Source organism: Rhyacophila brunnea, unplaced genomic scaffold (genome assembly GCF_057557595.1).
Source record: "Rhyacophila brunnea isolate RB1 unplaced genomic scaffold, BYU_Rbru_1.0 scaffold_6, whole genome shotgun sequence".
In the NCBI taxonomy this organism is placed as follows: Eukaryota; Metazoa; Arthropoda; class Insecta; order Trichoptera; family Rhyacophilidae; genus Rhyacophila; species Rhyacophila brunnea.
The window spans coordinates 40,913,401-40,985,489 of NW_028233276.1; the positions used below are offsets into that span (position 1 = coordinate 40,913,401).

Consider the following 72,089-nt stretch of genomic DNA (forward strand, 5'->3'; position numbering starts at 1 on the left):
CACGTTTTCCAAAAAAACCATAAAATACTGTATACAACATAATAATAATATAAAAGATACAATGTTTTTAATGTAACAATTGAATACTTATTATTAAATATTTAAAATATACACAATACGTTAGAACAGCATACAAAAATAAATAAGCACCGTTTTAGATCAGTGTTCAGCAACCGGCAGCCCACAGGCTACTTGCATCCCAAACGTACAAATTTTGTGGCCCATAGATGGTTGACCATTCCAACATAAAATGCAGCTTGTATATTCAACTATTTCAATACATCCTATATGAACACAATGATTGAAAAAAATCTACATCATTTTATATGTTGCAAATCTGTATCTGCAGGTCTATTCTTAACGGTTATCACTTTAGCACGTTTCCGTTATTTTCATTGGTCCAAATTAACACAGAAGGCATTCTATACACTTAACAGTTATCGGCGGAGAGAGAGCTCACTATCCGAATGGAAATGGCTGAAGGAACCTTCAACTCGATGTCTGGGACTCATGACTGCACTCGATTAAAAGCAAATTCCTCCTATTCGACGCTTGCATTCTGACTGTGCTGCATTAGGTAGTGAGTTATTGCACCATACGAAGACTTAGAGCAACAGTTTCAGAATTTACCGAGACTTGTCAGCCAAAAATCAATGTGACAATAATGAAAAACAATCTTTGTGTTAAGGGCCCGCTGAAGAGCCCGCCGTTCAAATATAATTCAGTATAAAAAGGACCTCGGCTATTTAAATCGATCTTTTCGCAAAAATCACTAATCATCGGAGATTTTATTTGAAGAAATATTATTATTATTACTGATAATTTCTGCTGTGCAGAGAATTATTATTATTTTATGAACACCTGCGAGATGAAGCCGATCAGAAAACAGGGCTGTCAAAATAATATTAAGCATTCATATTTTTTAAATGTTAATTTCATCATGGTTTTTAATCAAACCTGTGCAAGTACGTACTGATAACTTGGGTGGATTTTGTAGCAAACATACTATTGATATATATACGGGTATATTATTATTATAACCCAATTCAAATTGAACATAGGTTGATACTCAAATACTATTATAGTATGTTTATGATTTCGAGAAAATAATACGATGGTATAATTAATCCATATCAATTATTTGAAAACATTACATTCGCACTTTGCACAAAATTACAAACACATTCGAAGTTTGCCGCACACGTACAGACCACGTGATATTTGTTTACGCAAAATCGTCGCTTTTCAAAATGGCGAATTTGATTACCAGATTTTACTGCGATGAATCAGTATGTTCCTTTTTGTCTTTTTTTATTCGTAGGTTTGTTTACTATGTACACCGAGAAATTTCCATTTATAAACTCGGAAACGATTTTTACAGAAGAGTTTTGGAATATAATGCAACCAAAACTGGAAAAAATTCTATCATGGGTGTTGACTTCCTGAATTAGCTAACCCCAGGTCCATGCCACTACGTGAACCACAGTGGATATTAAGCCATTTCCACACTGGCAACAAGTTGCTGGCAACCTCATTAAATTTTACGATACTTACCATAATTGCTTAAGAAATTTTACAATAATTATCGTAAAATCTAACGAGGTTGCCAGCAAATTAACTTGTTGCCAGTGTGGACCCGGCATTAGATGCACAAAACTTAAATAATATATATTATAAATAAAAATTTAAAATTATAAATATATATTATGATTTGTCACAGCCCTGATGAAATAAATGTGAAATATGAGTCTGATCAGTCACAGAGCAAATTTATTAACACAAACAACTTTGACACGACCTTTTTATATTAACTAGTAGACCAGATATTATGGACCACATGTTAAAAAATCATATTTTCAATTCTCAAGGCCAATTCTGTAGAACGTCCTCTTAAGTGTCATTGCTACAATCTTGAATTATTGCATTTTACATATTTTGTATAATAAATTAAATATTTCAGTTAGTAATTGAAGTACCTACTGGGTAAAAGGGAGGCATTAATGCATGACTATGGATTTGAGAAAAACACATTTAAATATTTTGATCCTTTTCCGCATCAATAAGTTCACATTTTAACCACTCGACGTGTTGTCATTTAAATCAAAATTATTTTTGGATTCAAGAATTTTTTTTTATCTACAATTATTCTAAATACACTCATGTCAAGAATGCCTCGATTTTACTTAGTACCCTTCTTCTCTATCCAGCTTTACAATTTTAAAATTATAGTGGAACCGCATAATGCGCAGAAGCGTTTTTTTTTCATAGGCGGTCTTGTTTTACTTTGTCATCACTAGGGCCCGGATTTATATGCTAGTGTATGTTTTGTTAGGGTGTATGCACAGCTATGGGAGTTGCACAGAAATCCGTTTCGAAAGACGCAGAATCCAGAAATAAAATCTTATTGGGCATATAAATGCATATTTGAGACATTAGTGCATATTTCATTAATAAATGCATATTTTAGGGCTTTTGCATTTATAATTTTATCGAAACATTACTAAATCAGGTAGATGCACTTGCATTTTTAATGGCATCCCCGAGCATTTCATTAATTTATCAGAAAAAGTGAAGCCAACTCGGGCACCTTTATTTAAACCACCTGTGGTTCACCTCTGTGGACGTTGAGAGATCATTTTCCGCATATAAACAAAATACTGACAGATGTGCGGAAAATTTTATGCCAGAGAATATTTAAAAAAATATTTTAACTTATTTTTTCGGACAAAAAACAGCAAATAGTAAGTTAAGTTAAGTGTGTCGTTTTTGTTTTTATAAGTCATGTTTAGTTTCCATAGTTTACATTTACATTTTGCATATCTTATTCAATTATTTGTACCTACTTGTAAACAAACTATTTTGAAAATTGTAATTGATTAACTTTATATTGATTATTTGTGTTTTTTTGTCATTATATTGTATTGCTTAAGATTATTGCTTTGTTATTCGATTTTTATCGGTAATAATGGGCGAAGTGGGTATTTAAAATATTTTTCCATAAAAATGTCAATTTTTAACTGCATATTTCTTTGGTTTTAGTGCATATTTCAATGATTTTAAGTGCATATGTGCATGCATATAATCATATTTTTTGCTGCATATAAATCCGCTTCCTAGTCATCACTCACACTCTCTCTCTCAAACCAGTTTTATTTTTTAGAGGAAACAAATCTTTTAAACCAACAAACTCAAGCAACACTATCCTATTTAAGCGAAGTCATTATTTCATACGTATAATATTTGTTATTTATTTATTTTTTCTTGATCCGACATGCCATTGAATATTTAGATATGTGCCGTTCACTAGTAAGGCTGACCACTTGTCATTGTAATATTATGATTCATTATCAATAGCTAAGAGTTCATTTTTAGCGGAGCAGTGAAATATGAGTTGTTTTATTGCTACCATCCAAGGTCCAACACTGCCTATGTGATCTATCATCAAAGATTTGTGCAATTCGTCTGCTGTTGCGGTGTCAGAACTTTCTAAAGCTGGAAAATTAAAAACATCAATTAATTTTAGCACATTATTTAATTAATAAGACCTTACAATACTGTTCTGGATACAAGTTTAACTTCAAATAAAATTAAAAATATTCAATACCATTAATAATAAAGGTTACCATATAACGAAATTTAATTAATAATTACAAGATAAAAAGAGTTTTTTTATATACAACATTTTTAAATTTTCTGTTGAATTATTATGCTCAATACGCTCAAACTTGTACTTGATATGAAGTAAATAAAAAACAAACAAACAAGCAAATATAGAATACTGAAATGTCATTTTGATTTCCATAGTAACGCACATATATATTAATAATTTAGTTGCTAGGACCACCCCCTTAACAACCAATAATAGTCTTTTACTTTTTACGGATTTTTCTGAAATAACCTTCCATACAAAACAGAATTAACTGAAAATTAATTCAATTCTGCTTAAAGATGGCTAAAAGTATTAAAAGAATGCATTGGCATCGTGTTCTGATATTTCTAAAAGTTTCAAATGTCTAGCTAGTCGGGAAGTTAGTTAAAAATCGATTGCAAGATTTGTACCGGACAAACAAGAATACGAGCTAATAAAAACGTTATAAAATAGATTAAAGTATTATTCCCACCATAGACTTTTAATGGTTCAGCTCAAATTACATTCAAAGACTCTCACTCAGATTATCCACCCAGACCATCTGCTACAGTAGCCAGCGATTGTCAAGTGTCACTTTGGATCGTTCCCTGGAGTCGTAGCCGAACTAGGATAATTTCTATTTTTAGTGCCTGACTTACTCGATGATCAGTGACAGTTGGGTCAATGTTTATAAGAAAATATCTGAATTAACTGCGAGCTTCCGAGCCAAGTGTGGCCTTGTCTTGCTTTTAATATAATGCAAATTTGATGTTTACATAATGCAGTCTGCCTGACTACATATTTATTATTTTAACAGACAATAATAAGACAAAACAAAAATAATATGCTGATAAATACAATCAGTAACTTTTTACTTGTCTAAATGTAATCTCCCATAGTCTCCTTCTATTGATATTTAAAGTAACAACATAATATAGGAAAGACTGTTTAGTGTTCCCACCGAGCTAAGTAATGGATATTTTTTGGTTTACTTATAATTATTAACAATAGCAAACTGAGCATATATTATGAAGCAATCAAATCAAGCATCAACGCGATTGAGTTGGTAACAGAATTGTTCCTTATAATTGCTATTTAAAGTTGACGACTGCGAGTCTGCTGGTGTGATTAAACCTATAGATGTATGAAAATGAAGATAGAGATTAAAAGTTTTTCCTGGTTTTTTCCATCATGGTTTATCTGCCGCACTCTATCGTCACTGTTCTGGCAGAAGACACTAATTCGAAAAAATGACATTTGAGTAAGTTATACCAAAATGTTCCTTATTTCAAACTTTACCGTCTGGAAACATTCTTAATAAATAAACTGTCTTTATTTTAAAGTCATCCTTTTTACGATTACATAATAAACTCACATGATAGACTATTTCAAACATTTTAACAACTTCAAAGTCAAATAACTCAAAACTAGTATTCTCCAGTTAATGTGTTCTGCCAGAACAGAGACGATATATTGATCTTCGACTGTACTATACATTACCAACCTTTAGCGATTTTGAGCATCTTGATCTGGACATCTCCGACCAATTTCCTTTCGTCCCACATGGATTCCATTACGCCCAATCTTTTTCTAATATTATCTAGTTTATTTCCTAATTCTGGGCTCTCGTCTAATATTTTATTTAAAATACCTGTCACTTCAATTAAAGAGACCGTTTCACTATCATGTACTTCTTGACAAGGCGTTAATACATTACTTTCATCGGGTTTATGTATTAAATTGGGACTACTCGGCATAAAAGGAATTGGGTTTACTGGGGCTAACCCAGGAGGTAATATTGGTGGTAAATTTGTGTTCTGGACAGTAGTATTCGGTGAATTGCTTAAAGGAAATGCAACCCTCTTGTTCAAGAGGTTCCTTGGTTTAGTTGCGGAGGCCTGAGCATTATAAGAAAGCGTTGGTGGGTCATTCCAGCCAGGGTCGTATTGACCTAAAAGACAAGATTAAATATTAATAAATATCTACATGCCCCGGCCAAAAAGCCAGTTGACACCAACTCTCAAAATTTATATATGAATTTGTATTATAAATTCCTTAGGGAGAGAATTAAGACTACCGCCTGGTATAATTGAGATTCTGGTAAATATGTACATTTAAATAGTGTAAACCATATGTTTGACTATGTATTCTACTATCCTGCCAAATTACAGATTTAGCAAAGTTAATAATATGTTTACTTTGCTACTACGTACAACACACTTTCATGAGCGTAGGATTGGCTTCTAGGGATTTCTATATCTATATAATGTATTATATTGGAGTTTATTTATTGTTTATGGTATGTACTTACCAAAGATTCAGATTAAAACTATATTTTATTTAATTTTTTAATTTTGTTCTTTAGAATTAAACCTATCTCAGTTTTTAGCGATTTTGAGTTACATAATAATATGGTACTGGATGTAAAATAACATATTATGTTATGTGAGAAAGAAACTCAAAAAATTTAACTGATAAAAGTTGGTTAAATACGCATCTGGTAAAAAAATTTTCAGTGGAATGTAAGTTTATTTGTGTTTGGTGTCTTAATGAGATACGTTTCTTTGGTTCTAATATGATGGATAAGTGGCTAAAATCCATTTCTTATAAAAAGCAAAAACCCATTAAAACAACCTCCACCCTGTCGAGGCCCATAAGGGCGCTTCTAAGGATCGAATATGGTAAAGTAAATCGACGAATTTTGATTTTTTTTAATTGAATTTTGAATCTTTCAGACGTAAATTGAGAGAAAAATTCAATTCTGGGCACGTAAAATCGGGGTTCGACTGTATATGATTTTGAGGAGAGATGGCACTAGTAATATTTGAGTGGTGAAATGCAAAATTTATCATATTACTGCTGTATTGTGCTAAATGCTGTTATTTCAAAATAAAAATTTCAGGATAACACTATTTTTTCAGGGGTCAAATGGACCATTTATAGACAAGTGACATACCAAAAAAACAAGTTTAAAGCCTCAATTACATTGAGCTTCTTTACGAGCTATTTATTGGCGAATTTACAATCTGCCTGTAAAGTCGCCCAGTGTAATCATCGAATAAGCTAATAAGCAGGTTGTAAACACTCTACCGAGAAAAGTTGAAAGCCGGTCAACTTTACACGCTACACGCCGGCGTGTGGGCCTACTGCGTCTGCGCAGCACCAACCTCCCGGTAAAAAAACGAACTACGTTCTGTCAAAATAGTCACTGGCTTGTGGCTTTTCAGCGAATGGAAAGTTTTGTGTGTATTCATCAAATCGCAGTAGCTGAATCGCCCGCTTTTAAATTCGCCAATAAACAGCTCGTAAAGAGGCTCAATGTAATTGAGGCTATAGGTCACAACTGCTTGTAAAACCTTTAAATTAAATAATGCAAACATAAGCATTCAAAGATATGCATACATTTTCTTAATATAGTTTTGAATTTAGGTCCATTGGTGTGTTCGCAAACATATAACTTATGGACAATTAATTATTTCAGTTTCCTAAAAACACTGCGTCACAATTCATAATAAGGTCTATTTTAGTACAGCATATTGTCAATAATATTACCTACAGATAAATATCATAAAAAGGTACTGTAAAATTATATTTATACGAAAGGACTAACGGTTATGTTTACTCTGTCAGTTTGCCTTCTTTATTTAACGTTGTATATTATGCGGAATCAAACCAGCTGTTATTTACAAGAGGTCCCTAGAAATATATGAAGTTTGGCAGGCATTCTAATAATTTTAAAATATCATTTGGTTTGGTAAAATTGCCTTATCTGTCGTAATGATAATATAGCAAATACATATTAACAATTTAAATGGGAATAATATATTACCTCTGCTATTTTTATTTGGTGTTTCATCAGGCAAAGCCATCATAAGTAGCTAGGTACCTACTTTGAAAACAATGTGTAATCCAACCTGCAAATTTTAAATCGTTTGTATTTTGATGACGCCTGAGTTCTAGACCATATCAAAGTTATATTGAGATGGAATTCAGTAAAATATTTTTCTTATATAAATTTCTGACTAAAAAGTGAAAGGTTCAATATTAAATTTCAACGTTTGACATTACACGACTGACATAAAACGTCAGAAATTTATTGGGGGGCGGGGGGTGAATGGGGATACTTGTTATCAAATTTATTATTCCCTGACATACTTTAAACAATTTAAAAGTCATTATCTATTAATAATTACCTATCAATAAAAATATATACATAATGATTTACACAATAACTATTCTTTAAAAATAAATGAAAATTTGAGAACAATGACCAACGTTAAGTACAATCAATTAACATTTTTTCTATACAAAACAGAAACAATAATATCTTAAAAACAAAAAAAATAGAAATTATATTAAAGAAAAAATTAGTAGCTCATATATTATTATTTGAGTAAAATGAGATCCTTTGATAAACTTATTTTATTACTATTTTAATTTAATTAAAATATTGTAGTAGGGTATTAAATAACGTATATATGGCAAACTTGACACGCTGCCAGTGTTGCTATCATGTGATTCAATATTTTTTGCAGTAACTGGATAAACTATACAATGTATTACCATCATCAAAATCAAATAATTGTAAAATTGCAGAATAGAAAAAAACTCCCTGTTACGTGAACGACTAAAGCGCCATGTGTGTTTTCAGCGAATAAATTTATTTATTGCTATTGACTTCATCCATCATACAAACATCATCTTATTATTTTATTGTCACTGTTGATTTACTGCAGACATCTAGCGACAAAATAGGAAAGATTACTAATGATTTACCTACATTTTTAGAGTGTGTTTACAATGATTAGGTACTTATAAAGGAAAATATAATTTTTATTCAAGGAAGAACTTATTAAGATTATTAAAAGTTTGCGATTATTGAACAAATTCATCATATTCTTACATTATCATTAAGTATTTTTAAGCTCGCGTAGCGTTTAAAATATTACTGAAATCCATTCTCAGATGGCAGCTTGTGTCTTTGTTGACAAGCCCGCACCAAGTGGAGATTAAATTGAATCTTACTGAGGGGGATGGGGAAGCAATTTTGGTTTGGCTAGATAATTTTCAGGTCTCGAAATGGACCGGAACGCACCGGAGCGCCGTTCCGGTTCATACAATCCCCAAAATTATCGCTCCGTATCGTGTAAATATTAATTTGACCGTCTGAGCGAGATATGTCATATTATAAAAAAACTAACGCAATCGTTTTTTTAAATACACATATGTATAGAATTAAATAAGTAACAGTGTTAATATTTTCGTAAAATTATCAAGCGCTCTGGTTCGTAAAATTTTCCATTTCGAGCGCTGATAATCTTATTAATTATAAAGAACGCCCTACGTAGTATATTTTAATAGTACCTACCTACCTATTGAATCATTATCAAATTAATAATATAAAACCGATGTTAATAGCGTTTCACAAATTATTTGTTTTAAATTCAGTGTTATGAGATAAAAAATAAGATAACCTATTATATCAGTAAATAATGTTATCATTATTCATTACTTATTTTGTACTTAGGTACATACCTACCTACTTATACAACGAATCATCGAAGTAACAGGATCTGCGCAGTATACTTCCAGGTATAAGGAGATTGTTGGTTGCGCACGTGATTTCAGTGATCACCATCCTAGATAATGAGGCAAATGATACGAAGAGAGACGTCGTATATGATTATAAAGCGATTCGCCCAATTTTAATGTGGCCCAGCACGTTTTCTTTATATATAATACATAATAATTAGGTATCTACTGTAAAATAAAACAATTTTATATTTTCTGATAATAAAGCAAATAAAAAATACTAATTTTGGTGTATGTCATAGTTTTCACTGTTTAGGGCCAAGACACGCGGAAACACAGACGGTGTTGCGTCAACGTAGGTCTTACTCGATTCCAAAATAATATGTACTATGGAGTCAATGAATCTAATTGGAATGATCATGCTTGATTCCAATGTATTGTATACAATATCTGCGTTGGCCCTTGGACCGAATATGGCCAGGAGAAAAAAATACTGAAAGGTATTCTGAACGCTTTTCGCCATAATTATTATAAGATACCTACCTATTGTAAAGAAGCATAATATTTGTGACGTACGTACTTGTATCTATAAAACCATAATGAATTGGCGATCCAATGAGTGAGAATCATGAACAGAATTAGCTTTTAATATATTAATTTATTATGACTATTAAAAATCTCTGTTTTTATATAAATATTATGAATTGATTAGATTTGGGCACTGTAAAACTATTACTAGATTTTACTAAGCTAGACTCTATAGGTAAGAGTTAAACACATTTTTCATTGTAACTCTTCATATATAGGTAGCTGAATAATTTGAGTTTTATGCCAAAGTAAGTGGAAAAACTTCAAAGACTTTCCTATACTTACTCAAGACAATAGGGGTGTATCAATAATGTGCTCCCTGTACCAATACAACCCCACCCACCCTACAAACCCATGGTTATATTCAACGAATAAAAAAAGACAGGAAGGAACATACTGATTTATTGCAGTATAAAAACGGGCAATCAAATTCGCCATCTTGGAAAGCGATGATTTTGCGTAAACAAATATCACATGGTCTGTACGTGTGCGTATAAACTTCGTATGTGTTTGTAATTTTGTGTATTTTATGTTTGTGTATCACGCAATGTCGGCCATATTTGCCGGCCTTTCTGATTGCCGTGATTTGTACATTATTATGCTCATTCCTTCTTTTTTTATTCATAGGTTATATTTATTTTCACAGAATGACAGCTGCTTTAACATTTATTATGGACAGTGGATTGCGAATTTAGATTAAAAACAAAAATATTTTAGTTATTAAAGGTTTTTCCTTTATTATTGCAAAGTAGGTATATAAAAATATAAATATAAAAATCGTTGAAAATAATATTATAAAATCAAAATTGAACATTATTTTGGAAAATACAATAAGTATTATACATACATAGGTAATCTAATAAAATATCGACTATATTTGCGACAGTTACTAAAATACTTATAAATTATTTTATAATAGTATAGGTATCAAAAACTACTTAAAAACACTAATATTATCTTTTAAATAATATCCTTACGAAAAAAATAATACATCTTCATGGTAACTGATTATGACTAACACTCTTAAATTATCAAAAAAGAAAAAAATGTATAAATTTCATAAATATAATCTTTAAATAAAATTCTGATTGGACTGTTACTGGCCATTTAAAATAAAATATTTAAAAAAAAAATGATAATAATTATTAAATAAATATTACATACGAGATAGGTAATAATATTTTTCAATGAAGGATGTTTATATACAATTTTCATATATCTATAATACTAAAATTAAGGTACAGCACCAACTATTTCATGTGTCACTGCTTGTGCTTGCATTATAAATTAATATGTTTTATATTTTACTAATATTATCTGAACCGATTTCTTGCCAAGTCAAGGATGCTTACTTTTATAAGATGTTGCAATCAGTAATTTTGTTAATACAAAATCTGGACATCCAAATCAAAAAGTTAACACCCTCAAGTCAGTTGTTCATGCGAAAAAGCGCTGACTTTATAATTTATTAGTTCCTTGGAGGAAGGTAGTCTCTGTCTGGCTGAGGTGGGCTACCTGGGAATCCAGAATCGGAATGGGAAGGGTGACTGCTTCCTGGCCGGCTAGATCCTGGTCCTGATGGGAAGGAAGGACCACTGGGTCCTCCAGATGGGTATCCTTGTGAGGGGAACGAAGAAGAAGGACCCTGTGGTTTTTGAGATCCTGGGTAAGACGATGGGCCTTGAGACGACTGTGATCCTGGGTAGGAAGACGACGGTCCTTGGGGTGTTCCAGATCCAGGGTATGATGAAGAAGGGCTGTGAGATCCTGGATAAGAAGGAGATGTTCCTTGAGATCCTGTATGAGAAGGAGATGATCCTTGTGATCCTGGGTAAGACGGAGATGATCCTTGAGATCCTGGATAGGAAGGAGATGTTCCTTGCACTCCTGGGTAAGAAGGAGATGATCCTTGTGCTCCGGGGTAAGAAGGAGATGATCCTTGCGCTCCAGGGTAAGAAGGAGATGATCCTTGAGATCCGGGGTATGAAGGAGAAGATCCTTGAGCTCCAGGGTATGAAGGAGAAGATCCTGGGTAAGTGCTTGATGGGCGTTGAGATCCTGGGTATCCAGATGGTTTAGAGGAGCTTGGATATCCACCACTTGGACCTTGAGAACTAGACTGTCCTGGATAGTTTGATGATGGCCCTTGTGGACCCGATTGGCCTGGGTAGTTGGACGAAGGACCCTGTGGACCCGATTGACCTGGGTAGTTTGAAGAAGGACCTTGCGGACCCGATTGGTCAGGGTAGCTCGATGATGGACCTTGTGGGCCTGATTGGCCAGGGTAATTTGTGGATGGTCCTAGATTACCAGATTGTCCTGGATAATTAGCAGATGGGCCATGAGATCCAGATTGACCTGGGTATTCGCCATGAGAACCTTGTTGCTGACTTCCAGTTATGCTGTAGTCATATAAATTGGCATTGAGACCGAAGAAGCTAGGGGCAGAATTACAATCGAATTGATTCCACCAAACGCATACGAAGAATTCTTGAGAGAAAATTGTGCCATTGGGGCATAAGAAATCGTAAGTCTTGTTATTGGCGCAAATGTGGAAAATTTGGCACTGAGCCTCGACATCAGCATAGTATCCGGGGTATTGTTGAGCATCACAACTGAAAGATGTTTGGAAAACTTCAGAGAATATCGGATAATCTCGGCCAGGTTCTCCGGGAATAGCAGAATAATCTCCTTCATCATATGAGCCACTATCATCACCTTGCTGTCCAAATCCAGAAGCGGGCTGTCCACCTTGTGGATAGTTATTGCCACCGAATGATGATCCTGGTCCAGATCCACCTTGCGGGTAGTCAGATGCTGGTCCTTGCCCTCCCTGAGGATATTGTCCCGACGGTCTCTGTCCTGGATATTGCTGTGGGCCAGTTGGTCTGCTTGATCCAGAAGGTCCGCTTGGGCCAGAAGGTCCTTGTCCACCTTGTGGGTATTGTCCAGAAGAGGATGGTCCTTGATATCCATTATCTCCCTGGCCACCATGCCCTCCCTGGGTTCCCTGGCCGCCGTGTCCTCCTTGACCTCCCTGGGGATATTGTGATGACGGTCTTTGTGGCTGGTATCCATTTGATCCGGACTGTCCAGGTTTTTGAGGTCCCTGTGGATAGTTGTTGTTTGAACCAGATGGTCCCGAAGGATATCCCTGGTTTCCACCTTGTGGTCTATTGCTTTGTGAGTCACTTTGTGTGTGCCCAGATGGATATCCACTTGTGGAACCTGAACTGGGATACGACGAGCTGGATCCAGGGAATGAAGGGCCGGATCCAGGATATGCGGAGCTGGATCCAGGGTACGATGGGCTTGATCCTGCTCCTGAGTATGAGGGAGTTGAAGGTCCGGCGGAAGGAGAGTAACCAGGGTAAGCCTGAGTTCCCGAAGAAGATCCTGGATAACCGCTATTGCTGCTTCCTGGGTATCCACTTGATGAATCGCCAGGTCGAGGAGATGATGAGCCAGATCCCAGTGGTTTGTCGGGACGGTTATAGGTATAACCATTTTGAGCCTGTTACAAATAATAATATACTCATTAGATTTAGCAGGTAAAACAATATAATCCTAATAACATAATATTGGTAATTAATTGTCGGGAATTTCATAATAGGCAATACTGTGGATCATAGTAGATATGTATAGATAATTATATAATAAGTAGTAAATGATAAAATCAAAAACAGTAATCAGACAATAAACTTGTACTGCACTACTTATATGCACTGTGCTGGTGGAATTGATTTTTGTGTTTACTATTACCTACCTAATTGATTATAACGAAAAAATATTCCACAAAAGATTTTATTGTATCTAACTTATAAATTAATCTCATTGTGGACATTTTCAAATAATAAATTTATTATTACAATACAAATACCCAAATATTTTTTTATCAGATACTTACAGTAACAGACGCTCCAATCGCGAGTAACACTGAAACAAAATATAAGCATTATGTTAATAAAAAAATACAACTCTCCATTTATTACAATGCAACGTATTTATTGATAGTAATGATAGATAGAGGAAGTGCTATCATGAACTTTTTGTTTCAATATAAATAATTTCGATATTTTTTGTGATTGTCCATTTAAATATTCAAAATATATATTGTATACTGTATTAAAACCTTGTTTTACATTTTGTAACATTAATGCAAGGTGGTTTTTAGGTTGCAGGGGTAAATAAATATTTTTTTTTCGATTTTAATTGTTAACTTATTTTTTGTCTATTCATGATTGTTCATCTAAATAATAATAGTTCACCATGCATTCATGATGATTTCTAATTTCTCTGTGTAATAATATTATGCACTCTCATGGAATTGACTGAGGAGAATCTAATGAATGTTTAAATGCTGACGGAGCGTATTATCAATGGGCCTGCAATGCAATACGACTTGCAACTAGTTTAACTATTATTTTATTATCAGCTTCAATTATTAGGACTTTTTAGATATAATAATATATGAATATACTGCTTTGTTAGCTAAGAATCAACCCTTTATCAATGTCATTCAAATCAAGTGGGTTAACAACTACGTTCGACATAATATTATACATATATTGATAGTGTTAGTTATATTATATGACGTGATTCCTCGCAGAACCAAACTGGCGTAAAACGTATTTGGGCGCCAGTGTACTATTTTCAAAAGTGAATTGTCTAAAAGTGTCTAAATCGTTTGGTAAGTGTTCAATCCATGTATGGTACCAATGGTCACGTATGCATGAGAAATATTATGTAAGAGAAAATATTCAGAAACTACACGAAATGTAGCATGGTAACGTGCAAGGTGGGCATAATGCGAAAGAATACAAAAATAAACCAATGTATAAGGAGGCAGGTAAAAATAGAGTTCGTTAAGTTGATTATATGGCTATCATTTAGAGTGTTTAGACAACCGCTGGGAAAACGCATTCAGTGGTATCCAAAGGATATTAAATGACCACAGTGCAAAACTAGATTGATTGACGGGTGTGGATTGCAGCGAAGAACTAAGGAGGCATTTATCCAGTAGTGGATACATCCTGGCTGATTATGGTATGGGTATTTTAAAGTTTTCTAATATTGAATTTTTCACCTCATGACCGAAATACTATATTATTTATTTTCAAAAACTAGAGAGCTTAATCCTTGATGTGGCATGTATGTTGTAAAAATTCTACAATCTGACATATAAAGATATCTACTTACTTAATTGAGATGTGAAAATACATTTAAGTCTTAGTGAGAACAATGGTAATTTCGTTTATTGTGCAGTTATTAAAAAATATGCATGTTAATTATTATTGCACGCTGTAATTCATGGACATTAAAGTATCTTATAGTCACTGCTCGCTTGCCCGACGCAACGGAACAAAGTGTCTGTGTGAAAAATGACGTCTTTGGTATTTTTGATTTATAATTTTCCGCTAAAGTCTAGTTAGTGAGCGACGTGGTGAACGAATTGCTCGATTTTGTTGAATTAATTACTCTTTTGGAATAAATCACAAAACGTGAGAATTTTTTAGCTGATTTGCATACACAATGGACTATTTCTAAATGCTTTAAAACGCGTAGATTTGATACTCTCGTTAACATTAATAAAGATGTAGTTAAGATACTTACGTGTATATTTTTACAAGGTTTTACTTTGTATAGGAGTAGGTATTACAAATAATTTATTAATTTCATATCTAATAATATAATATGATAAGTTAATTAAATTTAAATTTACCGTTAGTTTATTCACTGCGCAATATGCTTACATTTTAAGGTATATTCAGTAATTTTATAAAAATTAAGTAGATTAGTGTTGTCAACTAATATTTTTTAGATCTGTCAGAAAAAATCGCCTGTATGATTAACATCGCGGAGAAAACGTAAAAGAAAGTTTGCCAAAAACTATTTCTTGCAGTGGACACTGAAGTCAGGAGCTTTTTAAATGTCGATCAACAAAATAATAATTACATTTTTAAATATACATGAAAATATGTATTGTAATTTTTCATGGAAACTTACACCAAAACATACTTGATTTCAGACCATTTATGCCACATGACATTTTTCAAAGCTACGCGTACATATTTATACTAATAAAATATTAAAGTGTCCGATGATCCATTCAAAATAAGTCTTAATAAATACTATTATAATAATTAAAAATTGGAAACATTAATTTAGTTGGATTTTTGAAAATAGAACAAAGCAGATTTAAAATGGTGTTACCCACAAACTTTATTTATTTAATAAAACCAAACTATTTTTTTCTTATAATAATATTTAATTTAGTATCGCTAATAACTTATTATATTTTGGTTTGGGAATATTTAAAAACAAATGAACAATAATGTGCACCCGCCAATAGTTATTATTTGATAAAAAACTTATGTTATAGATGAAAGGTATGCAAAAAATCGTGATTGTATTCAATAATTATTTATTATTGAGAAAAAAATTTTTGTATCCTGGTCAATAATTGGATTCAAACCAATATCGCTGTCTTTTGATCAAACTACTGTAAACTTAAACAAGTCAATAATTATCGTATAGCAATGTAAGCACTACTTATTGTTGATTATTATTCGAAGATGCCTATTCATTATGCACTTATGGCAAAGGCTTGTTGTGCTCTAAGATCACAGAACATTATTGGTTCAAGAAAACTTTACTGGAAGTCTACGTCATAAAAAAGATACAATGATTTGTGATTTGCAAAGAAAGATATATAGGTTTTTTAAAATCTAATAACTGTCATGCTTTACTTAAACTAGTAGGCATTTAAGAGTGACATTAAAAGTGAGAGATTTTAATACTTTTTGGTATTATTTTCAATATCTAAACAAATTTAATACAAAAATAGATAATGCAGAAATACGATAAAATAATGTAATAAATGTAACATGAAAAATTTTCAAAAAAATATTCTAATACATTCAACTGTTTTTGTGATATCATATTTGAACTCTATACAGTGTTGTGCACGATGTATTTGCAATAAAAATATTTAGCAAAAAGTAATTGTGACTCATTGGCCTTCCGGAATTTTACTAGCATCCCACTGGGTCAATCTGCATGCCTCTGTATGGCATATTAATTGTATGAAGAGTCTCAGACAGATAATATTATACTTACTACGAAAGTTGTTTTGATGTATTGGATAAAGTACAGTATTGGATACAATACAGTGGTAAATTCTATGTAGCTTTCTAGTTATGTAGACTTTTAAAGTGATTTTATGAGTTTTACTAGTTCATATTATGAAATAATAAATGTAACTATTTAATATACTGATTTATAAGTTAATTTAATTATCTTGGAAGATATCTATGTATAATCGGATATATGTGATATGTACCTTGTACTTTTGATAGATACAACTACAATATTTAAATTAAAAACCATGATATAGAAAAGGAATATATTTTTTTATGTTGTTTTTAAATTATTGCATGTAGTTAAATCTGATGTATGTAATAATTGAAATAGTTATGTTAACAATAATTAAATCGAACATTTTCGTAAACAAATTAAGTCCGTGTGAACTGAAATACATTTTGCAGAAAACATTAAAGTACCGCAAATGTCTGCCCATTGTTTCCTACTGTCGCAATGGCATTTACTTAATTGTTTAATCCTACAGCCAGTCATGGTTCGAAATTAACGTTTCGATGGTCGCATGTCCAGATAGCTTGCGACTATAGCACTTTTCAATTAATCGGAATAATAAGAAAAATCTGACGATATTTTGTTCAGCTATGCTAAGTACATTAAATTATTGTTAATACTCGTATTATAATATATCATGTATCTGCATCATTAATTTATAATAATTTGACATCACCTCATATACCCAACGTCAGAATAAGTATAAATAAGAAATTTTACTCATACAAAAATTTACTTACGAATAATTAAAAAAGTATATTTCTATTATAAAGAATATTATGTTGCCTAATAGGTTAATATACGGCTGACTCATCACTCACTCACAAGTAATTAATTAGTTTAGATAGCAATTAAAATATAAGACAATCTATCATAACAGTAAGTGATTTATCTAAATTATTTAATAAACTAAAATATTGTCTTCAATTTCAATTTATTAATACAATGTCTTTGGACCATAAATTGACAGTACCTACAAACCACTTAGGTATGCTGTATATATTGGACAAAACAATGTAAAATATTAATGTCTGCTGAATTGTGGGAGAGAACCATAAGTTTTGCATTTATAAAAATTACAGTATTCGCCCATTTTGCAAAAATAAACTCAATAATGTAATAAAAAAACAAACCTCTCTCAAAACTCAACGCGGAACAGAAAATTTTTAGGGCGCCGTGAAAAAAATCTTGCTAAAAAAGTATATGAACACGTAGGGTGTTGTGAAATGCAAAACAAAATAAAACCACTAAGTTAATTACAGGTTGTTTTTCAATGTGTGTTTGGACTCAGAGTATGGACCTATTAGGTTGAGCAAGTAGTTAATATCCATTGGTCTATTAATACAATCTCCACTCTGTGGAGGCCCATATAGTATGATCTTATTAGGAACATAGTAAAAAAAATAATAAAATACATGAATAAAATAATATACAAGGTAAAATATATGTAAGTATAATATAAAAGTATTTCATGTATTATATTATTTATATTAGTATTATCGAGTGACATCTTGGCTTACTTATGCAAGATTCCAACGTGCTGTTGGGAAACTGAAAGTGCACTTCCACTGTATATATATTTTGTTGCATCCAACTTTTAAATCACGTACTTATCTTGTTTATGTAGATAATAATGCCATGTTTTGGAAGGTTGTGCTGCTACTGTTTAAATTGGCTTACGATTTATGATGCATATGTTGAAGGAGAAAATAATGCATGCATAAGATACATTGAAAAATAAATATGAGCAAAACGTTATTTAAAATATTATTGTGTAATCATTTCTATCGCGTTAACTGTCAATAATTGATATAAAATAAAATTGTAATATAATATATTATTATTACGCTGCATAATTAGGAAGAATTAATTAGTAAGTATCCATTATATTTTGTTTAATTTCAATTTATTATTTATTAAAAATGCTTTCAAAATCAGCAATTCGTGAAATTGTAATATATATAAAGACTTGCCTATATAAAATCGCAATGCTATATTATTATATAGACTAAGACCGCAATATATTAAAAAAAATACATTTAAGTTTGGGTACAGGATAATTATTGTAAATCTATATTTTTAAAATAATTAAAATCAGTAGAGGTATAAAATAAGGACATTTCTAAAATTTTAAAATGAAATATTAGTTCAATAGGTACTCCTTGAAATTAAATAAATAGCTTATTTGTTTTGTTATTGATTAAATTCCAGTAAACGTAGCAAAATTCCAAATGCCAAACTGAGATAAAATTAAAGACGTCAACGATTGATCGTATTGGTTTTGATGGAAGTTAACGAATATTATTGTATTTCATCATAATTCGTGGAATATAACCATAATGTCAACAAGGTTTGTAATAAATTGTTATAAACCATCCCATTTAACATTTGAGAGAAGATTATCGGCATTTTACAGTATTTTAAAGAAGATCCGGTAAAAATAACTCAGGGATCGGCATTTTTTTAACTTACATAATTTAAATTAAAGCATCTTTTGTTAATAGTCACATTTGTTTTATTTTATGTTGAATTAGTGATTATTTCATCAAACTATATTCTATACAAGATATCTTAAGTAGTCTGATGAATAACGACATTTGAAATTACTGTTCCAAGTTGATATCAACCAAACTGTAGTGTATTATTAGAAAGTTTAAATTTTACAAATTAGTTTCTATAAAAACCTTTATCGTTTAATTCTTACAAATATCTCATAATATATCTAAATACATTTTTTTTTACTATGGGTACGAATAAAGTAAATATTAGCAAAAAGTAGCTAATGGCGTGCTTTATGATGAATGATCTTAAGTAGTTTATTTTTAGCAATCTTTGAAATATCTTATATTACGATGATTAATTCTCACCATGCAGGAAGAAACCTACATATTTTTTAAATACCTAGAGAGTTATTCAACAATTGAATTTTAGTTTATACTTTGCAAGATTCATAATATTATAATCATTAGCAATTCATTTTATTTTTACGCATGGTTCCACTTTTTGTAAGAGGTTAGATATGTTGTTAAAAAAATAGCTTCACCTTGTCTAAAACTATTGTAAAAGGGCTGAGTCAGTTATTAATATTATTTAATCACGAGTATACCTTTTTTCAAATTAGTACCCATGTAACTATAATAATGCTAATAATTAAGTGGACACGGATGTATAATAATATGGTGCTGTAAGAAATTGTCTTTGAATATGTGGCTCGTAAACCATAGATAAGTGGCATTTATAGAAAATAAACGTAAGGACGTCAACATAACAACAATGAAGGATCAAATCATTAAAAAACAATCACGATTTACGGTTAAAATAATATTTTAACTATTAACGACAAAATAAGACAATTCAACAAGTAAGAGCTATGGATTATTAACAAAAAATATGTTAACATTATAAACTTAGTGGAAACATATAACATACAAACCTATACATTGAATACATTCTTTTTAAAAATAAAGGTGAGTAGCGTAAATTACAATTAGGTATCTTAATAGTCTGGTTTTAGGAGAACTAGCTGTGAGCCATTCGTTGAATGCAACGACTTCATTTCTTAGACATACTTATTGAAAAAGAAAACCTAACTAGTTGACTCAGTTGTGGGGTTTGAATCCTTGAATCACCGATAGCGCTTGTCGACGGTGGGTGACATTGAAAGCAAATGTGCACGTGAACTAATGACTACATTTTTATTATTATTTTTGATTAGAGAGACCACTATCATCTAGATTCTAACTTGTTATAAGAGAAAATGACTTTTTTAATCGTCATCAGTTATTCCAATATTAATGTGTATAATTTTGGTATTTTTGCCATTTTCTATGAATTCTACTCTGTACTCCGAATCGGAACCGGGGTGACGATATTTTGAAAGATGTAATGGAAATTAATATTTTTTTTGATGAAACTAAATGAAAAACTTTGCAAAGAATGTGTTTATTACTATGACCTAATATTCATATTGTGGAATGTAAAAGTGCCAATTAAATATTACAGAGGAAAATTTATCGACTTTACTAATATGTATCCAAAACACGACCTCTTTTTTACAATTCATTCAACTTTTTATCTCATTCATCAATCAGTCAAATGCAAACGAAAGCGATGCTGATGATTAGTTATGACAGGCGATGTAATCACTTATGATGCATAATATGCTTATTATTATATATTTTGTTGTTATTTGTACAAACTTTAATGTTTTTAAATACTGTTTGCAGAGAAATTATAAAGCCTAGTCCAGACCAACATACATAATATTATGTCCACATATAAATCATTATATAATGGTCTTTAAACTTTTGTAACTACACACATATGCATTGATTGAAAGTTTTAAATCTCGTTAAGACTAGCAAAAAAATATTTAAACTTAAACGAAGTTTGGACAGTCCACGTCGTAAAAATTTGTACGCTTTAATTAAATTAATATTTTACAATTTCACGCGTCGCTGCTTCTAGTGAAAAAGTGAAAATTTCCTTACCCAAATATAGCCACTCTTGACTCCTTTTCTTGAGACTGTATGGTTATTGCTAGACACTACCAAACTGACTTACTCTTATAAATTCTAAGAAAGTGTAGTTTAAAAGTTAGAAGAGATCTTTATTTAGCTATATATTTTTTTGTGTAAATAGAAACTCTGCCATTCTTGGTGATATTCACTTGACGTGTGTCCACGATAACTATCTTAGAATTTGGTAATGACAATTAGGAGGGCAATTATACATTTGTTCAATCAAATTGCCTACATATATGTATATATTCCATTTACTTGAGATTTAGTTTAGGTGGACATTGTTTAATAGATTATTAAAATAGGGTTTACTTAGATCATTCGATGTATTTAAACGTACTTTTGCTATATTTTTTTTTGTTAAGTTTTCTGATTATGTCGTATTTTTTTGTTAATACTGCAATAAATTTCTTTATTTTTTTCATGTTGTGTTGAGATCATTTTGAATTTATGATTGAAAGTTGTCTTCTATTCGTAACGAAATACAAAAACAAAACATATTATTAATACGAAAATATTTAAAATGTATTTATGTCTGTCAACAGTTTTTATACAAATTTATAAAAGTTTTTATTACAATATAAATGCAGTTGTTTATGGACAGACGTATATTGGTCTAAACTAAGCACAAGTATTGCTTACCAAAATAAAACGTGAACTTACTATTCACAAACTGACCGTGAATTTGACACTTGACACTGTCACCATTGTCCATTCACAATAAAAGAACTTATACTTATCATTAATAAGCCATCTGACGTCAATATTACTATTAGATACTAGGTATTATGAATCAATCACCAAGATAACTAAGTAATGCGTTATATTATATTATATATTTTTAATCACGATGGATTATAGATAATATAGAAAAAAACTTTCATTAGAGTTCAAAGGTATATTCACAATGGTTTATATTAAAAAAAAACTATTGTATGTACATATTTAAAAGACAGTTTAAATAATTAAATTTAATATACTATTACTATTATGTTGTAACATATAATACTTGTTATTATAATTATATAAGATGTATTTCCGATAATACTGTGTTCATTTTATGATTTTAACGATAAAGCATTATCTCAGTTAAAGTTAATCGCTTAATATAAATCATCATCAGTTAATACATAATGAGTATATTATATATTATGTATGACGTCATAATTTCTTTATAAGAACGCTGGAAAAACATGTAAGCTAGTTTAGTGTGAACCAAGAAAGCTTTTATAAAATTTATGATAATGCCAAAAACGAATTATAGAAATCTGTCGTTGGTGGTTGAAAATTATTTCATAGAAATTATTGACTGTAGATAAAAAACAAATTTTAATTAAAGATTTATAAAACCGGTTGCTTTATAGTTTTTACATTATCCAGAAATGAATAAAAAGAAAAATCTTCTGACGTAACCGACTTTAAGCTCAAAGCAATCACAACTATATTGTAGATAACCCTTATTATCAAAGATTATTTTTTGTGGTGAAGCAGAGTAGCGATTCCATAATGGTTGTTATCTGATTAGTGATTATTATTACTATATTTTCAATATCACAGTTGGTATTTAATAGTTTTTTGAATAAGCCTGTGAATCCACCCTAACATAAAAAAAACTGTTTTCAACGGTGGATTGTCCGGCTATGTAAAAATTATAAATGATTTTTTTTATTAATTAAATCATATATATTATGAATTATGACGTATATTTATATTATTATGACATCTCAAATTTAGAATGTATATTTTAGTTAATCAGTTTTAATTACTTTTATTTGTATATAAATATGTACAGTATAGTAAACGAGAAGATGTTGTATAAGTATATAAAAGTAATGATGCATTATAAGTGATAGTAATCAAATGTATACATGTGTATTCGTGATCATATTAATCAACGTTAACATAATACAAAGATAAAGATTTCTTCACAAATGAAATTATCGAACACGTTCTCGGTCTTCCGCATAATTCAGGTAACTTATTATCGGTCGTAAGGTGCAGGTGAAAATTTTATTGCCTCCTCAGGTACATGCAAACTTTAAGGGCAATGATTTCAAACGAGCTAAAACATTCTAACGAATAAAAAATATCACGACTTACATGCTTAATTATATTAAACATTGACAATCTATACGGTCCGTAAAATATAAATATTCTAAATATAATAACTTGGGATAGAAGTGCCTACTGCATCATCAATCAATGAAATCAAGTCCATTCTCAGTCAAGTAAAAATTTCATATACGTGTTATATAATTTAATTTCATGTAATAAGTGTGTAATATATTTTTTAATTACGAATGAAAACTACATATTTAATAATGAATAAAATACCAAAACGATGTCGTGAACTATTCATAATTTATTATTGATGCTACGATCAAATAATTACAAGATAAAAAGAACTTTTTATGTACAACTTTTTTAAATTTTCTGTTGAATCATATAAACTTGACTTAACTAGCTTAAGCGATCAAAAAATTTGTACTTGATAGAAATAATACTGAAATGTCATTTTGACATGTCATATTGATTTCCATAGTAACGCACGTATATATTAATAATTTAGTTGCTAGGACCCCAGACCCCTAGCAACCAATGATGGTGTCGAAATAACTTTCCATACAAAACAGAATTAACTGAAAATGAATTCAATTCTCCTTAAAAATGGCTAAAAGTATTAAAAAAATGCATTATTGGCATCGTGTTCTGATATATTTTAAAAGTATCAAATGTCTAGCTAGTCGGGAAGTTAGTTAAAAATCGATTGCAAGATTTGTACCGGATAAACAACCACCGGATAAATAAGAATACGACCTAATAAAAACGTTGTAAAACACTGTAGAATATCGTAATATATCATGAACTAAAACTAAATATATGAAAATTAATCTAAAAAAGAAGTTGTTATACGTTAAATCATAATTATTTAGATAAAAAATCACGTAACATCGTTAATAATAGTAAATGTAAAAAGTAAATGACTAAAACATAAAGCTGACATTTTCATTATTATTTACAAGTAATGCTGCTAACGCAGTAAGTATTATTCTTTCTATAGTTACCAATGTAACCATCGTGGAATCTCTTAAAATAGTATTTGATATTATTCTCTATGGGTAACCAAATCAATCGTACTTCATGATGGTAATATAGAATAGTAACACGTAACGCAGTATAGGCAGATACTATTAAAAATATCCCCTGTCATATGAACGGTTAAATATACTAACTATTAATAATTAGAAATACTACGGTTTTAGTAATTTACTGAATCAATTAATACTAGCTACTTATGATAGGTATTTGATGAGTAAAATTTAAATTTAAATTTAAATCGAAATGAAATGATTCAATTTTTAATATATCATATTAACGATTTAAAACATTAACATATTATTTTTCTACTCTTAAAATCATTTAATGAAATTTTTATTTATAACATTTTTCAAATTAATATCTACTAACTAATATTTTTCTAGCGTCAGTGTGTTCTAAAAATTGAATTTTCTGCAATATCTCAATGTTTTCTATATATGGTACAAACTATGAATACACGTTGCGTTTTTGCATCAATAATAATACAGCATTATGTGTCATTACCCAAAATTGTGTTAACGCAAGAAGAATATATCTGCTATGTACGCTAGACATATTTATCTGGTAGGTAATAGATAATTATTTGTGCATTTGCTATATTACAAACTCCATAAACCGTAAAGGAAGAATATTTAATAATTAACATTAACTTTATAGTGTTTATTTATAATATTATATTTTATAATTATTCTTTACAGTATTTAATTTTGGCAATTGAAATAGATACGAATATTATTTGTAATAATTTTCACATGAAAATTTAAATAATATATCGTAATGTAGTTATTTGTAAATTTAAAGATATTGTTGAATGAATGAGAACGAATTCACAGAAAGTAAACCATATTTGGTTATCACTATTTGGACATATTTTTTTCTTATAGGAAGTAAAATTTCCTGACGGATTACCTATTCAATAGCCGCCGTGACACCTGAGAATAGTTATGTATTCTTCAATAGGTTATAATAATGTCAGAAAAAACATTGATTGCATAAGCTGTACGGATAAGTAGAAGTATTTGAAACGAAAATTAGAGCAGATATGTTTAATATATTATGATGTGTCATTTCAATATAAGGAAGGCTTCATTTTTAAATGTATGCGAATTAACTAAATGGTGCTAGACACTTAAAATGACTGTGAAAAATATCAAAGTTAAATGAATTATAAACACATTATGTGCAAAAAATCAAAGACATGATGAAATATTTTATATTGCTGTGACTTTTTGTAAGGAATTTCATTTGGACAAATAGTATTAGTTCATGATGTAAGTTAAGATTTTGCAAATTCAGTAATTGCGGACGGGTAAAAAAATTAACTGCAGTCATAGTTATTGCAAGATGTGCTGTTTTTTTTTCAGCGTGATTTACGTGATGGTTCAATTTATATGTTGAGTTGGTCTTCAAAGTCACTCGCTTCTGACGGTGATAGAAAAAATCTTCACGAGAGCCAATCATAAATGACTTTCAGAGACCATAATGTGAAATAAGATCCCTAACCCGAATCATAATATGCTGTCTCAAACATCAACTGTTTTATATACCTATGTTTTTATATTAAAATTATTAACTCAACTGAATATAATTTCCATTCTGTAGACATTTTATATTATACTTTACTTGGAAGAAGTTAATTGGTAATTTACTAAATTAAACTACAATGTTGTTATATTATTCTAATAATAACAAATCATCAAAAGTTATTAGAATGAATGAAGAAATTATCAAGAAAGAAATGCATTTAGACGTCTGAATAAAATATCTAGGAGTGACGTCCGGCTATACCTAAGTCGGTGTTCTTTCAGTAGTAACGTATGAATGCAAAATATAGACTTCACATTGAAAAGATGTTCAATAACTAAGAATATTATAACCCGGTGTAAAGGGATGTACAGGGATCGAAAAATAAATAAATGGATTACGAATCAAACAAAAGAGTGAGATATAATATAGAGCTTTAATAACTTGAAATAGAGATGGGTAGGCACATTACTCATCATCCAGTGGTACTTAAGATATTTAAAATACTAAAGATAAACTAACTGGATCGATTATGTAATTAAGTACGTGGAATTGAAATACTATGGATCAAGAAGGGTGGATATAGCTAGGGGTTTGTCTAGTAGCGGATACAGAGTGATTGAAATGGTATAGTCTACGTACATCAATGTATATTGTATAGAGTATATAGTGCGTGCTTATACTTTGTGAGTTGTACTTACTTGCAAAATCTTTGCAAGTTAGTTTCACTTGCCCGAAGCATCAGAACGTTTTAAAGTTCACAACAGCGTAAGACATGTAAATCCGATTGAGATACTCAGAGATTGGTTCGAATCATTATGTTTTTAGCATTGCATCGGAACCGCGTAACCTTCGCCATTTTTCTTCAGAAGTTGCGATGCAAATTTTGTAACATTGCCATTGTCATCGGGCGTGTGAGAAAAGCGGCAATGGGTGACTTTTTGCAGAATTTCTTGTCGCCCATATTAAATTACTCTATCGCGCGTAATTATTGTTTCAGAAAAATACAGAGCCGTACAAAACTGTTGCACATCTTTTTATCGCTTTTAGTTTTCAATAATTTCCCCTGATTAAGAAGCAGTGACGAAGAATCAATGGTAAACGGTTATTTACTTTTTAAACTGATAAAAAAAACTAATTTTAAAAGGACAACAATTTTAACTAAAATATTAATACATATTCAATAATAAACAAAGCATTTTTAGTACACTTTAATAGAATAACTAAACTGAAATATAACATTCTTATCAGGAGAGAATGTTTCCATATTTAAGCGAGCAAAACAGCCCCTGACCGGTATAAAATTATCTAAAAATGTGTTATTTATTGTTATTATTACAATGCTATTCCACAAAGAGTTGACAGTTAAAATCTGATTAACATTTTAAATCGAAAAACTAATAATCATTAACCTACTGAAATTTGTGATATTTATGACAGGTAGATGTTTAATATTTTTTTTATCTTTTAAAAATACTTATATTGATATTTTATAATGTATGGAATCCTTCATTAAATTATAAGTGCATAAAGGGTCATTTAAGGAAGTGTAAGTTTCCTGAGCCCTTGCATTTGCAAAATATTGAAATAAGTAAAATACTTTGATGGTTAATTTAGCATAATTTACCATTGTAGTTTCTTTTGTCAGTCCATAAAGAGAAAATTAATATTTCAAACTCTTCTAATGATAAATATCAGTTTTGCATGTAAGTGATCGAATAAATGAAAAGAATTAATTGAGTCTCATAAAAGTACGATACATTAGTGCTTTGTTTAACGCGAGCTTTATCATAAAACGAAATCAAGAATTAACCTACTGAGCGGTTTGCAATAACCACGTTTTTTTATATGTGTGCTACGCTCTACAATGATAATTACGAATTCATTCTCCCAGAATTTACTAAGTATTTTCTGTATACATACATGTTTTGTAGAAATTTATACTAAAACAAGCAAAATGTTTAAATTTTTGCTACTATGAGGTATTTTGATAATGTAGATAGGCAAACATCGTATTATTATTATAATAGTATTATTATTAATGTGAAAAAATATAGTAAATATAATATAATTATAATTTATTATGTTGTTACTTTTTTGACTATCGTGGCTTTCTATAAAGAAATATTAATACATATTGATTATTTATTTAGACACTTTGTATTTAGAATATTTGTCAATTAATTATCATAAACAATATTATGATTTTGTGTTAGAGATCCATTGTCTCTGTTTTTTCATAAATACAATTATAAAACCCGTTTTAATGGGACCATGTTGAATTATTTTGGAGCTTTTCGGGTTAACATTATTTAATATAATATAATCAGTCAAATTATATCAACGTGTATATTATATTAATTTCACCTACATACATCATTGAAAAACATTATTATGTATTAATCAACTTTATGAAGCTCCCATTGTTCTCGTTATTTTTGCAAGATGCTCCATCATGTATTTTCTTTGTTTCTCACAATCTTTACTTCCATTATCCATTTAACTTTTACTGCAATAAAAAAGTGTTTATTATTTTCCAACCTAAGCATGATAAAATACTTTGCAATGAAAATCTGTTCTGATGATCAAACGTTGTAAACGTAGTGTGACAAATATTTACATATTATTATTTTAAATCATGCTACAATAGAATATCATCGTAAATCAATGTTTAATACTGCTGTTATTTTTAATTATTTAAATGCATTTACAAATTTACTTTACCAATTATTATTTTAAGTGTACTATAAGTATAATCAACTCAATGGTGCTCTATCGGTGCCTTTAGGTGTGTACAACGATATAGAGTAATGCAAAGTAGTAAGGTCAACTAATTTTCTTACAAACTGTAAAAAGAAAAAAATAAACTTGAATTATGTCATTTTTACAAACAAGGCTTTATGGAAAAAAAAATATCTTTACCGATCCATTTTCAAAAGCACAATTTTTTACTTGGTTTAGCAAATGTAAGCGATCAATTTTTCACGTTCGCTCTTTTAAATTCTTACCATACGAGTACAGTTAAAGGGAAATAGTGGTAAAGATATACCAAAGAAGATTATTGTAAAGTAATGAAGTCTAAAAATAGTAAAGTATAGTAAAAATGATCCTTGGTTTCCTAATTTCAATACAAGCTGAGTAAGGTAATTGAAGTGTTTTGAAAATTATTATCGTATCAAAAAATAACATACTATATGACAAACTAGAACTAAACCCTCATAGTACAATGCGTAAGGCGTTGATTATTCACCCGGGCTCCAGGTTCTATCCCCGTGAGGTCACAATATATTTACATAATCTAATAATGAATTCCTCAAGCCTGGAACGTTTGCCAACGTAATAGAGCTTCATGGTCTATTGAAGTATTTAATAAAGAAAAAAAGGCTTCGATTTACCCAACTATGTTATTATCGTAGTGTTTAAAATGTTTGATTTAGCAAAATAATGGAAAAAATGTTATGAAGATTAAAAATGTTACCTACCTATTTAGTTTTTAAATTATGAAGATAATTTTAGTGCCTATTTATGTTATGTGCGTATTTTGAATGCGTAAATAAAATTGAATTGCAGGAAACTAAAAATAGACGTAAGAAATATATCGTAAGCACCAAAATAAAACTAATCTAAGTTTTTTTATTATTTACAATTAACCTAGACATTTATGATCTATCAAAGTTACCATAATAATTTCCGATATAATACATATTTTATTTGTATTGCTCAATATAGGATGACAATAACGATAACTTATTTAGTTGTTTAAGTAACAACATATTATCTTTACATCTTTCGACACATTTTTATGGAAAAAGTCAGAGATGTTTTAATTTAAAGTAGTAAAAAATCTAGTCCTATTGTATGCGATCATTTTTTTTTGCGAGCGAGAATAAATTATTATTGTTAACCACCGTACAGCTGTTAATACAAACTTAGACAGTCGGAATTGCATTATTGGTTGTTTCGTTTAATTTCTTAGTTAAGTTAAACGCAGCATTTACGATTGGGAAGAAGATAGTAAGTACGTAGCATGATCTATGGCCAATTGTTTTAGGATCATTAACTCTTTATGTTGCCCGCCAGTGATGTACTACGCAAGTCATTTAATACTCAAGATTGACTACGTAATAAAATAGAACCTTTTATAAGCCACTTGAGAAATAAATAGTGCTATGTCAATAATTATTGTTTAAATGTACTTGGTACAACTTAAAATGATCAATACTATTTCTGCGAGTGCCTATTTATGTAGATTTAAAACTAAATTAATAAATGTATGTATTAGACTTTAAAAATTAAAGTTAGGCGCAATTTTAAAGCAAAAAAAATCATAAGGACAATTAAACGTTTGACTTGAAGACGATGTTTTAAATTCGATAATATTATTAGTTTTATTTATAAATTTACTAGATACAACCTACTAAAAAATACTACATATTTAAGTACTTATACAATTTATTTAATAGTTAGTGGTGAAAGCATTTATTTAAACAGATAAAAGCGTTTCTTACGATTATTAAATTATTAGAATATTATAGAAGTAGTAATTGATTTTAAAGGATGTGAATAAATAAATAAAATAGTATATAATGACAAAGTAAGTTTATATGCCGATTTAAGGTAAAATTTGAAGTTTTTCTTAATAGGCTTAGGTACGTGTCGGAAAATTTTAGTGCCTAATTATATGTACATAATATAATAGTTTATCAAATTGAAGTATTACTTTTATGGTTCTTATAACTTTATACTTCTATTTGTAGATACGTATACGTATAAACAATCTTATAATATTATGATAAATATAAGATTATTTAAAAATGTATATGTATAGATACACAGGTGTTAAGGTGCGTGAGAAAACAAAATCTTCGTATTTACACTAAAAAATAAACTTAGAAAAGCTCTACGCTTTAGTTATATTAAAATGGATGAACATTTTTTTCATAAGAATATAGATATTTATATTATTCATATATATAAGAAGGTAGACTTTAAGTTTTGTTGAAATTTACTATTATCAATAAATACATTTATTACCAATTGGTTGATTAATATAAAATAATGTCGTTAAATTTTTTAGGCAGAAAATTTTCTTATTTATTCGAATGTAATAATAACAATGATACACTAAGATATAATGAGAATAATATGAAGTATGCTTTAAAATATACATAATTTACTAGTGATTTTATTAACTTGCTAATGAAATTGCTAATTATTGATAATTTTCAAATAAATATTTATTTAAATCTAACAATTCTTTGTTATATTAATATTATCATTAAAAAACTAACATTTCAACCGTAACTCCATTTTGACGAAATTTGAATAAGGAAATATTAATTTTATTGGATAGTTAACCGATAAACGAAATCGAATGAAATAAATGGTTAGTCCATAAAATTTTCAATCATACATTTAATCGATATAAAGATGAGTTAAAGTAACTATGAAATGTTTTGCAACACTGTCTTTGATTGTTGTTTGTTTGATAGTAAATGTGTATGTACCTATTTCTTTTGTATTGAGTTCACGGTATTGACGCTGATGGCCAATAAAGTTCCATGCGTTCAATTCAATTCGTGCATTTTTAACGTAACTACCACCCGGAATGTTCTCAATGCACGTACCTATCGTCATCATTATAATCAAACTGCGGTTTAATATCGTAAAATACAAAACAGAAAGATAAGATGGAATATTTGAAATGCTGCATTGTGATTGTTGACCTGATTCTGCACTACTGTTCTGTTTGCAAAATGTTACGTACCGTGTACCTGCGTTAAGATGAGTTTGATGCGTATATCGTCATACTTTGGACAAGTGCGTTTGCAATATAAATAAACAATAGACTTGGAAAAATATATTGCAAGCTTATTTGCTTATTATCAAGGTTTTTGTTAATTAAAATAATGTGATATTAAGAAAGAAGCTGGTCTAGATTTTTTTATTAGACGTCTTCGCCACTATTAAGTGTCGAAAAACATATATTAAACAGGGTGGGAAAATAATATAATTGGCAAACAAATGCTAAGTGTTCTAAAAAAAACCCGGGAATTTTGAAATATATGCCAATTTTGAAGATTGATTTCACTAAACCATAGACTGAAAAAGAATTACATCTAAAATTCATGTAACATTTATATTATACGGTAAAAATGAACAGTATATTATTTGAATTTTCAAGCATATCTGACTATAGATTTAAAGCGGTATTGTACTGTCAAAAAATATTAGATTTATCACCACGCGATAGATATGTATTTTATAAGTTTGATGCTTGGTCACTATTCTCGATTTTATAAAATTATTATTTACCTAGGTTTGACACTGCGTATAGTTTGTTGTTATGTTCTCTCAATCTTTCTGTATGTTATTTATGTATTCACGTTAAACCAAGACATACTACGATGATTTGAGGCCTTCAAAATGTGGCTATATAGATGCCTGTTGAAAATTCATAAAAGACCAAGAACTTACCTCGGCCACGTATGAAAGGACAAAAGTACAGCATTCGACAACTTGTCAAGCAAGAGAATATTGCCGAAAAGAAACGGAAAGTCTAGCAGAAAACGACGCCACATTTCATGGCTTAAGAATCTACGTGATCGATAGGAGTGCAACTCTACCGAACTGTTAAGGGTAGTAAGATGGATAAGGCAAAAATCGCCCTGATAGTGCCCAACCTCCGCTAGGGGATGGCACGATAAGACAAAGATTGTGTTTATTTCTTTAATTATGTGATCCATATAATAGCATGTGCAATCATTACACATATAACTATCTGACATGGGCATAAAGTTAACGAAATATTGTACGTTATCTATTATATTTTAGATATAAACATTTTACAATACTCAGTTTTTATCAATTTCAAAATAGTTGCAGAAGTGTATCAATAATATAAGTATTTAAATACGTTGCATAAAAACAATAAATTACTTTATGTCTAATATATTAAATCAAAGTAAAGTGTATGTATAAAAAAAGCTCAAATAAAACAATGCTAGCTTAAAACAAATATTAATAACGGTAAAAAAATGTGCCGGCAGTCCGTTATTTATAAAAAATAAGTGTCGGTACCAAAAAATATATCGCGGACTTTATGCATGTTGCAAAGTTTTCCCATAAAAAATCGTTTTGTTTTTTTATTATAACGCATTAAGAAATTTAAGATATTGCATGCGTCAATGAATATATGAATATTAAATGCGAATGTGTAATATTTAAAAACAATTAGTTCTTACGAATAACATACACAATGTATTGCAATTATAATTCGTTTCAATGTTATGATTCATTTAAATCATAGGCAAAATTATGACAAAAAGCTTTTTATGTTTATATATTATAATGTAAGTATTGCAGTATTTTCCGATAAAGGTTTTTCTTTGTTATTTGTACATCATCGATTTATTTTTATGATTAACTTACATATTATATCGAATAACACCAAAGGCGGTGTTGACGAGCGACTTATGTATTTTGTGTTTTAAAAATATTTTTTGGGAAAACTAATATTAAATAACTATTCAAAATTATTGTGAATAATTTTGTTATTATTTTTGACATACGTAGAATAATAATATGTCAACAAATAATTTTGTTTCTTACCGATACATAGTGACAGACGATGCATGTTGTTGGTGCTGGATCCTTTTTTAATTTAACCTGCAACAGAAAATTATTCATGTATCGTTAATAATTTTGTATATAACGTTTTTTTATAATAATTGTATTTTAACTATCTTGGATCTCATCAGTAGATTATAATGTATATAAGCCTTTGTTTTTAGCTATGTAACAATAATGCGTATTTTATATCTCATGTTTTAATAACTTAACGGTATGGAATTATAGTTTTTTGCTTTTGATTTTGAATACTAAATTTGTTAAAATATTAATCATCCCTAACAATTAAATTTTTTATGTAATTGTTTTGTTTTTGTTGATAACATCAATACATGTATTCTGGAGTGATCTTTAGGATAAATTATTAAGCAATTTACACGTATGTATATCTACTTTAAAAGTTAAAAAGTTATACATAGTACTGCAACTATTAATTAAGTATAAAGGCACTAACTCTCTGACGTTATTTTAACCCTTGGTGAAACAACGCATTGTCAATAATTTAATAATATTTAAATTTGAAGATTAAGCCGGTTATTTTGTGAAGTGACTGTAAGTTTTTTATACACCATAAATAAACATTGTATTGATAATTGCAATTAAAACGTAAACGTAAGTTAAGTCAATTATAATATAACTTCACTCATGAAAAATTAGAATATTTGTATATACAATTAAAATTATTGTGAAAATATTTGTCAAAACAACAATGTTTAATCTTTAGGTAAGTATAGTTTTAATCAGCCAATCATTGCGAATCACAAATAACCGAATCATTGTGAGTTTCGTAAAAAATAGTAACCGATTAACGAACTGAATTTTCCCAAACAAACAAACAACCACTGTGAACAAATAACCGCCAACACGAAAAACATTCAAAAATATATATTTTCCCATACGCTTCGATGCATTTCAACAAAACAGACTAAATACGTAACACGATAAAGATTCCACAATCGCCGTATGAAAATTTAATCCAATGTGGTAATAGTATCACGATTATTCCGATGATAATTAACTCTCGTTGGCTCTTCCCTGTTAAATTTTCCAAGACTTGAACTTACCTCGCCAATGAGACGAGTAACTTTTGTTTAATGGAGATGGTTTGATAGTCAAGCTGAGACTGCCTTAACACAGCGAAGTACCGTCTATTTATACTTAATATAAGTCCCCTTATATTTTGTGATATCAGCTGTACTTCTCCTGTCTTACCAAAATACCCCCTACTCAGGTGACTATGTCTGTGTGACCTGAACTCAGACACATTGATACAAAAGTATACGTAAGTGTGACCCGGACTAATACATTGAACTATTTAACATATCGTGAGTAAAAGTGCACACGTCTTCTTGTCAGTATTTGTGGGTGATCTTAGGAGATGCTTTACGGTGGTACACATATTTTTTAACTTACACATGTAAATCAGTTATGTTTTAGCGTAAGTGTGTCATCAATAATATTATTATCAATTGTGGTGAATAGAATGATCTATATAATATTATTATATATTGTATGTTGTGCGTTATGAAAGGTTTTGAGATTTCATCACCGTGATGACTTAACGAAAATTGTCATTAAAATATATAATATTTAAGGTAGGTATCCTTTGTTAAATAAATAATTGTTAACTATAAATTTATAAGGTTAAATCATTGTTTAGATAAGTAAAAATAATTAAATCGAAATTTGATATTTAAAAATGAATAAAGCATAATATTTCGTAATATATGTAGTAATGTTATTAAGGGTATTTAAAATTATCGTACTATATTTAATTATAGTTCTTTAATCACTGTTTATGAATTTATTTTTTACTTTTAACCCGATACATTATGTATAAACAGCTAACACGACAAAAATTGAAAATTGAGAATTGAAAATCACTTAATGTGAATATAGATAACCAGTGAATATAACTAAAGTTAATTTTAATAAATGGACCATATATTATGAAAATTTATACTGGTTAGATATTATGTATTATGCTCTACAATGAAAATAAATAATTTTGAAAAACCTCATAAACAGACCTAAGTATTATATATATTTCTTTATAATAATATATATTAGGTTTCTGAGATTTTAAAAAATTATTTTTATTCATTAAAAAGTACTTAAGTAACTAAAGTAACTTAAGTAACTCAGTAATTTCAATATATCATTATAATCATTTAATTTAGACTTAGTATTCTTGGAGTGAGTTTGTAGAGTGAACTAGTTAAAAGTATATGCCCACGATGGTCGGGTGGTTACGTCGCGTCGATTTTATGATGTCGAGGGTCCCGGGATCGAATCTCAGGTATAGCAAAATTCACATATTGTCAATGTGTGTTTGGAACCAGACTATGAACCTAATAGGTTGAACAAGTGGCTAACATCCATTTCTCGTAAAAAACAAAAAATATATTAATACAAGCTCCACTCAGTGAAGGTTCATTTGATCTTCTTAGGATTTTACATTGAAAAAAATACCTAAAGTAAATGATATTATGACTCTTCGTTTTAAGATAAATATTATTTTCATCTCTATTGTCTATTGTGAACTTAATCAAATCTAAAATTGTGGGTGTGAGAAATAAATATTTGCAATGATTATTTAAGAATATAAAAATATGTATAAATATCACAATATAGACTGGTTATCTATATTATAAATATAATTTAATTAATTAATTTGGTTTGTTTTTTGTTAACTGAAATCTGAAAGAATAAAGATGCTAAATGAATTTCACATATTATCTTTACCAATATGGATTGTTGGGATTATCAAGTAATCTTTTGGTACTGTTCGGTTATACCGGAGGCAGCGGAAAACGCATTTTGAAAATAGCCGATAAACTGGATTATTTGTTAGGTTAACCTAACCAAACCTAACCTAACCTAACCTAACCTAACCCAACCTAACCGAACCTAAACTAACCCAAACTTACAAATAATCCAGTTTATCGACTATTTTCAAAATGCGTTTTCCGCTGCCTCCGGTATAACCGAACAGTACCAATCTTTTTTCTTCACCCATTGAAACTTTAAAAAAGCAAGGGCCGTGCGGCTGGGCAATTATTATTGTTTATATTATTTTATTTCTTTTGCTATAAAATTATTTTTTGCTTTGTTTTTTCTCTCTACTAAGTTGATTTACTTACCTGTACTTTTTATTCTAAATGTTATGTTGTGAACGTCTTGAATTAATAATTTGTTATATACTCAATGTGTCTTTTTTAAATAAATAAATAAAATGGCTAACAAAAATTCTCGTAAAAAAACTGTTAAAATACCAAATCCACATTACAGCGAATTCTTAGAATGCAGCGGATATATAAAAAATGTGACAAAAAATAAAACACAAAAGTATCACAGGTTCAACAAATTGGTAACATATTATGTCGTGTAAGAAGTACCTAATTATCGTTTAGTGTAATGATTTCAAATAGATTTAAATGGATTTAAAATTGCTATAACAAAATGATGGCAAAAAATGAAGTCGGTATTTATGTATTAGCATTTTTTATAAATGTGCGAAATATTAGTTGTCTAAATGTTATCATTTTTTGTGTTCATCTTCTCTTTGTTGCTACAATATAATATGGTGGCATTTGGTCTACTTTTGTTTTTTTGCTACAATCTTCCAGTTCCCAATTTGCTCCGTAATATTCCTATTCAAAGTAGTTAGGTTAAAATAAAGATTTTTAACCTTTTCTATATATGAATAATTATGAAATATTTTTACACTTCCAAAAAAGTAATCTTACATTTAAAGAAAGTAGTTTTTTTAAACTACAGATTTAACCATATGTAGAGAACTGAATTGATTGAATAATTTCTAAAATAAATAAATAATTTGTTAAATAAATTGAATATAACAGAATAATTGTGGATAGAAAATATGTGTTTTAGGTGAATCCTAGAATTTATCTTAATTGTAAGTACTTATATAGATTTGTTGCAAATGAAATGGGAACGCAAGTTTCATATCGGTAAGGACCTCCTTCAGTAAAGACTTCGTTATGTGTATTTTTTCAGTAAATTATTAATATTTCATAAACCGTTTCATTAATAATGTTAAATGTAATTTAGTGACCTTTATTTTTCAATTTTATTAAAAATATTTTAATATTTTATGTATCGTAAAACTAAATATTATAGAAAAAACACAATTTAAAATATCTCAGAAACATATACTTATAAGAAAAAAACTAGAAAAAAGTTGGACCAAGTGGGACTCAAACTCATGTCTTTCACTTTCTGGTTGAGTGCTTTGACATCTAAGCCATCGATCTGTCTACATTTCGTACGAATTATTTCTTATATTTACGTTTAAACTGAGATACTTCAAATTCCACAAATCCAACTTTTTTAATAAAATTGTGTTAAAAAATCTAAATAAAGAATCTAATATTCTGAAAACCTCTTTGTATATCCAGTATTGAATAAAAAATAATAATGACTTAATCTTATATTTATAGTTGTCTTATATAATAAATACAGATTAGTTTTATTCTATTATTATTCAAATAATGCAGTATTTTTATTTTATTGAAAATACATAACCTGGAACGCCATCATATATATATACAAATTATGTATCATAAAAATCAACGATTAGAATCTTTTTTAGGACTTTAATATGTATTTTTCTAAGGCTATGCCAAAACATATATTTTCCCTATATAAGCCATGTATTCCCTATATACAATATAATGTTCCCTACATACACATATATAAGCCCTGCCTCAACTAAGCTATAATATATAATTAACTATTTCTTTTATTCAACGAATAATTCACAAGATTTAAGAATATGTCATTCTGATTATTGAACATATATTATTTTGAAAAAAACACTTTCTGATATAGTATATATATATAATAACCAATAGAAAAAATCTTTTTTGAAAAAAGTAAGTCACCCCGACGGGGAATCGAACCCTGTATCTCCCGAGTATACGCCTCATCCGTCGCATTATGCGCATCGAGTATGCGACGGATGAGGCGTATACTCGGGAGATACAGGGTTCGATTCCCCGTCGGGGTGACTTACTTTTTTCAAAAAAGATTTTTTCTATTGTTTATTATATACTATATCAGAAAGTGTTTTTTTTCAAAATAATATATGTTAATATAGATAAAAATATTATTCTATCTATAAAATATTTTTAACAAGTTAAATATGATTTAATTGCATAATTTTAAATATTTTACAGTATTTTTTGATTATTATATATTATGGCTTGGCTTCGTAGGGTTTAATTGAATTTTATAAACTCACCAACACCATTTGTAAATTATTGTAGTCTAATTTCAATGAAAACAAAATACGTATGACTGGAAAAGTTTAGTGTGCACCATTTATGGCGGATCTTAACAGCCTACCTCCACCCTTCTCCACTGCCTCCTTGTATATAGAATAGACCCACATATTATGTATCGGATGTTACTTAGTCAATATTAAATTATCAAGGTCTCTATTCGGTCGGTTTCACTTAAGTCGTTAAATATAACTAAATGAATCAGAGTTAGCACATCAAAGATACTGCTACTAATTATTTCCCAAATTAAATAACGCACGATTAACGAAATTAGTGACCCGTACTCACTATTTCATAAAATTGCCTTTACTTAGTTAGATGCAGGAAATTGCACGTGTTCTGGAAACATTTTCACATGTACGAGAATTTTACAAATGTACATATTCCATGTAATTGCAGAAATAAAGACATCATCTTGTAATAAAGTGAGCCAATCAATCTTACCGCCTTACAGTATTACGTAAAATAAAGTAAATATTTGATGAAATAATATCAATACAGAAATATATCTAATCATCATCAACTGGGGTCAATACATTGCTGGATTAAGACATCTACTAGCTATTACTTGTAGAATAAAGTACTGAAGGTTTTATTTAGGGACGTCATATCAAATGAAAACTATCAAAAGTGATGGTTGTCCGCTAGGGATTTATTTATGAAAAGAAAATCGCAAACTCCGTATCGCTACCGAAAGAAAATATCGTAGTTTTTTTCTACTGTGTTTCTACCAATACATCACAGTACTTAACTATTTTTAAATAAATATTTTTTATTACATTTGTTATTATATAGTATTATAGTTAACCCAGACCAAGGGATAGCGGGACAACTGGGCGCCAGGACAATTGGGCGCTGCACTGTCGAATGAAATAAATAGACATTCGTTACGATTTTATACAGGTAGGCGGATAATTTTATTCAGTTTATATCTACTACTTAGTAGTTTTCATTCAGTTTGCTCTTAAAATAATGTTTTTTATTGCTGATTGAGAATTATCATGCCTGACTCTTTATATAAAAATAAAAGAACTCTCTTCTTGTTGGAAATTAAACGTATGCACAATTAAATCATTATTTATGTGTGCATGTTTAAATTTTCACTTAGTATTAAATAATATTAGAATATTTAAGTATGTATAAATAATAATATTAAGTGTATATTTTAAAAGCAATTTTAATTCACAAACCTCTCTTTATTTTCGAAATTCATTCGATTGCGTGACAACCTGTTGTCCCGGCGCCGAACCGTCCTAGACCCGACTAAGGTCACCTAACATTCTTTATGCGTTAAATCCCTGGGAAATGTTTGATCTATGCTCGCAACCCCCAAAAAATCACCTCACTATTTTTCTCTCTCCTACCATAAGCTATTCCATACATTAGCCAAACCTGCTATACGATCAGCCTTTCCACCCAGTTTTGTTTATAAGTCGAGAGCTTTTTGTATTTTTAGTTCTTCTTTTAATTTCTTCTGGACATTTTCTTCAACAAATTCTTTACTTATACTAAGCTAAGCAACAAAGTAAATAAAATTTAAAAAATAATACTGCATTCTGATTTCCCCACAATTGTTTGATTAAGAATTTCCTTCATTAGTACTGGAGAAAAGCTGGTTTAAAATGAGTCTCGTGCAATGAATTTCATGCATATGGGGTAAAAAAACTCTTACCTAGTTGATATACCAACTGGTGCAGCCGGCGGCCACCCAATTTTTCACTAAAAAATGTGGGTTTGGGTGGGAATTATTAATAATCATATCCTTGCTTATAATATATAAGTAATATAAGTATATAAGTAGTATATAAGTGTGGATAAATCCAATGCACTAAAAGATATGAGTGACTCAACTATATTAAGCATGTGTCCTGTAATACCTACAATTAAATTTTTATTGTTATACACCAAGCTGATAAAAACTGAAAAAAGAACGGTTAGATATATTTCTGTCAATCTAGTTCACCATACGAATACATAAATGATGCATTGCTGGTTGCAATTTAAATTGCATCATGTCATTGATTTAAATATTATAAAACATCATAATTCAAATTAAAATTTACTTGAAATACTTCTATCGACCAAGGGTACTTGATGGAATCTTAATTTATATTCTAATTGATATGAGTATACTATTCCAATTGAGTCATTTTTCATGAAAATTTGCCTTTCACTATCGTTAGGTACTACGCGCACTTACAAATGGAAAATTCACACTGAGTACCAATATAGTAAAAAACTTGATTAGAATTAAAATCCATCTGTTAAAACACAATCACTGCTAACCTTTTAATTACGACATTTAAATAACACTCTAATTATATCTAATGGCCAACGAGTCCAAACGCGCCTGTCGCGGTGTTAGCACTAAATGAGTTAATTAACACAATCACTGCTAACCTTTTAATTACCACATTTCAATAAGACGTCAATTATATCTAATGTCCAACGACTCCAAACGCGCCTGTCGCGGTGTTAGCACTCTCATCACAATCACAAACTCATCACAATCACAGTCCTACCTTAATTCGATATAGTTCAAATGGAACATACTATCGGTATCCAAAGTAATTTGTTTAAACATACTATATAATAATATAATCTTTCCAATTAGAATCATTAATCAACTGTAATTAATTAATTTAGAAATATAAATTATACAATTAAAATTAATATACAATACGCATGAAATTGTATTCGTATGTATATAATAAATTTAATGACATATAATAATATAATGTGACATGGTTTTCTTTTGAAAATTGCAACAAGATAATAATATATTCAGGCGATATCTTGACACCGCGGGTTCCCACTAAACGTTAGCAAATTCTCTTTGTAATAATATCGTGTAGTTTTCTACCGGTACAAGCCAACAGAAGATTTCTTTCCTATTCACAACAAAACAAAATGAATATTTCAATGAAATAATACATTTTATATTATTTTCCTCAGCAAGAATTTGATAGAACTATTTTAACAATAATATGTATCAATAAATATCATGTTAACTTACTTATGTAATGGTATGGATATTTTGTTGACATTTCTTTATTGCATTACTGAACATTTTGCATTTGCCAATATCTGACTACCACAGCTTTATGTTATCTGAATGTATATATATGATTAATATGTATATTTTATTAAATCAAAATACACGTTTAATCAAAATTTTGAATATACGTTATCAGTGACATCCATTGGCAAAGTTTCACTCGTAAGCCTTATAGTGCCGATGCCTTGTATGTTTAGTTTCAAATTACGTATCTACAATTTTGAAAATACCGGAAGGAAATCGCCAATATCGGTGAGACCAGATAAGACATTTAAAAAACCCCTGTCAAAAATATATATTTTTCAGTCGACGTAAAAACTTAAATTATATTGAACATACATAATTATTTTGAAAACGCTTCTGAGAAAATATAATATTATTACCAATAGAAAAAATATTCTTGAAAAAAGTAAGACACTCCGCAGGAATCGTACCTGCATCTCTCGGGTATCGCGGAGTCTTGGAAATGCTGGAAAGATGTCGATCGATGATGGATATACGTGGGATGGTACTTTCATTAATTAAAAAAAATGCCCATTTTGAAACCGGGTTGAGGCAGACAATACGCAAGCTATGCATGCACTAGCATCTAGCTGCTAGCAGATGAAAAAATGCCCAAATGTAGACAGAGCTACAATAGAAGAATGGATTTATTCAACGCCTTAATCCAAAAAATGGATTCAAACGTACATATTATTTGAAACAACAACAAAACATTTTAAGACTAGTCCGTGTAATCGACGGAAGGAGCAAGTATTTGACCATGCATACTCTAGACAAAATTAGATATAGGAAACTTTGTAATTTTCACTTCCCGTTGAGATACAAACCCATTTTAAGAAGTGTTTCATATAGTTAACCAGTTCATTGCTTTATAATTCACCCATTCTTCACTAAATATTGTGTGTGTATATTTATAATTCATTTTTAATTTCGTAAGCTTTAAGATATTTATTGCAATTAAGTATATACATAATATTATCTTGGATTCCAGGTAAAAATTTGAATCATTCATGACACCGAGAAAAATCATAAAATACACAACATCGTAGAGAATTGGTGTACCTATATTATAATTTATGAAACTCGTGTGTAACGGAAAATGAATCTACATACTTATAAAAGGCCTTTTATTATCCGTTTAAAATTAACTTAATTACCATACAAAAATCATTTCATAACTATATTGAACATTGGTTAAATTTGTTACTTTTATGGTACATAAGTTTATTTAGATACCTCAGTTTAGGAAACCAAAAAATACTTATTTTGTATGTTTTCACTTGTATACCTAGTATTAGGTTCTGGAAGATACATTACATAATCTGCATTAAATTTGACTCAAATATTCAAATAAATTAATGATGGTGAATACTTACGATCAGATATTTGCCATAACACTTAACGTTAGGCAGCGGGAATCGGTCGTTTGGTAACTAGTAATTCTAGGCGCGCACCCAAGAGTGGAGGTAGGTTCGGGTCCGTACCGCCCCCAGAATTGGAAAAAAATATCAATTCCTTAAAATATTCCAATGCGGCATATATATATATTAAATAAGACAACGCGGATGACACAAATGGTCACTAGCGATCATAATAATAATTATGACTGGTAAGTCATACGCATTTGATAGCCACTTGTAGATGAGACATTTATACCTGCAGGCCAGATGTTTAATTTTTAAATCTGGAAGTCAGTGGCACCTGCTAGATTTTGTTAACCCCATCCTCTCGCTTCGCCTTAAAAATCAATAAAAAATAATATGGATAATTTTTCAAAATGGACCCCCGCGCAGACTATTTTTCTGTGCGAGCGCCTGAGTTACACTACTTAATAGTGGCATAAGTAAAAAACGTAAGTGACAGCTATTAAATCATAAACAAAATTAAAACAAATGACGTAGTACTCGAGTTAAAATGACAATCCGGTTTAATTTATCGAGAGTACCAATAAATGATACATCTCTATATTCCTCTAAAACGGTTCGACCGATTTTTATAATTTTTTTTAATGTATATTTGATAGGTATGAGAATAGATCAACAAGTATATTTCATACCGCTAGGTGATTAGGATATCTCTATCCAGAAAAAATTTTCTTTTATTTTTTTTTGTATTTTTTATTATTATTTGGCATCAAAAATACCTATAACCCCAAATTTTCACCCTCCTACCCCTACTCTCCCATTTTTTAATCACGATTTTATTATTTTTGTATGAACAAATTTAACCGTCGTTCGTATTTCAAACAGAACGAAATTATGTATGTTGTTGAATGACAGATGGCGCTATGTCCGAGAAGAATTCAAGAGAAGCGTCACGTCATTTTGACATTTCATTCGGCATATCACAACGCAGTTCGTGCAAAATTTTGTACGATTTATTTTAATTTATCTATTTTTGTGTGCGTGTATTACAGTTCACAATGTCAGCAAGACGCAAGGAGGGCCATTTAGGGCGTCGAACGAATAAAGCAACAAACATGCAAAATAGTAGAGCAGAAAGAACAGACGAAAAAATCCAACAAGATAAAAAAAAAAGTGCGTGTGAGCATGTCGCAATTCCGTGCATCTCAATCACAAGAGGCACGAGCTAAACAAAATCAGCAACGACAATTGGAACGGAGCCAAGCGCGCCGGTTCGTAGTTAACACACGAAGAGCAAATGACTGACAACGCCAACAAGTACATCGAGCATTTACATCCGCTTCGTTTCTTCGTCTCGCATTCGAGTACGAGCCAGATATTGAATATTCCGCTCATGCGAAAGTGCTGATTGGTGCTATGGACAAAGAATGTCCCCATTGTCATGCGCTTAAATTCTAACATGAGTCAGCCGGGATGTGTTGCGCATCAGGAAAATTGCAACTACCAGAAATTGAGATACCACCAGAACCATTGAACGGCTTGCTCATCGGCACGGTTCCAGATTCAAACCTGTTCCTGAAGTCCTTTCGCACATTCAATTCATGCTTCCAAATGACTTCGTTCGAAGCAACAGAAATAGTTCACAATACTGCGGCAAATGGTCAACAATTCCATTCTACGTTCAAATTCAAAGGCCAAATATACCACAAAGTAGGCTCATTGCTGCCAATGCCAAACGAACCACATATTTTTTTACAAATCTACTTCATGGGCGGTCAGGACATCAATCGTGTAGATGCACGTTGCGGCTACAATAACCTCAATTCGCCTAATGCCAGGCGCATCGTCGGCGAACTGGACGCCCTGTTGAATGAGCACAATGAATTATTGAAATTCTTCAAAGCACACATGCATGAATTGCAAAGTGACAAGCATGCTATTGTCATAAATCCTGATAAAACACCAGCTGGAGAGCACGTGCGTCGATTCAATACGCCTGTTGTTGACGACATTGCTGGAATCATGGTTGGCGACCGCACATCGACGCGAGAAATCGTGATTCGAAGAAGAAAAAATAATCTGGAGTTTATCGCTGACACACACCGTTCATACGACGCTCTCCAATATCCGCTAATTTTCTGAAAGGGACAAGACGGATATTGCATAAACATTAAACAACAAGATCCTGTCACAGGTAATTCATTCATTATGAACATCATTTCTCATTTTGAATTGAGAAAATGAATGGTTGGTGTTTTTTTGTTTTTATCGGCGGTTATCGGCGGTTATCGTCTACAGCGCTCCATTCCTTTTTCTGTCATAGATCCCATCCCCACACACTTACGATACATTCGTTATTTTTTTATTTAACAACCAAAATATCCACTAGAAATAATTTATATGGCAGAACAACGTTTGCCGGGTCAGCTAGTAATACTATATGAAATTTGTATTTTACAACGTTTTTATTAGCTCGCATTCTTGTTTATCCGGTGGTTGTTTGTCCAGTACAAATCTTGCAATCGATTTTTAACTAACTTTCCGACTAGCTAGACATTTGAAACTTTTAGAATATATCAAAACACGATGCCAATGCATTCTTGTAATACTTTTAGCCATCTTTAAGCAGAATTGAATTCATTTTCAGTTAATTCTGTTTTGTATGTCCGTATAATCCGTAAAAAGTAAAAGAATATTATTGGTTGCTAAGGGGGTGGTCATAGGAACTAGATTATTAACATATACGTGCGTTACTATGGAAATCAAAATGAAATGTCAAAATGACATTTCAGTATTCTATATTTTGTTTGTTTGTTTTTTATTTACTTCATATTAAGTATAAGTTCGAGCATATTGAGCATAATAATTCAACAGAAAATTTAAAAACGCTGTACATAAAAAGTTATTTTTATCTTGTAGTTATATATAAATATTTACACTGAAGTTAACTAAGAGGGAAGGTAGAATTTGTGTTAATTTTGGAAAGAATTTTAGACCTCTTGAATGTAGTATTTATTGATTATTATCTAATGATCTATTATTAGGGTTTGCCGATGTCTACGCCTATTGATTGTATTATTAGTGGTAGGAGCTTTTTTTACAAATACTTCAACTATTCATAATTAATTGACTTAATAGGTGGTTAATAAAGCTTTTACCTACTTTATTGTAGTAATTTATTATTTAAGTTAGAAATAATTTGAACATAATAAATTAAAAAAATATTTATGTCTTCCCGGGCAATGTGTCTAACATCACATAATTTGCTACCTACAGTAGTTATTTACTACAATTGCAATATACTACAAGAAAAATTCAGTTTCTTCGTGAGGTAACTTTATTACAACCGATCTAAAAATAAAATTTTATGTTAACAATAAATAGATAAATGCTTCAATACACTTATCGAATTACGAAGATAAATACACCATTATAATTCACCTGCGTTTTCGATGAAAACATCGGGCATAGGTCAACACTGAAACATCTATTCCACGATGGAAGTTATGTAGAATCCGTGAATATTGTTTCTGTCATAATGGCTATTACCTCAAACAATGTAAAACTATTACATCCATGAAATCGTTAATAGCGATAAGTGTTCGGGCTTTATTTTTCTTGGGTAATCGCGGAATGAGACAATGAAGGTTTACTGGCTCATATATAACTCTAGAGAAATGTACCGTATATAGATTTATATATTGGTAAATACGTGAAAATTGTGCCTTACAGAAGGAAGGCTGCATTTTAGTTTGACTGTCTGCAGGTTGAATTTTAATAATTTACTCACACGGCCTGAGACGTGGCTTTAATTAATACGCAGCTTGTTTATTATCAAAACATTATATAGGCATTATACTTTTAATACATCTATGGGACTTAATCAAGACTAAATTGACAACATTTTTAATTATTGCTGAGCAGGTATGCAAGTCAAGAGATTCGATACATTAACAAGAAAGAAGGGGTGTTAGTCGGTTTGATATTGGAGAGCAGTATATCGCATCACAGTTGTATTCATTCCATGATTACGTATTAAATGAACCTGGCGTATGATGACAGGTACGGCTTGCCTTCCCGAAATTGAGCTGACACTCTAGGCATGATCGATCACAGGCATAAACATGAAAGTTATTTGAAGAATTTACAACTAACTTCATTTATTTGATCGCGCAAAGTTGGTTCTATTTTATTTTTGACGGGCGAAAGAATATTAGTCATCTATCATTACTATTTTTTTTTTTAAATTTTAACCCTTTCACTGAATAGCCATTTTATCTGGGTGTTACCTCTAGGTCAGCTATTTTTGGAATAAAATAAATCACGTGAGAAATATAACATATGAATACAATGATAAAAAATGTGATTTTTTAACATTTTCACACTAAAATGATAAATATTGGTTTTGAAAATATACATGAACAACCTACTACTAACCTTGTTATAATGAAGAAAATATATCACTAGTTAATTCGCTTGTGGCCTGACGGTACATAAAAACTTTGGCAAATAATTTCGCTCGTGGCACTTAAAAAGTTCACGATTTATGACCGCCATCCTACACAAAAATATTCTCCTAGCCGAACACTTTTCGAAAATCAAAAAACTGTCATAAAACTATAATATAAATAGATGCACTAGTTATAAAATATAAACATATAAATATATAACATATCCTAATCACAGCATAGTAAATATATTAAATTTCCTTATCCAAACAAAATAAAATAATTTAAGATATATCTTAGTTGCTACCTACTTTAAAGTAACGCTAAAGTTTATTTATTCTTATTGACTAACTGTATAACCGTCCTTCAAATAAATCTACCTCCAGATCAGCTGTCTCAAGTCGGTCACACAAATCTAGTTTTCATCCCTCTTAACTTAGTCAAACCATATATTATTCTCGTGGTGGTCTAGGGTTCAAATGCTTACTGGGGTTTCATTTTTAATCCTATTGAGAGCTCTGGATGTATTGCGTATAATAATGTGACCAGTATATTACACTATTCACGCCCTCAAAATATTCTTTTCCTGATTAATGTGCTGTCTAGTGTATTACAAAAATTTTTATGTTTTCAATTCTACAAAAATTTTCATGCGTTCGTCTCAAAATTAATAGGGTGGCTTTTAAGATTTTTCACTGGGGCAGTTTTTCTCTTTGAAGCGAATCTATTAATCATACGGATAGAGGCTGATAGTTTAACAATAATATTATAATAAGTATGTAATTAATTCATTAGAAAAGTTTGTTATAAAATTGATAAATTTACATGTTTGCTAGTCGACGGTTGGTATTAATTATTTATATTTTATTTAATGTGTTCAGATGAGTGTTGAAAATTTAATGGCAGTCAATTTGAAACGTCAATTATTTGATATTGATACATTACTTATTTACGATGACTGGATTTTCAACGCGTTATGAAAAATGTGCTCAACACAAATAAATAATTATGGTAATAAAACCGGGTATAATTTAAACAAGTGGAGTGAGTTGTTCATTATTTTTAAAGTTTTCAGGTAAGAATAACATTAATCATATTTTAACATTCTCTAAAATATTATTTACAAAAATAATTACTTTTATCCAAATTTAGTGACTTACAGATAATTCTTGACCTTTGCTTTACGATGCTAATACATTTCGTCCGTTCCGGTGATATCAACTTGAATTACAATATTACAGTAGTAAATTTTAGCAACATACATAGGTAAGTCTAATAAAGTTCCATTATAATTTTTGCTATTTGTTTTATCCATAAAATGATCAAAGTGGCATCAAAACTTAATTATAGCCATACGAGTATTTTTATACATTTTTACAGCATACAAATCATAATATTATTACGCCTTATTTTATGTTTTTTTCACAATTTAGTATGACTCTTTGTCGCATATACTTTTAGTTATATTTCTTTACTTCTTGCTCTGTATGCGATGTGCATTTTATAATCCATATTATTAACGGATAAATGAACTCTGACGAATATCTATCAATCATAATATGTAATAATAACATTTTAATTCAATGTAATATTGATGATTCTAAGCGTAGCTGAAATATGAAGATGGCGTAGAGCATATTGACTGAAATACTTACAGTTTAATGGACTGGGTAACATAAGGTAATATCACAGTAATGGGAGTGTTAAAACCTCGTCATGTTAGGTGAAGTTGGATAACTATCATTTATAAGTAAAACCATAATAAATTGTTAGCACTATACGGAAATATAGTTAGGGCTCCTAACTTAGGAAGTGTATTTTCATTAAATAATGTATTTGATACTCAATAATACATTATGTAGAATTACCATTATTACAATGTAAATATATCTACCTAATCTAACATATGCAATACATACCTTCATGAAATGAACAGCCTCAACTCACAGTTTTATTAAAATTGAAATAAAGTTAAAATTATTAGTTCTACCTAGTCACTATACCCATAAAAAATAACAATAATTTAAAGAACGTTTTTATTTTTTATAAACATAGTTGTAAAAATAGCTATCCTCATATTATGTGTATAAATCTAGTTCTGACCAATATGCAATAATTATGTGAATTAAGTAATACATATTGTGTGTAATTTTATTTTAAATAAACTGCTTTTCCATAATTTGTGGAAATATCAGCTCTTTTAAATCTAAAACTTTAGAGCAATTATCTCCTAACTACCTAATATGCACATGTCGACTAATTTATTTTTATAATGATTCTGACTGAGTCATAACTCATATTTCGTTGAATTGTCTATAGAGTAATTGCAGGTTAATTGCAATGAAAAGCATTTCATTGAACAAGGTGAATCTTTCATCAGATAGACAAAAAAGATTATATATTGAAAAATTCTACAGGACAACTAACTATAAGCAATCCGTATTATTTATTAGTATGTTTTTAATGGTATGATATAAGAATATTTGATTTGATTTTTTTTTATTATCATTGTTTACAAAAAAAGAAATACTTAATTGAAATATCGTGTATGGCGTTTTGTAAATTCATGAAATATCAACATACCCTCTGAAGTCTAGCAGTGGATCATGGGTCAATATTTATATGAAAGAATAACATTATATATATTTTTTTCAGAATTTCAGGTACATAAAAACCATGGCCGCCTATCGATACACGTGCAAAATGATGACGCGCACTAATGCAATTACTTTTTTTAATCATATATCGCTAAGAATTTTTGTCACTCGCTAGTGTTCTTGCATAAGGCCAGGATCAATTAACTCAACGTATAAATACTCTGTGAATGGTATTTAGAAGCCTTTCAGGAAGCCGGAATCAGGTTGGTTTGAAGAAAAGACAAGCTAGGCTTAAATTTTCTTGAGGTATCACCAGAAAGTGGCCGAGTCTAGTCCAGTGTCGCCTCTTCATTCTCAGTGTAATGTCCGCTATCTTACCTTCACGTTACTCCTAAAGTTATACCACTGTACACCAAGAGTAGTCACTGTACACATATTTTTTCAATGCTCAGTTAACGACTACTCTAAGGCCTCTAAAGGTGTCATTACTCGCTGCCGTAAAGCAGCGTCGTCAGAATGCAAGCATCATTTAGTTTTAACCAAGTAAATGCTGATTTAACAGGTAAAGAAAACTTCTTATTTATGAAAATTACCTATTAACGATATTAATCTATAATTTTAAATGACGTATCCTAATTTTGCTTAACTTTCTTTTGAGGACGTATTAGTACATATTGAAAAATACTAGTTTTAATACTGTCTAATTAATATTTTAACGTTTCTTGAAATAAATGAATTGCCTGTATAAAGTTGTTTTATATCTATATATATGTAGATGTTTGTATTAACAGAGTTTTGTTTTTACGAGAACTTGCTCAACCTAAATAGGTCCATACTCTGACTCAAACACAAATTGAAAAACAATATGTGTGTCTGTCAGACCCAAGATTCGAACCTGGGCCCACGATATGGTAAGCCAACGATTAAGGCTATACTTCAGCTGAGGCATGTTTTAAAGAGATCGTGACTACGCGATTGTGAAAAAGACGCGTGCAGAACAAAACATAATTTTTCATAAAAATTCAACATGCGTCCATTTAATGTTATGTTTATTGTTATATTAGTAATAATAATATATTCATTGACATGTTTTCTTTTTCGAGTTAATGCGTAACGTTTTTTAGTCATCTTTACACGATTTAAGAATATATTCCTCCGACGCCATCACAAAACAAATTGACGTGCTTAAAGCTCAACTATCGCTCTCAGATTGGCAACGAGTCCGAAATTTCGTCCCACCCATTGTTAAAAATTATTTGCCGTTTCATTGAAGTATGCTCTTAAGCCGCTCGGCTATCGCACGTATATAGTATTTGCGGTTAATAATTTATCAATTATTTAAAAAGGTAAAACATGTGCATGAGTAATAAAATACTCACTAAAAATTTCTTTCTGCACAAATAAAAAAATACCTCCATACGCAAAAGCACGAAGTAATAATTCTACTCAACATTAACATTTGGATATCCTTCGTTAATTGAAATATAAGAATATTTTTGGCATTTTGTTTACACGTAGGTAGAGTATAAAGTCATTGATTCTATGATTACGTTATGCACCATTTTGTACAAAAAAAAATAACTAGAAAAAATATAAGAAATGTTCTCATTTACTTCGTACACGTACTTAAACTTCACATTTGTAATTCTTCCGACCTTTGGAAGTAACGAGATATCTATTACTTGCATGGAATATAATATTTGGCCTAGAGGAATCTGTGATAGAAATAAACTTAATCACTATGCAAAATGAGAAATGAAGATTTCCTTAAATTTTTTTTAGCATACTAGTACAACAACGTATTTTTATTAGCTTATATATAAATTTGTCTTGATTTCTCTATAACGCACGAGAGAAAATATATGTAAATATATAGAAGACATCGAGACAGAGAGAAGGCAGTTTCAATGGGGTAAGTCAAAGGAAAAGATACATATTGACGAAAATTCTAAATTTGAAAAATAAACTGATACGAAAATAAAGGAATCATTTTTATTTTAATTGGGTTGTGAAAGAAAATAGATGCTAGGATACTCTCATAATAGTTTGACAGATGCTTACAGAAGAATACTAGCATATTGAGTAAATAAAAGGTATTTTGAAGTAAAGTAAAGTATATTGTGAGGGATTGACGGAAAAGTAAGGCCAAATATGATTTTAATAAAACAATTTCTGTTGCAATTTAAACCAAACCCAAGATTTTTGACAGGTGGCACTACCAACGGGTATTTTTTCTAGTATTATAATAGTAAAAGATTATGACTCCGTCCGCATGAAATACGGAAGTAGATAGATACAATACAGAATAAAAGAGTACTTAGATTGATAGAACGATAAAGGCAATGGTTGGGTCTAGGCGAACGTTTCTCTACCCAGTTGATCCAATTCTATGAATATCTAATCAGTGTCTTTGAACGTGTGCGTCATTATAAAAATCGATCAAGAGCTTGAATTATTACATGCGATTGACAACGGTTGGATGTAAGCATGCGCTCCTCTAATCACAACTCATCTAACCACTTCGCCATTGCTATCTGACCACTTTACCTAGTTGTGATAAATTGTGTTTTCTCACGAGATTTTTCAAAAAATATTTGTGTCAAAGCAGAAATGTGATTTTTTTTTTAAATTCTCGAGAATCTCGGGAATAACTTTTTAAGAAGTTAGAATTTCTGTTATTCCGAAAAAAAATAATATACTCTCAAATATAATTATCAAGAATAAACTGAGGTTTCTCATATTTTTTTGAGAATTTACAACCTTTATCTATAAAACGTAACCATATTAAATATTTATATTTAATTTGTGTGTAGTAAACTGCTGTATATTATTGTGATATCTAGGTGTTGGATTGGACAACGGTTGGATGTAAGCATGCGCTCCTCTAATCAAAACTCATCTAACCACTTTGCTATTGCTATCTGACCACTTTACCTAGTTGTGATAAATTGTGTTTTCTCACGAGATTTTTTAAAAAATATTTGTGTCAAGGCAGAAATGTGATTTTTTTTTTTTAAATTCTCAAGAATCTCTGGAATAACTTTTTAAGAAGTTATAGTCTCGGTTATTCCGAAAAAATATACTCTCAAATATCGAGAATAAATTGAGGTTTTAATTTGCGTGTAGTAGAAAAACTGCTGTATATTATTGTGATACTCGTATTATCTAGATATTAAAACTTATCACTGATTTAGTAGTAAAGAACATTAATGGTTTCAGTTATATTTGTCTAATCAAGCATAATCTGTTTTAAGTTGGTAGTTGGTAGTAATCTTGATTAGTTCATATTATTTTAAAGCTTAGTCTTGTACATAATTTATTAATTTTGTTTCATTAGACCTCGGCTCACTCTTTTCTCTCTTGAGATCACTTGAGATCACTTGAGATAATCGTATATTGATAAACACCTCGGCTAATATCTTTAACACAGCGTATTTTTTCTCAAACACGTAGTTTTCTTGTGTAACGAATTCTTTAAGATTAAATAATTATGTTTATACGTGAAAAATGAGATTCCTTGAAAAAGACCCTCAGATTTTGTTAAGGTCGGCACTCATTTTAAAAATAATAATTTTGTGCCAAATACTATTACATAGCAATCAACATTTTTGGGTAATGGTTCTGTCTTTGATCTTCCTATATAAAATTTCTAAGTAAAATTATTGATTGTGTTTTCATTTAGGAATTTATTATTTCTTATTAGTCCAGTCAAGGAGAGCTCAAAAGATGGTTGTAGAGGGCATGGTATATCAGATTTTTTTTGACTTCAGGACGACTTTGTTATGACTCATAACTTATGAGTAGTTAATAAGTAAACATACTAAAAGTCCCCGCCCCTGGGAGGTGAGTTAAAGGCGGGAGGGGGGTCGAAAGGTCCCATCTCGGAAACGATGCATTTAGAAAAAAAATATTTCAAATAAAAATGAAAGCTAATTAAATTTTATATAAAATTGTTTCTATACATATTTGTCGAATTCCCAACGGTTTCCGAGATATACGTTATTGAAAAATGCAACTATTGCGTTGCCTATTAGATGGCCATTAGATATAATTATCATGTTATTTAAATGTGGTAAATAATTAGTAATTAACTGGTCCGCAGAGAATGAGTTTCTTTAAAAATAAATCCTGTTGAATGGTGATGTGATGATAATTAAAACTAAAATTAATTTATATTTTATTTAAATAAGTTAATTTCTCAAGTAAAAAACTCAAGATTTTCATAATATGTCATGAACCATTTATGAAAAAAAAAATAACAGAACGAAAACAATCAAATACATTTCATAAAAGAAATGTAATAAAAAAATAATGTCATTAAGTTTTTAATAAATATTTATTGATCCAATTCCAAGATTAAAGTTGCAATCTTTAATAAATGGTAAAACTCCGTCACTCTCCATGATCTTCTACGATTCTTTACTGCTCTCTGCAGCTTTGAGAATTATTGACAGAAAGATGCCCATGGAGTCCTCCACCTAGTAATTTTAGTGAGTTAAGATCATATGAAACGCATAAATGCAATTTTACAAATAGGTTTTTTCTATATCAAGTTCGCCAATATGTATATAATAGTAAAAGTAATGAGAATATAATAATAATATTATGAACTCTTAGTTTTCCAAGTGGTGCCAAGTAAGTGAACCGAGGCAATATTTTCTTATACGTCACGACGGAGGGTATTTGCAATTAAAACTAATACTTTGAACCATAAATCATCATGGCGCAAGAAACAATCAAAAGAAAGATGTCTCGCAAGGAGACGATCGTGTGACATAAATGAAACTAACAAGGATAGAGTAACGGATTGCTTAAGAAGTTATGAGCCGCAAAATCTATTGCTAATCAAGCGACGTTTATAATAATTGCCGCAGACATGTTTATAGTATGTACCTATTCATACATTTGTGTATCATTATAGAGGGACAAATCTAGTCATCCAGTGGTACCCAAAAAGTAGATACGTTTTCTGGAAGTAAGTTACAAAACAATACACATGATTGAAATACATACAATCTATTTGATTTTAATTAGTTAACCCACTAAATGATTTTAATTAATATAATAATCTTTATTAAATCAATATGTTAAAAGCAAAGAATTTTTTGGGGTTTTTAGGTTGAATATAAGGTTTATTATATTATTTTTCTTTTATTTTTTAAACTGTCAATTCATGATGGAACTGCATTGTATTGTTGTTTAATTTAATAAAACGCAATTTTATTGTAGTACTCATTCCACTTTTAATCAATATATTTTCAGTTGAAAATGTCCCTCTGAGGTGGACAAAACCGGTCCTAATTTATTGATTAAAAGTGGAATAAGTACTACAAAAAATGCGTTTTATTAAATTAAACAACAATTATTATATTAATACAGAAGGTATACTGAAAAACCTAATTCATTGTTTTAATTAAAAATAAATTTTATTTGTCCTAATTTGAACATTGCAGAGAGTGGCTGCTGTGCATTTAAAAAATTAAGAGTAGTTCGTTTGCTTCCAATTTACTCAATATAACTTATTTAAATCGGAGATGTCAAAGAATACTATTTTCTTTAAAGGTAAAGTCTAAACATTAAATGAGGCAAAAATTACATATACGCATTTGAAACAATATATAATAGGGAATTGCTTAGATGAATAATAATTTTATAATCTCGTCGCGATAGATTTCACTCGTGCTCTCGTGTTGCAGTGCGTAAGGCGCTGGTCCTTCATCCGGAAGCTCTGGGGTTGATTTCTGATGAGTACACAATATATTTATGTTATATTCTCAATGCCTGGGTGTTTCTGATTGTTTCACTTATATTACTAATTAAACTACTGTTTCACTCCACTACTGTAATTGGGCCTCTAGGTTTGTAGCAGTGTTAAAAAAATAATAAAATTAATAATATATACATTTTAATACAATCGCTGCAACTTCTATTTTTTATAAACTATATTTTCTGCACACAAATATGGCATTTACCTCAAACTTGAACTTGCTTCAGCAATTTTTGTCAGAAAAACATAGAAAGTTGTATCAGGAAGAAGATTCAACATTTTGTTATTTGCAATACAACTTAATTTTTTTTTAATAAAATTGCTTACCTACCATAAAAAATTATATTACCATTTTTGCTCATAGGAATTACATACCAATTTTATTCGTCTGCACACTTGTATTATTAATAGACTTTTTACAAGGAATCGTTACTAGCTATTCGCCCTGGTCATTTTGTCGTTGCGATATATTGCAAACGCATACACTAATGATATGCATTTTTTTGTCCAGTCTGAACCAATAACGTGATGTTTTATTATCTTTGATATTAAAATTTAATATTATTTGATAATTAATATCAAACACAAATTTTGAACTAGTTATATCAGTAACAATAACTAACTGGGTGGTAAAAGTCACGGAGTACATGTACCAATTGATTACATTTTTAGAAGAATAAAGTGATGAATAAATTGAGTTTTCTGATATATTGGCGATACCAATAGATTTTTAGATATAATATGACTTTCTTTGTATACCCAGAAATCGATTGATATTCTACAAAAATCTGTCAAGAAAATAAAAAAATAATTCAAAATTAGAATAGCGTAGGACGTTCATTATTTCTTTTAGATATTCTTCTAGTAATAGTTGCATAACGACATTATTTATCCGGGATCATTATTTTTGTCTCTTAATGTTTGTACATGATACCTTTGATTGCATGTAACTGCTGTTTTATCTCAATTATACAATCACATTTAACTTGACGGTATAAAAGGTAATAATTGTGTCTCTTTAATTAGAAGATGAATGGCTGTGGCCAAACGCTTAATAGGGCTTGTGAAATATAGATAGCTGTGAGAGAAAGAAATGTTCTAAATAAAGGTTTTAAGTAGATAGAATACAGTGAAGTAGATACACACAGTATTCCAATATCTGGAGAAAATAACGGCATTAGGATAAGAGTGTGAAAGTATTTTCAAAATTCGAGATCATATTACTAAAAATCATTTATACATATCGACTACATGCTCTGCTAGTGGTGAAAATGTAAACACATATGCTTTATTAATTATTTATACTAAAACCTGTATCAAAATATTTAAACGAGTTTGCCTTAAAAATATAATTTAAAACTCATACCGCTCTCCCACCAAGATCATCAATAATATTTTACTTCACGTACCATTAATACTAATTAATATTTATAAAACATCGGATGCTTATTATAGGAATTTATGATTATTTTAATCCAATGTTATTCTTTGTATGCCTTAATCCAGTACTACAAGGAACTGCTGTCCTTCTTTATATTCAACGGCATGCTATATAGCTTGAGCAGTAATCAATAAAATAATTATCGGCGAACGCTATTTCTCTTATTGCTTTATCTATATATATAGTAATAATTATCAATTTTATCTCTCCTTACGTATAAAAAAAATATCATATACTTTTAATATTATATGTCTCATGCAATACGATGTAGATTATAGACTAGAATATTTTGAATACACTAATTATTATTTTCATGGAACAAATCGTAATATAAGAACTATAATTAATAAACATGACTATGTAAAAAAAATATATACTTGGGGAAACGTAGTATATCAGATTATTGTCTGTCTATATGTAGCTTGATAATTATTATGTTATTGGTTTATATGTATGTATGCCTATCCTTTAATTTTACATCTTCTATCACTTATGTTGTGTAAATAAATATAACTACATAAAATAAAATAAAATATAAAGAATTTTTACTTTAGAACTCTAGATTATATTTCAGAATAATATATATTTTGTTAAAAATGGTAATTACAAAGTGGATAAGAAAAAAATAGTATATTAAATATACATACAAAACTCACACTCTCGGATACTTATCAGAGATAAAGGATGACATACGTACAAAAGAGATAAGAAGAAGATACGTAGGTATTATTTTTTATTTGATAACATAGATAGATAATATAAAGTGACTGCAAAGCACACGTTTATTGAGACTTTACTTATTATTAATAACATAAAATGAACATTTTATTTGGTGGCAAATAATAATTGAATTATTACCCTGGCCGGATACAATAATTATTTCTGGCTGGGAAATGGATTTCATCTTAGTGAAAAGTAAATACAAACATTAAAAACTGCAAACAAAATAGACTAAATAATAGGTTTCATGGGGGCAAAGAATGGGTTATTATAATGAAAATATAATATACTATGTCACTTTACAGATTATAGTTACTATAAAACTGAATAAAACCGTTAATAAGTACTTATATAACAATTAATGTCAGCATTACTTTCAAAATTAACGAGAATTAAAAACATTTTATTTTTTAGTAAAAGACGTTACCTACTCCATAATTATTATCAATATTTTCTATAGCAAAATGCTTTTATTTTTTTGTTTCACTTTTTGTTGAATTAAATAAAATATTTTATTATTTATTGTGTTTAATAATCGCACACTCTGTAGATACTACGATGTACTAAATATCAAACGTAATTTTGGTATTTCTTTGAAAGAATATTTTAGGATGGGTAAATAAAATTTTAATTAATACCAAATGTACAAAATATTTCTCTCACTAAATCTCCGCCACTGATTTTTTTATCTGAGAATTGGTTCAAGTGTTGTATATATTCGTAAGTGGGTCAATATTTGAAAGGGAAATGTTACACAAAAGTTAGGTGACTTTATTGTCAATAATAGCGGCAAATTAAAACAAAAGTATAATGTTGTGGGAAGATAGTATATTAATCAACGTATAATTCAAAGTTGGTGAAGTTAGCCCATCATCGCTTTGTCTAGCAACACAGTATATTATATCGTATATATAACTAATTTTCTAAAACACTACTAACCGACAATGTGGTGCGGTGACCATTCACAAGGGAAGTGAAATTTTTATTTTGTTTTTAATGAAAGTTTTATTCAGTTTCCATTTATTTATTGTATAAGTACACGTAATACAAGTATAATAAAAATAAAGGTAAACATATTATATGTATTATATTTATTTTTTATTAATACTACAATATTGACCATGTGATTCTCAATGACAGTAGTGTATTAAAACAGATTATTGCGGTTGTAGAAGTGAAACAATCTATTGTAACCTAACCGGGGATTGATGCTTGAGCCCCCGATTTAGAAGTCAGTATCTTACGTACAGGACAATTTGTAATTCAAGGAAATATACAATGGTTGGATCTAGATGCATATCTTTTACCCGCACTAGTCAACCGTCATTATTTAACAAGAAATGAAAATGTAATTAATATTAAATTCTACAGGTTTTTAAAAGGTTTTTCGATAGCTATTTCGGTTGTAACACCATTATCAAGACTATTCAGATAGGCCGTTTGCCTTTGCTTAAATACTATACGTGTATAGATAGAGACAGAATACATTTTCTTATTCGTTCCAGCAATATTATGAATTTGTACACTTATTATTAATTGTAATATTATTAATACTTTGAAAACCCTAAGTGGGGTTTTTTTTTTTTTAAATGGATATCAAAATTTACAAAATTTATCAAAATTACAGTGTTTGAGTACTTTGGTTATTTATTGACATTATTAATCAATTAAAATCTTATTAGTATAATTGTCTTAATCGTGTGTTTAAATTATAATTAATAGTGGCGACGAATGCATTACCAAATTTTCATTTATTATGTGATTACTTTTGGATAATTCGCGATTAATTTCCAACTGTTCGAGTAAATTTAATTTTAGACCTTTATTACATATATGCAAACATTTCGGCGTTATATTATTACTTATGCTATGCGAATTTGATATCAAATGTTTAGCAAACTGAGAATCTGTTTTAACGTTGTCTATTCGTGATGATTTTTTTCAAGTACGCTAGTCGACAACAGTTGAATGTATTTTAACGCTCCTCTAACGACACCTCACCTTAACACTCCAACGCTGATACCTGTATTATCTAGTAATTTTTTAAGACATCGAGATACACTCCAGTTGATTGGAATAAAAAAGCAGTTTATAAGCTGTGAAAGTTTTATCAATATTAGTCCAGTAGTTTTTTGGACAGAAAAGATTCAAAAAATATTTAGTGACTTTGTATCATATATAATCAAAATGGTGATCGAAAGATAATTTTTGCGAAATTAAAGAGAGACACAAACAATATTTATAACAATCTAAATATCCCACTTAATGTGTCAAATAATATATTCTATAGTTTCCTGAATTCCTCAAGAGTACATTCAACTGAAATAAATAATATTTGATTATGCCAAAGACGGGTTATTATAGCTGTTCAATAAACAATGATCTTCTTCTTCGGCCATATCCGCCCTTCAGTTGGAGCATATGGACAATATGGCGTCTTTAAGAATCGCTGTCACTCGCCAGTCTACTTGCATCGTTCCAGGTCAAACCAGCATCTCGTAGTTTCGCCATATACACTCTATAGATAGTTAGTAATTAGCGACTTTCTAGGACACCGGAATCCGATTGGCTTGAAGAACAGGCAAGCCAGGTCGAACGTCACCTCGCCTCATCGAGAGATTTCAGCGTGATGAGAGGCTTCTTGGTACGTTATCTTATCTCTTCGTTGCTCCTCAACAACCAGCAAGTCATACCACACCACCGCACACTCAGTATCCGTCACAAGCATCTGTTTTTGAAGTTCAGTGTACGGTTGCTTTGAGCGTTCATCAGGTGCCATGATTCGCTACCGTAAGGTAGCACCGTCAGAATGCAAGGGTCGAATAGGCGGCATTGGTTAACAATTTGGTAAACTATATATAATTACCTACTTGTTATAAAAACAAGTATCTTCATAATACACTATTATAATAATGAAAATGCTGTTATTTTTCAAACAAATTTAAGTAGTATTTTTTTACAATGAAGGTACCGGTTCATTTCTAATATATTCTTAAAGTATGGATATTATATGTCATAATATAACCCAATTAAAATGTTGTAAAACATCTGAGATTTTGTTTAATTAAATACGTAATCAAGTATAATGAATAGAAGTAAATTGTCTTGCTATTGCCTCTATAGATGGATAATACTTTCAATTAAATAATATATAAATGAAGATAACATTCATATTATATTCAATAAAAAAGAGCGATTCAATCATTATAAATAAATTTAAGTCGCTGAAACATTTTATACATTTTTTTTGAGTGTTTATCTTCATATAATTTGTTCACGTCAAGGAAGATATAAAATATTATTTTGATTGACCCGGTCTGTTTATAATATATCGAATGAAAAGAAATTATGAACATCTCTTAAAAAGCTACTATAATTAATTTTATAAAAGATGAAGCAGTGAATTTTAACGATGATAATAATTCAGTGTATTAAAGATCGACTAATTTATTATTTTGTTTTAAGACAGTTATCTAATAAAACATAATAGCGCATGTGTAGATGCATTGATTTTGTGACGTTGAACTTTCGCTATAGTATTAAGAAATTAGAAGGTAGTTAGTAGGTATTTACAAGTATTTTTATGTTTTACTCGTGCGCCAGTGACTGTTGTTGATTGCCAATCTATGTATGTGTAATGCCCCCGTAATAAAAAAACGTTTAAAAAACGATTTAAATTGGTTGGTTTTTTATTGTTTTAAAACTGTACATATAATATGTATATATAAACACCATGCCATGATCTACGATGGCCGTGCAGTTTAAGCGTCGGCTTATAATGTAGTGGATCCCTGGTTCAAATCCTGGGTCTGAAAAATACACGTCTTGTTTTTCAATTTCTGTTTGGAGTCAGAGTAGGTTGAGAAAGTGACTAACATATATTTCTCGTAAAAACAAAAATCTGTTAATACAAACATCCACTCTGTGGCGATCCATATGATTCTATTAGGATTGGATATGGTCAAAAAAAGAAGAATATATAAACAGAGAATAAATTTATATATATGATAGATAAACTGAAGAAAGTTTAATGATTAAATTGGCTTCCACTTTGTTTTGCAGAATCATGCATATTATGTATAGGGTCGCAGAAACGTAGTTCGGATGAGATTCTTTTAGATAAGCAACCTTTGTAAGAGGTTTAATGTCTAAGGCGTTATTGATTTGATACGAATAGCTCTGAATAAGGAGGGGTTTCAAAAGAAGAAGAATTCATATTGTATCTAGATCTGCCAACAACCGCAAGCATTTATAATTCGATTTTAGATTCAATCAATTAGCCAAATACATAAACTATTAATTTTACAAATATTCCCAAGAAGCTTCCAGGAACCTTAAATTGTTGTAGAATGGATTCAGTTTTTTTATTATTTACTACATTCTATTATTATATTGAACATTTCGAACACAAAATATGTTCAACTTTTAGCAGAAGCATTACATTGAATTTACACTATAACATAGCTGTAGCTTAAAATGTCTGTAAAACTACATACTATTGATAGATGCAGCCAAATACACCAAGGTATCATTGTTTAGAATATTTTGATGAATAATCACAACACATAATAATATATAGTAATAAAATATAAAAGGCTGTCTAAGATGGCAGATATTAATAGCAGTTTATAACCGTCATAACATTTCAATGCACCAACGTATACAATTAATATTTTCTTTGACTATTAATTATACCACAGTTAACTCGTTGAAGAATCGCTAACGTGTTGCGAAATAACAGGATCATAACACGAATCTTCTTAGTTGTAATCCAAATAAAGAATCCTGATCTGGTTCTAAAAGGAATATATCCCTAGTTTATTTTGACATGATGCATGCGAAAATGCTCAATGATCATTAATAACTGAAACCTTCACTTAAATAATGAGATAATCAAATAAAACTGTTTTGTTCAGAAAAAAATATTTATAATTAAAAGGCTTCTCCTGAATTCCTTAATCACTTATTTTTATTCCTCTTCCAATTTTTCATGTGAATTTTTCTCTGTGAAGTATTTTTGCATCCGCAGGGTTAACATAAATTATCGTGTCATCTTCCGTTTTGAAAGATGCATAGCTCATTATTGTAGGGAGGCCAACTTAACGGATCAAAAACAAGTGACTTAATGTTGCTAGATCAAAAAAATAAATATGCCAAAACAGAGGCAATGTGATATTGTAGATCATTGTTGCTTATTTAGTTAAAAACTGCCAAAATTTTACATAGATAGTTATTAAGTAGAAGCTTCAATTATTATTTTTGTCGTGTTTAGGGCGTTTATATTAGTAGTTGACAATATACATAAATAAAATATCGTAGTCAACTATTTTTTTTCTAATTTCAAAACCATTACAATGAAAAACTACCACGTACTCGTGAAAGCTAATTCAATTAATATTAAGGCGCTTAAAATGGAATACATTACGTCATGTTACATATTATCAAACGTAAAAGCTTTAACTGAAAAAAAATAATACGTCACACAAAAGCATATGTCCTGTTTTATTATACAGTTATGACTCGTGAACGGTGTATGCAAATTATTTGAAATAGTTTTTACGCTACTTACTGGTTGGTGGCTTACGTTAAAATTGACGTAATAACATTGACGTTACGTCATTTTGACCGCGCATAAAAAAGATGAGTAATGTGGCAAAAAGTGTGGCAAGTCACGTCTCCTAAGATCGGCGTTCGGCCCATGGCGGTCATTCATATTAACATTAATTTTAATTTATTTGTGTATAAATGCGTACGCTATAAATGCCTGGGAATATTACAACTCTAAGGATAAAATCAACAAATCTGACGGTGTTGTATTAAATCACAAATTGATTGGTTTTCGTGACCTTATTTTTCTGTAATAACCGTTTTGTGAAGATAACAATATTAAACATGCGCAAAGTATTTTTTTTAATATTAGAAAAATTTGGCTGCTAGGGCTGTGCCGATGGGTTTTTCAAAATTATATTTTAATTTTAATTTAATTATTATAATTTAGGCGCGGCTTAAGCGTTGGACTATAGCGTAGTGGGTCCAAGGTTCGAATCCTGGGTCTGGCAAGTACACATATTATTGTTTTTTCAATTATTGTATGAGTCAGAGTATGGACCTAATAGGTTGAGCAAGTGGTTGACATCCATTCCTCGTAAAAAAAAATCTGTCAATACAAACCTCCACTTTGTGAAGGCCCATATGATCTTATTCGGATTAGACATATTAAAAAAAAATAATAAAAGATAAAAATACTTGAAACTGTAAGGTTTTTATCAATGAAAGCATTAGACGTACCCTTACACCAAAAGTAATTATAATAAGGGCTCTGGAAACAAACCGGCAGTTGCTATTCTAGTCGATGCAAATGTCTTATTTCTTTCTTAAAAGTACTTATAAAAAAACTATTTAAGTTGATAATTTTTATTAGTAATTATACATCATTTTAGAGTACTTTATTTAAAAAGAGCCAAGAGCCCTCAAATGTACACATAGTTATATCGTACCCACTTAGAATAATATAAAATTTCACCAATTTTTTCGTCAGGAGGTTAGGGTTATCGATTATCCTAGAAAATTTCCATTATTTTTCTAAATAATATTTAAAATTGTGAACGAAGATTTTTTGTTCATCAAAATATACTATTTTGTTGTAAATATTCATACATATTCAAGTACTTATGAGTCAATAATTGTAAATTAATAATTTTAATTTCACAAATTTTATTGAATACATCCTTGCATCCAATATCACACAAGATTTTGAGAGTACAAATGAGAAATTAATTATTTCATGAAATATGTGAATTGAAAAATAATTGGGGATGAGTAATTATTTATTTTGTTTAGTACAGATAAACCCTTTTCTTTGAAATTATAGGTATCAGCGCATTTACCGCATTTCAAAAGTTTTCGTGTAAGTATCTCTCAATCCCATGTCAAGAGTGATTTTTTCTATAAATGATTGTTATATAAATTACCTTATAAGCACTTTTAATAAAGCATAGTAAAAAGATATTTTACCCTACAAAAAGAGGGAAATATTGAGGCACATGTTTTTTTTAAAATAAGAGGTTTAATATTTTTAATAACCTTAAATTGATGTATAAGTAATTGGAAAAATATATTAAAAATACACTTAGTACAAACAGTATACTATTGTATATACATTATACTAACCTGTAGTCTACTGAACAGATTCATTTATCTAGACAACTTCTACATCTAACATTGTCAATGTTCTAGTAAGCACCTATTTGTCTTTAACCTGTGTCGGACGACAAGATGACTTAACCAGGAATCTGATGTAATAATAATAATGATTCTTATTGGTGATAGTATGCATTCAATCTAAGTCAAGCGCCCATAATATTGCAATACTATTGTATGTCGTCTCCCTTGTTTTGCTTCTGGTGTCTGCGTGTTTATACAAATTATAACTTGTCCAGCGCAAATTACTGAAGATGGTTTATGAAATATATTTTAATATAACAATTTATAATACATATTATTATAGTATTACCTAATATGCAACAATCATAATATATAAACGCTGTTTTTGTTTTGATGAGGTGCAACGGTATTATAATTAAATACTTTTTAAAAGTCTGTCTCTTGACAAAACAAGTGCCAAACATATTCACAATATCTTGCCAAATACAAATAAGACCTGTAAATCAGTGACGTTAAATATCTACCCATGGACTAGCTGGAATATTTATTTATTTTGCTATATAGACTAAAAGTCTGTAATCGTACTGTTTTTTTATGAATATGTACATAATATCTTGCAAACAGTCAACCAAGAATAAAAAAAAAACAAAAATAATATCCTCAATTACAATACCTAACGTGATACTAACAATTTAGTATATAAATCAAATAAGTTATTTTCACTAACTAAAAACTAACATTCTGTTGATGGAATTTCAAATATGTACTGTAGAAAATCCGCAAGAAAATCACTTTGCTTAGTACACAGGCTAAATTATTCACATAAAAAGCTAAAAATTTGTATTCTAAGCACATTAATTAGTCTTTTCTATGATTTTGGAACAGTCATTTTCCTGAAAAAAATATTAAAACCAGCATTGATTTCGTCATTTTTTTAAATAATAATATACAGATAACTTCATCACAAAATTTATTTGCACCAAAAAATAGTATTTATCGTAATTACTTGTTCTTCTTTAGGTGCCGTCTTCCGTAAAAGGTTGGTGACCAACTTGCAGTACATTTAACCTAATCAATTCGTATCAGATCCCCAATACCATGGACACTGAGCCACCCATGGAGCTTGCGTAACTGAAAGAATTTCTTTCTACCTAAGCTACTGTCACTCTCTAAATTTCCCTGAATTATATATACGACTTTTCTAAGCTTCATGGTTGCTATAAATTTTCTTATCTTACGTGCCTGTATCAGTGTACCATGGAAATATCCTGAGCTGATCAAATTACTATAATAATTACAGTTAACTTAATCTATATTTTTTTTCTTCTTTATTTAAACAATAAGTATAAGTATAAGTATTAGTAATATTTTTTTTTAACTTTTAGATACATAAAAAATGGTTAGTTTTCGTGAATTAGATGACCTCACATCTTTGTACTCTAACTACAATGCTTTCTTAAGAAGACTGTTTAGCCTTAGAAGGTACAACAAGATATATTTCATCTGCGAGTACACAAAGAAATTGTTTTATAGCAAACACATCGTGATTATGTACTTATAGTGAATAATATAAACGATTCTCGCCTGCCAATTAGAATAGAAATATAAAAAATAGATATATCTTTATTTCTAATACACATCTTATTACATACTTATACATTTTTTTATTAAATAAACGGAAACTTTTTCGCTTTTATACTTTATTTTTATTTAGAACAATAAGATATGGTAACTATGAATATGTATGTACCTGTGAATATTAAGTTTGTACTATTGATTATATTATAATATTATAGAAGATAACATATTATTTATATAGATGCTGGTCTAATTTTCAACAAGTAAAAATCTTGACGTTTCAAAATCATAAAATACTGGTTATGTTGAGTCAGATTAGGTTGGGTTAGGTTTTAGTTCTACGTGTATTATAAATTCACATATGTATCATAATATGACATAATTAGAATTGACAAAATTAACAGCGATGAAAAATCAATGTAAATACTTAGTAGGTATTGGAACCAACTAAATGCCTCTACATATTTGTTTGAGTTTTGAGTAATACTTAAAATAATTCAATTTAAAAGTACTAAGTAATAATAACAGTATTCTATGGTATACTTGTGTCATACGAAAGACTTACAAGTATGCTGCAGATTTTACAAGAATTAAAAATTCATGATCTAATGTCATAAATATCGTAAAAGTTTCCAATATGTATACTGACTCCAATATCTACTGTGGAGATATAAATACTGGTAATGTACCCACTTCCGCATTATTTTGTATTATGTATTTTAGATCACAAGATTCATATACTAATACTTACTTAATAGACTAAATATTGTAATTTTAACAAAATTAGTTACCTATGGAACCTTTTAATCCAACCTGCATATATATATATATGATACTTTTCACATGATTATCTCACATTAAAAATCCTTATGTAATATTCGTGTAGTGCAAGTAGAGTTGAAAAGGTTGAACATCGCTGTCGTAGAACATGATTAATAATACGTTTTATGCTTAGCAACAATAAAAGACTTGAACGCTTGGTCAACATTAAAACCTGCATTACAGTATACTTGACTCTTGAACGGAATATTTACTATTTTATAGTCCGTGATGTCCGCATTCTCCTTTTTGTTTATTAAAAGGCTATAAAATAAGGCATATTTAATGTCGGCTCTAAGTTAAATAATCGGTATTATATTGTACTGCAACCTGATCATTTGTTTACATGTCTTTTTCTTATGCACCTAACGAGGTAATATATTTCACCAGGCTCCGAGTGGCGAGATATAATATAAGTAACATTCAGGTAACATCTCATCTGCATACAGATAAATTCTATTAGATAATAATACCATACACGTAAAGGATGTCATGTTACCAATAATCTCCTGATGCTACGATAAGTAGGTACAGCAACAAGTACGAAGCATCTAACAGTTAGATTCTAACTACTTACCACCGCTGAGTTGTTAAAACTTCTGATGTGACAAAATTTATATTTTATAAATAAGGAAATTACTATTATGTATACAGTGACGTCCCGTGGTGGTAAGCAGATTGAGCGTCACCTGGGGGCGGCAGTTATTCGAAGGGCAGCAAATCGAGATAGAAATAGCTACCTAAACTTAGTAATAATGAAAATATATTTCCTTAAAAAAATTTAGCTCACTGGTTTTGTCGGGTTCACGATATCTACTTTACTTCCATTTCCCTTCGATGTCTTTGTTGATCAGAAACGACACGTGCAGATTTGCAAATAATTACAGTCTAATATTTTGTTAGTAATGTATCCACACAACAGATTTTTTAGATATTGGACTCATGAAAGGATGATAAAAATACTGTATAAAAATGGGACGGCATTTTATCTAGGGACGTCACTGTATGTATATAAAGACAAAAATGAAGCTACATTTTATTTTACCTGGTAGTGGGAGGCTTATCACTATCACGGTCTTAATAAAATGAGACATATTGTACCGAAAATTACCTAACTTAACTTTACAGTCATAATAAAGGAACAGAAAAAAATATTTTAAAAAAATACTTAGGTAAAATTATTACATCGAAGATTTTAACATTATAATGACAATACGCTGATTATAATGTAGGTATTATTTAAATCACAGTTAAAAAAGAAATAAATCATTGTGTTATTTTCTTATTAATTCATGTGTCTTATTAACTCACTCCTCAGTAAGAGTATAAGTATACAACGTGGCGCTTTTAAGAATCCCTTTTGCTCACCCGTCTTTTTGTGTCTTTTGTTGTCAAATAACTTCCTATAGTTCCATTATATAGACCAAAGTTATTATAAATAATTTAAAAAGGGTATATTTTATCCCAATTTGGGATAAATTACGTGCCAACGAATACCTAATTAAGAAATATTAAGAGTATAAAAACTCACGGGAAGCAACAGTAGATTAGCCTTGGCTGATTATGTTGATAGTTAATGTACTTCATGTTAAAATTTATTTCGGGGACAGTTGAATATACGGGGACAAAAGTTTCTTAAAAATCAAAAGAATAGCATTGAACCCAATCTTTTACACGTAAATATAATAACTTTTAATATTATTATTAAAAATAAATACATACGTTAATTTTTAAAGTTAATCGTTAAGTAATCGTTAAAGTTTGATATGTGAACAAAATATGTGTTGTTTAAAATTAATATGTTTTAAGGTAAATATAAAGTGATTAAACTTTACTATAGTAATTTACTACCAACGTAGATAATAATTAATAATGCCGATTGATGAATAATTTACAATTTTCTAAATGCTATACCTATATTAAGATGTCAATAATAAAATTTTGGGGCTTCAACATATTCAGAATTTACTTTTACAATCATAAATAAACAAAAAAACAATGATCATACTAACAATTGTACGGTAATAATTTATGTGTATGACTTCGTCACGTACCTACCATAAAATGATTATGTTCTAAATATAGCATGTAAAGTTAAAAATATTTCACAGCGAAATTAAGTAATATTATCGGTGTATATTATAGGTAATTTACACCAAAATAGCGCTACACAAGCATAATTATTACTTTGAATAATATTATCAAGTTCATTGAGGGAGAGTGATTTTTTTATTGACTTTATATTATATATACTTGGTGTATCTGTTCTTTAATGGTAGTTTTGCCTATTTCAAGTATATTCCCATTGTGGTAAGCATTGCGTATTAATGGGGTTACCATAATAATATATTTTTATCGATTTCAGTACAATGTTCTTAAATAAATAATAATGCCATCGACCTGAAAACTTCACCAATAGGTTCCTTGTGAGTGGTTTCGAAAATTTTGATGAATAAAATGCCACAACCTCGTAATACATTATAATATCATTTAAATAATGTGATGAAAAAAGCTCTTATTTGCCACGACGACGAATTCACTATGGGGTTGTATTTAAACTGTATTTAAATAAGAGAGCAGACACAACAGCCTTTGGTGATTGAAGTTATCACAAAGAGACACTTTACGTGGCTGGGACACGTATTCCGGATGCCGCCAAAGAGTGCGGCAATTAGTACCCTTGTGGCACAGCCTCAAGGGTTCCGTGGCCGTCCCTTCCTCACCCTGCAGCGGTACTACAAGAGCGACCTATGTGCTGTAGGTCTGACATAGCGGGAGGCGCAAGAGTTGGCGATGGACCAAGGGAAGTGGCGCCAACTTGTGCTTGCCCTATGCACCAATGTTGGGACGTGACAGGGTGGAAAAAGAAGATATTTTAGTGATACTTATTGATTAAATGAGCAATAGTTACTTTAGTTTAACATCTTTCTATTGTATGACGGTTTGATTCCTTCATAAGTTTAGTATATAGAAAACATGTTTTTTTTTAAATTATGCTTTGAAGAAGAATATTGATAGAGCTTAATCAAACATCTTTCAGCAATGAAAATGATTTTAGGACAGAAAAGATTGTAATACTAATGATGATAAAACTAATGCTTTAAGGGCGGACGTGCTCAGCGTGGGTCAAAATGGAGCTTTTTTTACCGTTTAAAAAAAATCGGTTAGGTACATGTTAATACACGCGCGTTAACATTATTTTACTCCCTACTTCAATTATAGTTTGTCAACACTACCTTATTCTTAGGTCAATAATTATTATAAAGCAATCATTATTCGTAGGATGTTTATCACACTTGAATGGTCAAATACATAACTTATAATGAGAATCTTTAGAATTATCTTCAAATGTGTGAATCTTGCCCATTTTTTGAATAATAAAATGCCTAATTCTTGTCAAATTTGGGATCACAGAGATTATCAATATATTTTTTTTATCGTAAATATTTCACTATAATAATGTCGATATAAATTATCCTGATGGTTTTATAAATGCGTTTAAAAATTAATAAATGTAAAAAATCTTAACACCACTGCACATTTATGTACTGAAATATGACTATATTCTAAAACATTAGAGCGAGAGGTTTAAAAGAATACTATTTTATGTAATAAAAATACTTTATGCAGTCATCAAATGTTTAAAATAAATATGAAGGATAATATGGATTCAAAATTATATAAAAAGATTATCTACAACGTTTAAGGTATGTCCAGGATCATGCCTTGAAAATAAAACAAAAGCTCCATTTTGACCTACGCTGAGCATGTCCCCCCTTTATATTTTCTTTGGCGGATGAAGTAAAGAATAAAATGTAAATAATAATACAATGTAATAGTCGTGCATTTCATGTTTCAAAAGCTGTACATAAATATTGTTATTGCTCACGCATTCATGGGTCATGGTTTCATTGAATATGTTTTAAAAATGCAATTAAACAATGAAAAAGAATCGTTTAATCCCATTCCCATAAGCCAGGCAAAAAGCGTATCGCAGGTGTGAATAACGTGTTTTTGTCAAATTTTTAAATCTTTGTTAACGAAAGTAACGGGCCTTCATTGCGGATTAAAATTGAGAAAACAAATGATTAATTGCATGCGCGTAATATATCACATTTTAAAATATTCTAATTGTTTAAGTTTGATAGGTTT

At 29.8% G+C, this 72,089-nt stretch overlaps 2 protein-coding genes across 2 annotated transcripts; both read right to left on the reverse strand.

Moving 5' to 3' along the window:
* Positions 1-1,937: 1,937 nt before the first annotated feature.
* On the reverse strand, positions 1,938-7,731 carry LOC147065681 (steroid receptor RNA activator 1). The gene is made up of 3 exons (XM_085956615.1): positions 7,458-7,731; positions 5,133-5,579; positions 1,938-3,492 (listed from the first exon to the last, which is right to left on the reverse strand). Exons 1-3 carry the CDS (start codon positions 7,498-7,500, stop codon positions 3,335-3,337), a joined length of 648 nt encoding a protein of 215 aa, XP_085812741.1. The 5' UTR covers positions 7,501-7,731; the 3' UTR covers positions 1,938-3,334.
* Positions 7,732-11,216: 3,485 nt separating this feature from the next.
* Positions 11,217-22,128, reverse strand: LOC147065682 (uncharacterized). Its single transcript, XM_085957277.1, has 3 exons — positions 22,099-22,128; positions 11,692-13,262; positions 11,217-11,505 (listed from the first exon to the last, which is right to left on the reverse strand). Exons 1-3 carry the CDS (start codon positions 22,126-22,128, stop codon positions 11,217-11,219), a joined length of 1,890 nt encoding a protein of 629 aa, XP_085813403.1.
* Between the last annotated feature and the right edge of the window lie 49,961 nt (positions 22,129-72,089).

What these genes read in the sequence shown, in the direction of transcription:
- LOC147065681 (XM_085956615.1), bottom strand. Translation starts at nt 7,500, where the DNA reads ATGATGGCTTTGCCTGATGAAACACCAAATAAAAATAGCAGAG. An exon ending in ACCAAATAAAAATAGCAGAG is followed by an intron (nt 5,580 to 7,457) that starts GTAATATATTAT and finishes CTTGTCTTTTAG; the next exon opens with GTCAATACGACCCTGGCTGG. An exon ending in GATGCTCAAAATCGCTAAAG is followed by an intron (nt 3,493 to 5,132) that starts GTTGGTAATGTA and finishes TTAATTTTCCAG; the next exon opens with CTTTAGAAAGTTCTGACACC.
- LOC147065682 (XM_085957277.1), bottom strand. Translation starts at nt 22,128, where the DNA reads ATGGTGACAGTGTCAAGTGTCAAATTCACG. An exon ending in TGTCAAGTGTCAAATTCACG is followed by an intron (nt 13,263 to 22,098) that starts GTCAGTTTGTGA and finishes TATTTGTAACAG; the next exon opens with GCTCAAAATGGTTATACCTA. An exon ending in TCTCCTTCTTACCCTGGAGC is followed by an intron (nt 11,506 to 11,691) that starts GCAAGGATCATC and finishes AGGATCTCACAG; the next exon opens with CCCTTCTTCATCATACCCTG.